Source organism: Cotesia glomerata, linkage group LG3, assembly GCF_020080835.1.
Source record: "Cotesia glomerata isolate CgM1 linkage group LG3, MPM_Cglom_v2.3, whole genome shotgun sequence".
Taxonomy (NCBI): Eukaryota; Metazoa; Arthropoda; class Insecta; order Hymenoptera; family Braconidae; genus Cotesia; species Cotesia glomerata.
The window spans coordinates 1,053,801-1,111,661 of record NC_058160.1 but is presented as its reverse complement, the minus strand read 5'-3'; the positions used below and the strand labels follow the sequence as shown (position 1 = coordinate 1,111,661).

Below are 57,861 nucleotides of genomic sequence, written 5' to 3'. Positions count from 1 at the left end.
TTAATTGTATCAAGTATTTATGATAGAATTAAGAAAAAATCATCACTAAGAATAGAATTTAAAGAAAAATTTTAACTTCGGTCTTCCTTCAGGCGGCCGAAAATTTTCTTGAGCCAAGAATTTCTCCAGTCAAGAAATTTTTCTTTCTGTTTATTTTTGATCTTTTGGAATAATGTTACATGACATGGAAATTCCAATAAAACAATTTTTTACAAAAGATTAAAAAAAAATTGATTTGAAAAATTTTTTATGCACAGACAAATTTTAAGAAACATTTTAAATTAAATAATTATAATTTTACATTTATAATTGTTTAAATTCAGATTTTCAATTTTTTATTTTTTGTGTAATTTTATTTTTTCATTCTCAAAATTTAATTGACTGTAAGAGTTTGGAAGTAACTTGATTAAATTTTTAGAAATAAAAGATCATGTTTGTTTTATAAAATTTTGATAATAAGAGCTTTCTAAACTGAGTTAAAAATTTGAACTATTTATCTGGCATAAAGTTAAGATTTTTCTTATAATTTACAACTATAAAATTAAGAAAACGCAACTTCGGTCTTCCTTCAGGCACCCGACAAATTTTCTTGAGCCAAGAATTTCTCCAGTCAAAAAATTTTTCTTTCTGTGTAAGTACTGAGACACTCAATATCCGCGACATAAATCCCGCAAATAATTAAAGACAATCTATCACCCGAATCACAAGATCTCGGAGACACCTTTAAACAGCAGTATCTTATCTAATGGATCTCGTCAAGAGGCGTGTCATCTCAATCATTCTTTTCCACATACAGGACACCGTCACCGTATGATATCACACAGATGCCCTTCATGTCTCGATAAAGTGTCCACTGTCCAGGCCTGCTTAAACTAAAAGTTGTATGCCACCCCTTTACTTAGATGTCGAGTATACCTGGATCTACATCAACATCTACATCTACATCGGCATTTATATCTGTATCTATATCTGTATAAATCCACATGGATGTAAGGTACGACAAAAAAATTCCGCGACGTCTGGAACTAGCTAATAAAATCGTCCGAGGTTGATTTCACAATCCAAATAAATAATACAGAATTAAAAAAAGGATATAAAAAAATTAATAAATATAAATAATAAAAATGATTAAAAAACATAAAGAGTTTATCTGATCGCATCATCGAAATATCGAGCAATAAAAAGTAAGTCTTCCAGATCTCCAGATGGTATCGTAACCTTTTCTTTCCGAAGGCAGATCGAAGGCAAAAAACCCAAATATAAAATATATAGATATGTTTAAAAATAAAAGAAAGAGAAAAAACAAGGAAGAGAAAAGAGAGACAGGGAACTCCCTAGACCTTACTGGCGCCAAACTTCTCAATGCTTCGTATATTATTTCCCTTCTTTTTAGCTTTCCTCTTCTGCTATCTGTATATATAGATATATCTACTATAAACACACTCGTCGTCGCTTATTCTTTATTTCTACACTAAATTTTACGTCAGACTTTAGTTGACCAACAAACCACCTTAATATCGCCGTTTTACTGCTCAGAACAAAAATATTATTACTTAACATTAACAAACAATTAAATTTAACCACTGTTACTTTTATTGGCATCAACTTTGTTAAATTATTTAAATACTAATTGCTACAGTGAATTTATAAGTAATTTATTATAATTATCTGAGAATGTCACAAATAAAGATTTTATTTTTGTCGTAAATTTTATTTTCATGGGAATTTTACTTGGAAATATTTTAAAATAATGTGAAAATTTTCCGTGTAGTTCAATTCAGGTTAATATCACTTAAAGTTCATTAATATCAAGAAAATATTTTTATAACAATATCTGATGTATATACTGAAAAAAAGGATAATATTGTGCAGCCAATAATTTTTTTGCTTGAAAATTTTTCTCAAAAATCTGAAAAAAAAATAAATTATTATCTATATTATTAAGAGAATAAAAAAAATTTGTAGCCAGTGTATTTATATGATAAAATGGGTTTATATGATTAAATTTGGTATCATTAGAAAGGTCTTGACCTGGAGTTGTACCTTATCAAGGTTTCATACCATTCTCACCAATAGTCAATTTATGATGGTAAGTATTTAGGCTGCATTCGAAAATTCTCTATCTCTAGATACATTATTGAGAAATGACCTTTTATGTTGTGAAATATTGACATTTTTAAAGATATAAGCTCACCTCGACATTACGCTCATCGAGACCTTTCATTTGAGTACCCACATCAATTTTTTATATATTTATATATAATATATATGTATATATGAAAAATATATCAAAATGCATATGGGTACTCAAATGAAAGCTCTTAATGAGTGTAACATCGGGACGAGCTTATATCTTTAAAAATGTCAATAATTAAGAACTGACATTGCTATTTTGTGAACTATTGACATTTTTAAAGATATAAGCTCACTTCGACATTACACTCATCGAGACCTTTTATTTGAGTACCCACATCAATTTTTCATATGTTTTATATATATGTATATATGAAAAATATATCAAAATGCATGTGGGTACTCAAATGAAAGGTCTTGATGAGTGTAACATCAGGATGAGCTTACATCATTAAAAATATCATTAGTTGACAAGATACAATGTCATTTCTTAACTATTGACATTTTTATAAATATAAGCTCATCCTGATTTTACACTCATCGAGACCTTTCATTTGAGTACCCACATCAATTTTTTATATATTTATATACATAATATATATGTATATATGAAAAATATATCAAAATGCATGTGGGTACTCAAATGAAAGCTCTTAATGAGTGTAACATCGAGATGAGCTTATATCTTTAAAAATGTCAATAATTAAGAACTGACATTGCTATCTTGTGAACTATTGACATTTTCAAAGATATAAGCTCACTTCGACATTACACTCATCGATACCTTTTATTTGAGTACCCACATCAATTTTTCATATATTTATATGTTTTATATATATGTATATATGAAAAATATATCAAAATGCATGTCGGTACTCAGATGAAAGCTCTTGATAAGTGTAACATCGGAATGAGCTTATATCTTTAAAAACGTCAATAGTTAAAAAAGTACAGTGCAATTTAACAAAATTCATTATTTCATAAAGCAAAATTTTATTTATTTATGGTTCACAAGTCCTAGCAGTCACATAGTGACTGCAAAGCTGCTAGTAACTAATAATAAAATAAAAAAATGATCTTAAATCTATCATTTTTACTTCTATCTCCAACCCGGTTCACAATAATCGATAAACCATATATATCATACCATAGATAATTCATACATAGATAATGAATGTCTTGACTCATTGATTATTTATTCCTCAATACATACTCCATCGAAGTAATAAAAATAGAATTAAAATAAATAATAAATAATAAACAATAAATCAACTGGAGGATAAAGTATGAGTAAAAATTTTTTGTTTTAAATAAATTGAATATTGTTTTACATGATATTAGATTGATTGACCACCGAAATTGATTCAAGACAAATATAAATACATACATACATACATACATACACGGTCCATAATCAATAGATAATTATAATAAAAACAATAATAATGATAATCAAAAAGATATTATTTATCGAGTAGAATTTGAGAGTGAATTAATGGTTGAACTTGACTCGGTTCATTTGTTAGCCTTAAGACACACTCTCAGCTCTTCATGAATGCCCAATAATCCGTCACTCCCTTGAGCGAACGAGTAGAGCGGATACTCGATGAATCACGTGGCGCCACGCATTACATGTCCAAGAAAACTTTAGAGTATGTATTATAATTCACCGAACTACATTATTACTCCTCTAAAACGTTAATATTACATGTCACTTGTCATTTTTTATCTTTTTCTGTGTGCCTATACCTATCCTCGGTAAAAACTTACCTCTCTTTCTCTCGCTTATTATTCTTTTCTCTATACTCTGACTACCAACAGCGAGAATCTGAGATACACGAAGAGAATAACCGTGAGACCGAGTCCCGATAACTTTTGCGATTTTATGAGCTGTCTTGTCCTTCTTCAAACAAGTCGAACGCCAAATAAATGAATAACAGGAACAAAGAACAAATAACAACAATATTGTTTCTATTTTTTTTATTTTTTAATTATTATTAATCGTTGACATTGATATGTCGAAGAAAAACCCTTCACGGAGAGAAAAATATGGAAATCATTTCTATAATTTTAATGAAATGTTTTCCTATACCATTTTAGGAGCGATTACTTAAATTATGGAAAATGTTACTAAAATTATGGGAATGGTTCCTATAATTATAGGAACGATATCTATAGTTATAACTGTAATATCGGCATGATTCCCATAATATATAGGAATGGTTCCCATGATACATAAGAACCACTTCTATAATATTATAGGAACCATTCCTATAATATTATGGGAACCATTCCCATGATATTATAGTGATCATGTCTAATAATATTAAGATATTTATCATTACAACTCAAGTTATTTGAAACTTTGATGACCACTTTGAAGCATTTGAAATTATTAGTAATCCGAACAAAAACAGTTTCACTGTAAAAAAGTCGCGCCAAGTCCACGTTCATAAGACTATTAAGACAAAAAAAATTTTTTTTTTTCTTTACAAAAAGATATAAAATAGAAAAATTAAAAAATCCAAGTAACCGATATGATTGTATATGATTTTCGGAAATTAAAAAAAATTTTGTTGTAAATTTATAAATTAAAAAAAAAATTTTGGAACGTATTTAGTGTGCGTGGTTGCAAAATATTTTACTTTTAATGAAATTCGTAAAATCTATTTACTAGGACTTTTAAAAAATTGAAATACACAATGACGCACACCAAGTACGTTCCAAAATTTTTTTTTAATTTTTAAATTTACAACAAAATTTTTTTAATTTCCGAAAATCATATACAATCATATCGGTTACTTGGATTTTTAATTTTTCTATTTTATATCTTTTTGTAAAGAAAAAAAATTTTTTTCTTAATAGTCTTATGAACGTGGACTTGGCGCGATTTTTACAGTGAAACTGTTTTTGTTCGGATTTCAGTATTTTTGTAATTATAATAAAAATTTGCAATTGGTACTAACTTAAATCTCAAGTTGGCTGCATTTTTTATAGCAAACTATCCCCTTGAAGCTACAGTTTATGTAAAATAATTGCAGCGCACCCTGGCGGGTGTAAATGCAAGCTGTGAAATTTATTTTTAACTGTAGCTTCCCATCTATTGGAGGATTACCATGCATTCTCGAATTACTTAGTCTGTGGCATGTCACTTTTACATCGAAAAAAGTCAGGATCGAAAATTTTGAGCTTGCTATAGTTTGTGCTGATAAAATTTAATAATTTCAAATAAATTAATGATTACACTGATAGAAGGATTTCTTAGCATTTAAGAAGATTTCTTTGTATTTAAGAAATCATTTCTTAAACATCATTTCTTAGCATTTAAAAATATTTCTTAGTATTTAAGAAATATTTCTTTGTATTAAGAAATATTTCTTAGTAGTTATATTTCTTAATATTTAAGAAATATTTCTTTGTATTTAAGAAATATTTTTTAAATACTAAGAAATATGTTTAGAAATGATTTCTTAAATACAAAGAAATCTTTTAAATACTAAGAAATCCTTCTATCATTGTATAATTGAATATAATTAATTGATATCAGTAAAATAAAGTATGAATTACTGTTATAATATAAAATTTAGGAACAAGAAGTACCGTCGAATTAAATGAAATTTTGCAACCTCGAAATACCGTTCTGCTTACAGTAAACACACACGGTAGTCTGGCGCTCCGTTTACAACGGATTTGAACGGAACTTGGCGCCAGATTCTACCGAATCTGTGGATTTCGATAATTTTACTTGCTTCCGAATAACATCATTTGAAATATGTAAAATAAGTAATATTGTTCATATAAGCAATAAAATTTACATACCCAAAAGGTGGATTTAATAAATATTCAACGCATGTATTGTAAATAAATAATTTGTTCTAAAAATAAAATGAAATTATAGAAATAAACAATAAATTTCCATATCTACTTTGCTCTTCTAATTGTTTAGTGAGAAAATATCCCTTTTATTAGAGAAACTTTAGAATTGCTACAATATTTTTCAATATTAGCTAACGCAATAATAACTGAGTTGGAATAAACAATTTAAGATTAAGTACACACGTGAATAAAAATTATGAAAAAGAAATTTTTTCACTCTAGTGAAAGATCAATTTTTATTAAAAAAAAAAATTTATTAGCAAAAAAATATATAATAATTACTTGATATTTTTCAACTGATTGCTTCATTATTATGAACATAAACATTTTTCTATTATTATGTGCGTCATTCTGATAATATTATAGGAACCATTCCCATAATATATTGAAGCTATTCCATTATTGTAAAGGAACGTTTCCAATAAACTATGGGTATGGTACCCATAATGAGCATAGGATTGATACCTATAATGATCATTTTATAATAGGAACCATTCCCATAATTTTAGGAAAGGTTCCTATAAATTTATTTCCGTGTTGTTTTATCATTTTTTTATCCGTCATTGATATACAATAATATATATTAAATCATTAAAAAATAATTGTACTTATTCGTATTCTTATCAATTATTATTGAAGTAAATTCTATTAAAAAATTAATAAAAAAAAAGAGACATTGAATTTTTATATAATTGCAAAGTTTATTAAAAGAGATTAAATAAATCTTGAAACATATTAGCGTAATCACTTTTAGAATACTTAAAACTCCTTAACAATTTTATACCTCGGCATAATTGATTAGATATTTCTATAAACTTACGTTAATTATCCTACTTATCACCAGTAAGTAACACTAATAAGTATTGCTTTAGAAAGCGAAATTTTTTTCTTATTATTGACTTCGTTATCGAAGTAATTTAACGATTAGTTATAAATAAAGCAATATTTCTGTAATTTCAGATAAATAATTCATACGGAGCAAAAGTAGTTTCGATACAAGCTCCCTGTAAAATTTATTATTAAATTAAAATTAACTAGTTGACTAAACTAAGAAGAATAAAAAATTTATATAAAAAAATGTAGACCTCTTCGAGAAAGTCAAAAAAATAATTTTTAATTTTGATACTTAACATTTTAAACTGAACTTTCTTGTAGCGAGAAAATTTAGCGGTCGTGCGCCACCTGTTGGTGATTTTCAAAACTATTTTTGATCAAAAAATTATTTGTTGATCTATGAAGCCATATTAAGCTAGATATGACATATTTTTCTAACAGGCCTTATCAGAAAATTGTTTTATGGTTTGCGTATGTATTATTTTCTTATATTGAATTTTGTAGGATTGTTTTATTTTTTATCAAAACTAAAAAAATTTTTTAATCAAATTTAAAAAATGGAAAATAGAAAATAAAATAATGGAATTATTTCGAGACTAAGTTAACAAATTTTAATATTTATGATTTTTTAGGTAAGATACCGGCGGGTAACAAGGCCTAACTACGGGAGATTTTGAAAAAAATCGAAAATATTGCATTTAACTATTGAAATGTATAATTAATTTTTACATTGATACATTAGCCATTAAATATAATGGAGTAATGGTAATTTTCACCATAAACAAACACAAAATTAAATTTTTTCAAAAACCTTAAGAATAGGCGTTATTTTATTACGGTAGGGTAATAAGGCTTGCGGGTTAAACATACTGGAAATAGTTATACTATACTTAATAATATTGGTATTAGAGATCAATCATCACTTAAATTTAGCAACAATGCTTTTTAAGATGTTGATAAAAGTTAGAACAATGATTTTAAATTATTAAATATAAAATTATAAAAAATGTTTACCATTTACTCAAACCGTTTTTTAGGAATTCTTCTGCGCTACTTTATGATATTTAGGATGATGAAATATAGAGAAGACAGGGAACGTTGTATCGGGACTCTATAAACTTGTAGCGACATTTTTATGCTAGACGCTTCTACTAGAGAAGCCTTTAGCGGAAGCGGTTATTTTAATTATCATTTCTATCACTTAGGCCTTATTACCCGATAGGCCTTATTACTCGCGGGTACCTTACATGTATATTTTAGAAGTTAACTCTCTTGTTAGGAGACAATTTTGCGACTATGCGCCATCTGTTGGAGATTTTTGACACTAATTGCGATCAAAAACTTCTAGATGAGCTAATATGACCTTAAATAGTCTAATATGGCCAATTTTTATATATTAGTCTTGTAGGAAAAATTTTTATAAAAAATTTGTTAAAAATTTAATTTTTTACAAGAAATGTCTCATAATTTTCTTATACGACCAATATTTTTACCGTAATTTCTCAATTAAGATTCATAATGAATATTTCAAATTTTTTTTAATAAAAAAATGTCAATTTTAAAATTGCGGCTTTCTTATTGGTCTTAAGAAAATGTTATGAGATATTTTTTGAATAAAATTAAATTTTGAACAATTAATTTTTTATACGACAAATATTTCCGCCATAATATCAAAAATTAAACAGTATTAATAATTACTTGTTATTTTAATTATTAATTAAAATAAAAATTATTAATTAAAATATTAATCATTAATGAAAAACGAACAATTGCTATTAAATTTATTTTGTAATTAAAATCTAAATTCGTATAAATTGTTGAAAGTTAAAAAAAATAGAAGCATAAATCAAGCAAAATTGTTTGTTAGCCAAAATATTGTAAATCACAAAGGATAATTTGTATCGTGAACTGAAGCAAATGAAAATCGTGGACTCACATCTCACATATGTACATACATTGACCAATATGTAGTGTGTAGTACACAAACATATAAACATTTATGGACTCAGTTGTGTGTATGTATATAAATATATATAAGCACTCCGGTACGTATGATCTACAGCAGTTATTACAACAGCAGTAAGCTGCCCGCACGACGTAGTGCCGCGACTGCCACAAGAGAAAATGCACACAAGTCCTTTGAGCTCTTTGGCCCGTGAAACGATATATATATTCCCTTCTTCGTATCTTATACATATCTCTCTTTTTTCATTTTTCTTATATACATTTTTTCTTTGTATAAACTTTACGTATATGTAATATACAGGAGAGAGAGGCTGTGAGCGTATGGATGCCTACCTTGTCTCTCGTCGAGTTTAACCGGTGTGTCTTCTCTTAAGGGGTCAACCGAGTATCGCTCCGGGATATGAGCGAATTCTCATGATTCGATTCATTGTTCTTTTTAAATAGACACTAATTTTTGTAACTTAACATTTTTTTTTAACTTCTTTATTTATTTGTTAAAAGATTTTTGATATATTTTGAATTTTCTCCATCATATGTGAGCCATATGTAATTATTGAGGTTTGAAAATTATTATCAATGATCATATATACACAGTAAAAAATTTTGCGTCAAAAAATTTTGTGTTAAATATTTAACACTTTTTTGTGTCGATTTAACAGAATAAGTGTAAACTTTACTCATAAAAGTATTAAATATTTAACACAAAAATTTTTAACTAAATTTTTTGACGCAATGACGCAAAATTTTTTACTGTGTATATTTTTCAAATTAGCTCAAATTGTAGAGTAGCCGACATGTCTTCGGAAGGTTCTGGGTTCGAATCCCAGTCCGAGCTATCTAATAATTTTTTCTCGCATATTCTATAAACTCACATTAAGATGATCCTCTTCACATTCCTTTCTCAATCCTTTCCTACCAATATCCTGTTACGTGAATGTGGAACGCTTCACGTAATAATTACCGTAACTCCTATTCTTTCCCGCTTCACAGCATTATTTATATTTGTATTTATATTTATATTTATATTTATATTTGATTCAAATTTTCAAAGCATACCTCTCCATACATTCGTTAAAAATTTTTTTTATTTAGCATAATTTAGTTTGATCTGAATATATATGGTGGAACGGTTAGTGACAAAGAAATTGGACTGAAGTTTTTTATAGAAAATTTAATTTTGTAAATTTGTAATTTTGTAAAAAATTTTCCTGTACTTTCAACCGTTTCCTCGGAAATCGAAGAAAATCCTAAATATTCTATCCTCTAAGTATACTTTAAAGGAAAAACTTTAAAATTGAAAAAAAAGTTTGAATTAAAATTAGGCTCAAATTTTTGCACAGTAAAAAATTTTGCGTCATTGCGTCAAAAAATTTTGTGTTAATTATTCAACACTTTTATATGTAAATTTAACAATTATTGTGTTAAATTAACACAAAAAAGTGTTAAATATTTAACATAAAAATTTTTAACACAAATTTTTTGACGCATTGACGTAAAATTTTTTACTGTGTAGGTAATTTTTTTTTCTTCTAAAAAAATAAAATTTACGTAAAAATTCAGGCAAATTCTGACTGAAATTAATTTTCAAACTGTAGAAAATTTAAACATAAATCACAGTTTCATAAACTTAAAAAAAAAATCTCCAATTATGAAAATTAAACTCGAGCAGCAAACTTTGAGTATATAGTATAATATATAATCCATATAAAATATTTATAGTCTCTTGATATGTTACGTGTTAATATGCCACAATTTAATGTGTGTTCTCTTTCTCTATTCTCTGATTCTCTTCTACTCGTAATAATCCTTAAGCTTATATTAGATCGCCGATGACAACTTCCACGAATTTTATAATACTTTTTATTGAGTCATTTCTCCTCATGATTCACAAAAATGTAAATATTGACATTATCCAATTATAAAAAACTTTTTTTCCTAATTAATTATTTATATCCCAGCCAAAAATAATAATCCGCTAAATTTTATCCTTAAATAATTTATCCGACCGGATTTAACCCTCCATTACTCATAAGAGGAATAAACCTCTGAGGAATAAATAAATAAATAAATAAATAAATAGTCTAGTCACAATCAGCAGAAGAAAGGAAAAATAAAAGAGAACAAAACAAAGTTAAATAAAATTATAAATCTTTATCAATAAAAAATAAAAAGTATATCAAGCATTAGATTTAACAAATGATTTAAAGATCGTGATAGCGAACAAGTGGTGAATGAGAATGAGAACCCAGCGAGCGCAATTTGTAGCTGTTTCATTTGTCACTGCGCCCTACTACCACTCTCACCTTTCTATCTGTCTCTTATTTCCATTTTACCCGACCCTCAACCCTCTTACTCTTACTCTCTTTTATTCGACCTTTTTGTTTGTTTATTTACTCCTTTTTGTTTGTCTCCCAGCAACCTGTGCTGTATAAGTATAAGTATAACTGAATATAAAACCCCTAGCACTACGGGATCCTCGTCAATTTTTTCTCCGACTCTCACTTGAGTCACTTTTATATTCGTCTCTTTCAGAAAAATTACCTCAATATAATCTTCATTCTTCTTTAAGAACAAGCACTTTTTGCACTCTGCCGAGATTATTTCAGAAAGTTCACTTTTTTTGATAATTAAACTTCAACTCTAAAGAGTCATACTGCTGTTCACATACATGGACATTAATTAAGTGTGATGTAAAAATATGTGCTTGATTTAGATAAGTGCAGACAAAAATCAAATTAATCTAATATTTTACGCAAAAGGAATACTTTTTTAAGTAAAGAAATTTTTTGAGAAAAAATTAAAATAAGAAATAATTAAATAAGGAAATTTTATTAAGATATATCAAATCTGATAGGCTATACTTATTTTAATATGGCCAATTTCCATGTCAAGATAAACTTTGCCATATAAAAAAATTATATGTGCCCATATAAGGCCATATAAGAGAATTTTTCCACTGTTTACTAAATTTCTCTTAATTAATTATAAATTTATAAAGAATAATCTCCAATATGGCCAGCTATGGCTTAATACAGAAAATTACCCATATCAGGCCATATATTTTTATATCCGACTTAATATGGTTTGATATGTCCTAATATAACTTTATTAGGTCTGATATACTCATATTTGTCATATAATTTTTTAAACAAAAAATAGTGTCGACTATCTCCAACAGATGGCGCATGACCCTGGAATCTTTTCTTTATAAGAGAGTCAAGTTTAAGATCTTAAAATCGCTAATAAAAATTAACATTGCACGACTCATGATGCGAAGCATCAGAGAGTGCTTTACGATCGAAAAATTTTTTTTACCCTATTTCGGCAACTATTTTTATTATTACAGTCTTGTTAGTTCGCGGAATCAAGATATTTTGCATACTATTATCAAGATAATTTAATGGAGATTAATTTGACACTTTTCAAAAATTGATTGAGTGCAATAGAAACGGAAAAAAACATCAAAATAGGTCAAAAAATTTTCTTGTCCGTCATGTATGAAACTCTGAAAACACTATAACTTGCGAAAAAATGCATTAATTAAGTTAAATTATTTTTTAAAAAATTCTTTAAGAGAATTGTAGGTCACCGAATGCGAATGGCTAAATAATTCAGTGTAGTTTATGTACAATTAATAAAATAAAACAATAACCAGAAGAATGTATATCTATCTATATTGTGTAAATTTATTCCACTAGAGGCGCTTGCGCATTATCGTGCTATTTTAGCTGTTTTATATATACATTTTTTTTTCACATTCTTTATTTCATTAATATTTCATAATTAAATGAGCATTATGAGTCGTGCACTTTTGGATCTTCCAAACTTTTTTTACTTTTCTAAGGAGTAAATCTGCTATTAATTTTTAGATTAATCAGATACTAAACAAAATTTTGTGTGATCCTATATATTAAAATTGATGGTTGTTTGAAGTTAGCTTAGTATCGAAATAGCTCGAAAACATGAATCCTGATTTTTTATTGGTTCAGGATTAGAGCGCGTGCGTATGCGCGCAATTTGAATTCCTAGTATGACATTATAATAGAGGTGAACATCTACAAAAATATATAAAATGACTATAATTTATTTTAAATTCCTATTATAGCCATAAAAAAACTAGATTAAGCGATATTAGAATATTTTTTCATGAGCTAGTCATAAAAAATCATATCTGATGACTAACAGGTATATAGTTAAAGTTCGTATCAACCAACTGCGAACACGTTCGCTTCTAAAAGCCACCTAGCGGACAAACTGCGAACTTAGTCTAACGAATGATGAAAGTAGTGAATTCTAAAGACAGTAACATAAAAAATACACCTAAATAATAAAAGTTTAGGATTCTACGGAGAAAATGAAATAGTTAAATTTATCGTGGTAATAAAAAAATAAATTATTCAAGCATAATAAACCAATAAAAAAGGAAATAAATAAAGAAGCATATTCAGAAATAAATATTAGATTTATAAACATAATAATTAGTTATAGCTAACTAGGATAATAAAATAGTTAAAGATATAAGTAAAATAAACTCACCAGGAAATAATTTCCGTGTGTCTTCTCGCCTAGTTAAAGTCTATCCAGGCATGTGAAAATCCAAATACATATAATATAACAAACGATTAAAAAGTAATATGACGAGAGTATTCGTTTCCCCAAGTCATAAAATCATTAGCATAAGAATTCCTCTACCTGATCAACAGGCATCTCTACTCGACGGGATAGGGAACCGCGCGCGCGAGTCTGATCCTGGAACGTTTTTTTTAAACCATTTTTTCAGCCTTCATTCTTCTTTTTTTTTTCGTTTTGTTTCACTGGAGTAAGCTCGTTTTTTATTACCACACGGGGCTGATTTATAAACATATAATGTGACGGGGGAGTGGTCTCGCTACCACATAATGATAGGCTCACGCTAATTACATTTAAGTCTTACCTAAGGGCCAGCAACCAACGGCCATTTCGACCTTTTTTATTGTTTTATATCGCTAATTTTTAGTCCGCTCAATATCTAGGCGACTTTGTGTTACATTTCGATCAAATATTTTTAGATAAAATTAATAATTAGCAACCTGCCGTCACTATACAGAAAAAAAAATGTTCTTGAATCAAGTATATAATTTTGAAGTACTTAATATTCTTGATTTGAATAAAAAAATTCTTGATTAAAGGAAATTTTTCTTGATTTAAGGAAATTTTACTTGATTCAAGAATTTTAGGTCTCGATTCAAGACAATTACCCTCTTCAAAATTATATTTTTGGTTCAAAAATTTTTATTTTGAATCAAATTAATTTTTTTTTTTCAGTTTATGTACCAAATTTTGGGTTTATAATTTTTTTATATTTTTATAAATTGAATTTTGAAAATAATATTGCTATCATAGGATTAATTATGAATAAATTAATGGACAATTTTTTAAAGAAAAAATTAACTATCTAAAATTTCTCAAAAAATTTTAAATATAAAATTGACTATCACCAAAAAATATATAAAATTATAAAAAGTCAAACATTTTTGATAAAACCGAATTTAAATAAACAAAATTCCTTTAAAATAAAAATATTTTTGATCTTAAATTTTATTTGTTACATATAATTACAATAACCTAGATGTAATTTAAAAAAAAAAAAATTACATTTTTTTTTAACATGAAAAAAAAACATAAATATGCTGGAAAAAATTTTTTTCTTATTTTATTAATCAAAGATAATTTATTTTAATTATTAGTTTTTTGGTACACAGGATGGTTACAATTAAATAAGAAAAATTTGAATTTCCATTAAATCAGTGATGGTAATTCGAGTCTAGTCTAAAATTTATAACCGAAGAGCAGGAATATTTAAGATACCTGACTCCCGCGTCCAAGAGAATAGAAATAGTAAGAAATTTGAAATATTAACGGTGGACCTCCCTATATATATTAATCACTTTGGTGTATTAGCATAATACTATGATTTTTCAAGGATCATTTAAAAAGCAAATAAGTTATTTGTTAAAACGGTATTGTGTTATGGCAACTGTATCCAAATTTTTAACATCCATTTTTAATTCATGACTATAACTTGTTAATTAAATAGGTTCTGTTTGTTTTAGATGAAGCATATTTTAGTGTCAATGGTTTAAGTCCATCAAAATATGGGTCAATTAGTTTTAAGAGTCTCAATTGTAATAAAAAATAGATAAAATAAGGTACCGGCGGGTAATAAGGCCTAGCTAAGGGAGATTTTGAAAAAAATCGAAAATATTGCATTTAATTATTGAAATGTAACGTTAATTTTTATATTAATACATTAGCTACAAATTATAATGAAGTAATGGTAATTTTCACCATAAACAAACACAAAATTAAATTTTTTCAAAAACCTTAAGAATAGGCGGAATTTTACTACGGTAGGGTAATAAGGCCTGCGGGTTAAACATACTGGAAATAGTTATACTATACTTAATAAAATTGGTATTATAGATCAATCATCACTTAAATTTAGCAACAATGCTTCTTAAGATGTTGATAAAAATTAGAACAATGATTTTAAATTATTAAATATAAAATTATAAAAAATGTTTACCATTTACTCAAACCGTTTTTTAAGAATTTTTCCGCGCTACTTTAGCATATTTAGGATGATGAAATATAGAAGACAGGGAACATTGTATCGGGACTCTATAAACTTGTAGCGACATTTCTATGCTAGACGCTTATACTAGAGAAGTCTTTAGCGGAAGCGGTTATTTTAAATAGCATTTCTATCACTTAGGCCTTATTACCCGCGGGTACCTTACTCGCAGAAAAAGTTCAATAACTTCAAAAAATTATCTACAAGAATCTGCCATAGTTTTTTGAAAAAAATACCCCTGAAATTATTTGATATAAAAATTTATCATATTAATTTTTTTATCCGACTAATATTTTTACCATAATTCCAAAATTAAAATTCATAACGAATTATTTAAATTTTAACTAATTATAAATGCCTTAATTTTAAAAGTAGAACTTTCTTATTGGTCGTAAAAAAAATAAAAAGAGACATTTTTTTATAAAGTGAAAAATTATTTTTTTATAAATTATTGAAGTTGTTTTAATTTGAATAAGAAGCTTATCTAGCAATTCTTTAACGTTTAATTAATTACTAGCAACCTTGCAGTCACTATGTGACTGCCGTGACTTGTGAACTATAAATAAATAAAATTTTGCGTTATTAAATAGTGAATTTTATTAAATTGCACTGTAATTTTTTAACTATTGAAGTTTTTAAAGATATAAGCTCATCCCGATGTTACACTCATCAAGAGCTTTCATTTGAATACCCACATGCATTTTTTATATATTTTTCATATATACATATATATAATATATATTTTAAAGATATAAGCTCATCCCGATGTTACACTCATCAAGAGCTTTCATTTGAATACCCACATGCATTTTTGATATATTTTTCATATATACATATATATATAATATATATAAATATATGAAATATATGAAAAATTGATGTGGGTACTCAAATGAAAGGTCTTGATGAGTGTAACATCGGGATGAGCTTATATCTTTAAAAATGTCAATAGTTCACGAGATACAGGGTCATTTTTTAATTATGTATCTAGAGATAGAGCATTTTCGAATGCAGTCTAAATAATTATCATCATAAATTGACTAGTGGTGAGAATAATATGAAACCATGAAAAGACACAACTCTAGGTTTCGACTTTTCCAACGATACCAAATTTAACTACAAAAACCTATTTTATAATATAATTACACTGGCCACTAAATTTTGCTAATTCTCTTAATAATATAGATTACGTTTAAGAAAAGAATTTAAAAAATTGTAATACATTTTTTTTGCTCTCACAAATGGCCTTTTATAAATTTTTTTCACTTGACTAATTGACCCAATTTTCTGGCTGTAAATTTGGAGAACTGACAAGGGACATACAAGGTGGTATATATGGTGCATGTTGGAAATACAAACAATGAGCATCCAATAACAATAAATACTTGCGAAAATAAATATAAATATAAATAAGATTGTCGATAAAGTGTAGGTGGTTGTTCAGAGTTCTCAGCTGTTGCATATGAAAGATGCACCTGCTGAAACCCCATGACCCATGTATAGACATGCCACAGGAGTATGCAACAGCAAACTAAGACTCCTTATTTCAACCACAAATATAAATATTAACAAAAAGAAAATAAAATAAACAGGATTTTGTTAATCCGTGGCCTATATCATGTTATGATGTAACGTGTATTTACATACTTAAATGGTGGTAATTGCTAATCGTATAATAGAAGCAGAAGCTGCAATCGAGAATAATTTTCCATTAATTTCCTCCGACAATAGGCTAAACACTTTCTAATTAAATTGTAAATTAACTAGCGGAAAATTTTCAATTATTAAGAAAGTTCGAGCGAATCTATTGTAAAAAATAGTTTCCAACTTTGAGCTTTGAAATTAAGTATACGTATAAATAAATACGTAATTTATCTGATCCTAAAATTTTAAAAAGATTCACCGTTTAGTTACTTAGATATTAAATTTTAAAAATCACATATTTACCTCCTTATACACGGGCTGTTATGGCGGACAAACGTTTTGTCGTGACTTTAATTATTTTTTTCAATATTAACCTCCCAACTTTAACGGATAAAAAACTTTACACAAGAAACTTGGATTATTGCAAAATATAAAAACAATTTAATAATAATATATTACCGATATAATTTTTGAAATATTTAAAGTTAAATTTTATGTTTGTAACTGGTTTATCGTCAGCCATTTATTCGAATAAAGATTTGACAACATCGCGTCAACAGTTGAGAAAAAAGAAAAGGATAGAAATACACGGAGAAAAATTAATTATACTACCTACTATACAAAAATAGTAACTCCTACTATCTAAAATGGTAATAAAATAAATTAGTAACAAAATAATAGGTGGTATCATTGATAATTGTAATAGTTACTATTAATAATGGTAACGATTACTATTGTAAATAATAATTGTAATTATTATAAATTATAACTGTTACAATCGAAGATGGTAACTGTAACCATCTCAGATTGTAAAAATTCTGAAAGAAAAAATAATATAAATTTACTTAATTAAATCCTTTATTTACATACATATTTTAGCTAATGTACATTTTTTTCTTTGAAATATTAAAATATTTTAAATTCCCTTCAAAATTTTTTTTTGAAAATTTGATTTTTTTAATTTAAAATTTTTTTTTTGAAATTTTAATTTGAATTTTATTGAAAATTTTGATTCTTTTGGAAATTTAAAATTCTTTTTGAAAAATTTGGCGTTGAAACTTGTTTTAGACAAATAAAAATTTATAAATATAATTTCAATCCAAATTTAATCCCGATTTTTTGTGCACTACACTGCACTACAGCTGCTTTTAGTTTATTCAGAAATGCATCCACGGTAACGCAGATTCTTAATTTTTTAAATATTTCCTACTAGATTAAATAGTAGTTATTATTATTACTGATGGTAACTGCAACCATCAGGTTATATTAGGAATTACGATTTTGATAGTAGTAGTAACTAATTAAAATAATAACAGTTATTATTACTGATTACCATCATAATAGTAGTAGTTACCATCAGGATGGTAAATACTACAATTCAGATGGTTTATTTAACTATTTAAATACAATTTACTACTATCGAATTCAGTTAATAAATTTTAACATAACTAGATAATAAACTCTACTGTAAAATTTTCTCCGTGTATAATTACAGAGAGAGAAATGTTTAACTCACACACTCATCCACGTCTCTGTAATGGGTATAATCAAGCGCGCTATTGCCAAATCTGTTTATTTACTCCGGCAAGTAATAAATACCAAAGTAATTTTATTACTTTACTTTATTAAATAAGTAAAAGTCATCAATTATTAAATTGTTTAAATTATTTTAAATTGAAATAAAGAATTTTGACGAATATTGGCAAGACTAAAATTTAAAAAAAATTTTAACATTATTTTGACTCATTAGTTACGCTTAATTTTAAATTAAAATATTTTTGTTTGTAATTTATAGTTGTTATTATTATAATGCTTATTGGATTTTTTTTTAATTGTTAGACATATGAATTGAGCGAGTTGTGTAATTTTTATTAGAGGTGTTGATACTCGAGGGAGTTTACAAACCAGCAAGGAAGTGATAACGAAGCGAATCCTGATGGCAGGTGGTCTTACGTTTGATGTTGAACGACGACATGACGTGCTCAGTACACGTGTTACGTACCATGTTAAACTGCATTGCACATGCTCATGCATGCTGATTTTTTCGGCATTTTTTTTCTTTCTTGCAAATATGGGTCAGAATTAACATAAAACGTTAATTGCGGGTGTAAGTGCGTGCACTTCGCAGCAAGAACACATTTGTATACGCATTATATATAATAAAGGATAATTTCATTATAAAATACTTACGGATATTTTTATTCCTTTATAAATCAGTGGGTTATTGATATGTAACCTCTGCGGGTCAAATTTTATCTGTAATATTTTAGTTTTATGTTTTATAGGAGGAGAAATTGATAGAGTTAAGGAGGTAAGTTGCAATGTAATTAGTTAAGAGTCATTAAATGAAGATTGCTAAGTAAATAAATTTTTTTTTAATTATTAGATAAAAAAACTTTTTTTTCTCGTTTTAATAAAAATTTTTTACTTTTAAATTATTATTTTATTAATGTAATTACAAAAAGAAAATATAATAAATTATTAAAGTTTTTTTATACATGTGATTTATTATTTAAAAAAAAAATTTTTACTAGTAAGTATTCTTCAATTTTATTGGAAATTTTTTTACTTTAAATTTTTATTTGTAGGAAAATTTCTTACGTAAGCTGGTCGGTTTTAAAATTAAAATTTTCGCGGGTAATAAAATTTATTTAATAGATATTTTTAAATAAAATTATCGATAAGTTATTATTTAATTATTTAAGAATAATTTTGATAAAAATTTAATGAAAAATGCCAATTTTTGCGGTAAACAATAACAAAATCAATAGAATTATTTTAAAACGTTTTAATGTCTTGATTAAAAAAAAAATTCTTAAATCTTGAGAAATTTACGTAAAATTTTGTTGTTTCAAAATGATTTAAGATGAAGAAATTCTTCAAAATAATTTTATTGGTTCAATAATTTTTCTTTTTAATAAAATTAATTTTTTTATCAGTCAAGACAAATTCTTAAACCAACAAATCATTCTTAATTAAATAATTTTACTTGTAAATCATTAATTTTTTCAGTTTATTAACTTCCTAAATAAAGAATACAATCTTCTTCATATTATTGGTCGAAATTTTATATTCTCATAATTTTTTAAAATTACTTCAATCTATAAGTAATAAAAAATACCAAAACTAATTTTTTATTGATAAAAAATCCGACTTTTCTAACAAAAAATCAAAACAAACTCATTAATTATCATATCATTAAATAATTAAAAATAAACAATCTCAAAGAAAAAATTTTCTCACAGAAAAGAGTAATTAAAGAAATACAAAATATATACTCATAAATAAAATTTTGTCAGGCAGCCTCGGAAACAAAACTCGAGTTTTTATACCCTTATTATGATATTTTTTAAAATTATTTTTTTGGCCATACCCGGCACGCGATTCTACGTGATTTAATGCCTCTCGCGCGCTTTTATTTATGTACCGAACATACATGAGCAAGAGAGAGAGGGAGAGAGAGAGAAGCACAAGGATACAAGGGCCATATCCCACGAGAAGTGTATAATACTTTTCTCCTCTCTATACATTTATATACATATATATTCTATATGCATGAACTTGCACATTTATGGACTTTTTAGTTCTCATAGCAGCTTTTTATTTCCATCCTGCACTGGAACTCTAAAAGATGAAGAGTCATACATTGATAGAAGGATTTATTACGGAGTAATAAACTGATTTTGTAACAAAATTTTTAGTCATTTATTTGGAAGAAAAAAATATTTTTTACAGTAAATATTATTTGTTACAGTTTAAGAAATGATTTTTCTATTCTAAATGATATTCTTAATTAAATAATGACTTTCGTTAAATTGCACAGTACTTTTTTAACTAATGACGTTTTTAAAGATATAAGCTCATCCCGATGTTACACTCATCAAGAGCTTTCATTTGAGTACCCACATCAATTTTGATATATTTTTCATATATAAATATATATAAAACATATAAATATATGAAAAATTGATGTGGGTACTCAAATGAAAGGTCTCGATGAGTGTAATGTCGAGGTGAGCTTATATCTTTAACAATGTCAATAATTCACAAGATAGCAATGCCAGTTCTTAATTATTGACATTTTTAAAGATATAAGCTCATCCCGATGTTACACTCATCAAGAGCTTTCATTTAAGTACCCACATGCATTTTGATATATTTTTCATATATACATATATATAAAACATATAAATATATGAAAAATTGATGTGGGTACTTAAATGAAAGGTCTTGATGAGTGTAACATCGGGATGATCTTATATCTTTAAAAATGTCAATAGTTTACGAGATACAGAGTCATTTCTTAATTAATGAAAATTAATTTAGCATATATTTAATAATTTTAAAAAATTTATAACAAATAAATGATGTCAAAAAAAATTTTCAAAACTAAAAAATGCAATTTTTAAAAAATTATTTTTTTCATTTTTAATTTAATAACATTAAATTTTGATATATTATTCATATATAATATATATTTTAAAGATATAAGCTCATCCCGATGTTACACTGATCAAAAGCTTTCATTTGAGTACCCACATGCATTTTCATATATTTTTTCATATATACATATATATAAAACATATAAATATATGAAAAATTGATGTGGGTACTCAAATGAAAGGTCTCGATGAGTGTAATGTCGAGGCGAGCTAATATCTTTAAAAATGTCAATAATTCACAAGATAGCAATGCCAGTTCTTAATTATTGACATTTTTAAAGATATAAGCTCATCCCGATGTTACACTCATCAAGAGCTTTCATTTAAGTACCCACAGGCATTTTCATATATTTTTCATATATACATATATATAAAACATATAAATATATGAAAAATTGATGTGGGTACTCAAATGAAAGGTTTCAATAAGTGTAACATCGGGATGAGCTTATATCTTTAAAAATGTCAATAGTTCACAAGATAGCAATGTCAGTTCTTAATTATGTATCTAGACATAACGCAGCCTAAATACTTATCATCATAAATTGACTATTGGTGATAATAATTTGAAACCATGAAAAGGCACAACTCCAGATCAAGACTTTTCCAACGATACCAAATTTAACCATAAAACCCCATTTTATCATATCATTACACTGGCCACAAAATTTTGCTTATTCTCTTAATAATATAGATAATATAAACAAAGCCTTATTATATGGAAATAAATATTTGTTTCCACCAAATAATATTTAGAAGTAGTTACCTATTAAATATTTCTTTAATTCTCGCGAAGTTTATTTAAAATTTTTCAATTTGTCTTTTATTGATATGTTAAAAATTTATTTAATTTCAAAATTTTATAAATGTCTCCAATAAAAATTATAATTTAATGACTTAATATTTTTACTTAAAATTATTTATTTTGAGTAAAAAAATTATTTTATACGCTAAAATTAGTTAAAAAATTAACTTATTTAATAATTTAAAGAATAAATTATCTGTTAAATATTACGAAATATTTATTTGGCAGAAATAAATGATTTAGTAATTATTACCAAATCTTATTAAATAGAACTAAATCCTTGTATCAGTGTAATCGAATGAAATAAAACAGTGAATTGTTAAAAAAATAATTTAATGGATAATTACATTTTTTTTGTTTTTATAAAAAGGTGTAATAACACCCGGAGAAGCTGAAAGTAGTCTGTCAATCAGCTTAACCTCGGGTTCACCGGGAGTTGAGAATCATGTAAGCGTCATCGAAATGAAGGAGAAAAAGGTTTGATAGTTCTTGGCAATATAATACAACCACGGAAAGTATATAAAGGAAGGAGCAAAATATATCTATATAGAAGACAAAGGAGGTATATTTATAGATATGTGATGCAGAAAGAGAAGAAAGAGACGAGGGAATTCAGAGGCAGCGTGATTCGTGGGAGTAAAGAATTTTAATTGCCAGAGAGAAAGATTAAAAATTTGTTACTTATATGGCTACGGCTCTCCGGCTCTCTCGACTCTTACCAGCGTACAGTATGCACTCTACAGTACGAGCTTAATACATTATTTATAATATATAATGTACAATATATATTACACACAATAATATAAGGGTTGAGGTCGAGAGACTTGAGCGTCTCCATATCCAGCACGCTCTTGAGTGAGTGTCTAAACAGCTTGGTAGCCAATGGGATCATATATCAAACCACTGCTGAGGAACGCTCGCAAAATGGCGACTTTTGTTACTTTATTTTTGTTTTTAGGTGGAAATATTTTATACTTTTAAGGAGAGAAGCTTTTTTTAAGTCTAGAATATTGTCAAAAAATATCGGAGTCAATTTTTTTCACTCCGGCACACTCCACTTGCCAAATTAATTTCAAATTTTTTTATTGAAAATCATCGAGCGAATTTTTAATTTAAAATTATTATTGATCAAATAGATTATATTATAAAGAGAATTTAAGGGGATCCAAGTACCCTCTTCGTGTAAAAAATGTCTATAAAAAAATAATACGTACACGGTGAGAAATTTCCATTATTTTTTATTCTGCATGGATTTTAGCTATTACAATGGTGCATATTACTAGTGAACCTTATTGACTCAGAATAAAATTTTACAATGGCCCATAGTAATTTCCGAAACAAATGAAATCAGACATAGTAAATGGTAGAAATTGAAATGTACCATAGTAAAATGAAATATGCAATAATTTAAATTTCCGAATGTACTATAGCAAAAAAAATAAGAAAAAGTTTGTAAAAAATAAAAAATTTTAGAGTAAAAAATGTTTTTAGCAATCAAAAAAAATATCAAACCAAACAAGATTTTTTTTGTTTGCAATAATTTTTAAAAATATTTTTTTAAAATATAGTTTTTATTTTTTTTTTCATTTTTAACAATGAACGTAGGATTTATTTTGGCAGTTAATTTTATTATGAATAATTATAAACACAATATATAATTTTTAAATTATTTTTTATTATTATTAGAAGTGTCGGTTGCAGGTTAACGATCAAATGTTTGTTTTCATTTTAATTTTTCACGGTAAATTATTAAATATTTTATTATTTATGAATCTTACAAATTTTCATTAACTATTCATGTGTTGATGGATTTATAAACTAATATATATTTAAAACTTAATGTTTATTGCAATTTTCATAACACCGTCAACCACTACTGATAGCGTCTGTAGACTTATGTTGACAAAACAAAGCAGCACGAAAAAATGAAAGAGTGCGCGTCGCGACTGACGCGCATACGTTTACTATGGGACATTTGAAAATTTCATAGTCACAATTTTAAATTTAAACCGAGTACACGTGACTAAATGTGAAACTTTTTTATAAATTTTTATTGTCGACTGAGCAACAGAAATTTTACTATGGAACTATAATGAAAAGTTTTAAGCACACTAACAGTTTTTGTTCTGTCAGTTTACGAAAATTTTTTATATATGTTTATGTAACAGTTGCATGGTCAAATTTACTATGGTCCCTAGTAAATATTGATTGGTACAATATGATATTCTTAAATTTTTATGGTAATATTTTGAATTGAGTCATTAAGGTTCAGTCTTATTATGTATGCATAGTAAATTTCTACAGAAATTTCTCACCGTGTAGAAATACTTTTGTTATGTATCTTAAAAGTAATTTTTTAATTAATTAATAACAGTTTTGAGGAAATTTCCGAAAAATTTACTCATTAAATAATTATTATCATTTAATTGACTAATCTATACTAATAAATGGAGAGCCGGTTTTTTTGTCCGGTTATACTGCGAAAACTACTAAACCGATCGGAATAATACTTATACCATAAGATGCAGCGTGTTTCGGAGAAGGTTTTAATATATGATATGGTGGTGATTACTTATGCGGAGCCTATATTTTTTTGACTTAGAAATAATGAATTTTTATTACACTAAATACGTTCCAAAATTGTTTCTTTTAATTTTTAAATTTACAACAAGATTTTTTTTAATTTCCGAAAATCATATACAACCATATCGGTTACTTGGATTTTTTAATTTTTTATTTTATATCTTTTTGTAAAGAAATAACATTTTTTTTTCTTAATAGTCTTATGAACGTGGACTTGGCGTGATTTTTTTTACAGTGAAACTGTTTTTGTTCGGATTTCTGTTTACTGTCTAACTAAAATGACTAAGATCTTCTAGCATTTAAAAAACCGCGGTTACTTATGCGCCGAGAAGCTGCGCAAGCGGTGTTGCCAAGTCAAATAGAAGACTTTAAAGAACGCAAGTTCCGAGTGATTTTTCACAAAAAATATAAAATATCTCCGTAATACGTTCGGAAAGCTACTTTTTTTATTGTTTTAATCGAAAGCTTATTATTTTTTCATTCAAATTCAATGAAAATAAAATTTTTTTAAAATCGTTAATTGCATTAAATTCTTAACCAAATACACGGCTGGTAGAATCTCCACTTCTGTAGAATCTCTACATATAAAAATTACAATCTTCAAACCTAATTATTTGATTAAACATCCCGGAAATCTACTGTTGTTTAATTTTTTTATTAATTATTAGGCTACGTAGATTGAATTTACAAATTTTCAGGAAGTTTTAAAAATTTGACTACTTTTTGTGGATCTCCTTAATGAAAAATGATACTTGTAAAAATTAAAAATAAAAAAATTGATGCAATGTTTTTTAAATATTTAAATTTTATTGTTCTACCGTAATTTACATAAATTAAAAAAAAATTTTTTCATCGGAAAAATCCTGTCCAGTCAATTGATTAAATCATTGTAAGCATGATAACTATCCACTGAAATTATTAATCAAGCTAATTATTTTTCTAACAGGTTAATAATTGCCTGAGGAAAAACCCTGGAAAAAAATGACAGTCTAAATCCGTCGCGTTTAATTGTAATTAATAAAACTTCAACCCGGAATTCGATATTTAACAACAGAAAAATAAAAAGTGCCGTTGATGTCCGAAGTTTGTGCGACATAAATTTTCTCTAACCACGTCCATCTACCGGAGAATAACTAAAATAATAATAACAACCAAAAATAGTGGAACGTCAGTGACATCTAAGGTATTCGACTCTCCTTGTCGACCTAACCAATTACTAGCGATGGCGTCTAAAGCGCGAAATTCGATTTTTTTCGCTCGCTCTTCTTTTAATTTCATTTCTTTCGGAAGTTTAATATTAAAATTGAATTTTTAAGTTTTTTACTGGCGATAACTTGTTTAAATTAAACGAATATTAATAATAAAAAATGAAGGTGTGAATTTCTACCTGAGAGAAGGTACAAGCAATAATTACTAGACAAATAATATCGTTAGCAATCATCGCAACTAACAAGATACGATGCGTCAAGTATAAGTAACAGTTATTAATTGACTGAATTACTTCAATTAACCTAAGCTTGTACATTACACTTTTGCGTCATAGACCCCGAAAAATAAAATAATTTGTTAGAAATAACTACTGAGGTATTGTTTAATTATTGTTTATTGATACAAAAAAAAAATAAGTATATTAATTAATATTAAATTAGCTACACACTGAATTTAACTAAACAAACAATATTAAACGAGGTTAAACTGACAGAAAAAATAATGTTAAATTATTTGCAATAAAGTGACTCGAAATCTGGACAATTGACACTTGATGGTGAAAGAGTTCAGCTCGACTAACTATAACAGAAAAAAAAATTAGTTACATCTAGCACTCTCAGTACTCAGTATACTCCCACTACTTCATTAAAATAGATTAAAAAGCTTTAAGAGACTACTAAAGGACTATGTTAAAAATACGTATTGACAAAAAAAAAAAAAAAAAAAAAAAAAAAAAAACATTTACTTGATTGAACATGCTATATTTGTTGTAATCTGTAAATAAAATTTTCTTATAATGTAAAAATTGAATAGCAAATTGCTAATAAATAAAGATGATTATTATTATATTATTATTATTAAGGGTCAAGGGGTAGTGGAAACATTACCAGGTATACTGAATACAGGACTTTACAGTGAACTGTATACTATACAGACATGTATACATATTTAGGTATACTAAGTACAGTGACGTTGTCCTGTACAACTTTTCTCTAAAATAAATCTAAATATTAATTCTAACATAATTAGTGATGTCAACACTTGTATGTCTATTTTATTATTATTATTAAATTGCTATTGATTGATAAATAAAGTTGTAATTTCTGTTAAAGTTTATTTGCAAGCTCCTTACTTTTAAATCTGAACAAAGAAATTCCTCGGTTTATGTAAGTAAAGTAAAGTACACAGTTAAATATGATAGACAAATAAATATTATCAGAAAAGATATAGTTTACTATAAAGGCTTGCTAAAACATAAATATTGATATATTGAATAGATTGAAGGTAAGACAAGACATTAATGTAAGAAGCTGGTAGGTGCTTGGGAATGTTGACGTGGAATATCAGAACGGTCAGTGGTGAAGGTTAGTACTACGCATGCGCCACCCCCCGCAGAGCCAATCACCGCCCGAGAAATGGTAGTAGCCAGGTCCAAGTCAGCTTCAGTATAAGTAGAGAGCAGAGTATTCAACTGCTTCTCTTCTTCGTTGATGGTTATTATTCTTATTCTGTCTCGCTCCTCCTGCCAGAATATAACAGGGGAGTAATGATAAACAGAGAACAGAGGTAAGAAGGACCAACAGGGAGCAGAGTTTACCTCCTCAGCTTTAACTTTATATTAGTACTCCCTCTATATACTAATGTACTGTACTCCCTATGAAATCATCTTCACCAGAAGACTGTTCGTATACCAACCAGTAATGAAAGATGACGAAGAGGAAATGAGATGAGAGTAATAATAAGATGAAAGAAATTTTTTCTTAAAAAAAAAATAATAATAATAATAATGTATATTTAATATATAAAGATCGGTGTTTTTTTAAATTTATTAAATCAAAGATAGTTAATATTATAAGCCAGACTACCCGATCCAAATTGTTGGATAATGACTAATTTTTTCATTATTATTTCTTCACCATAATATTTTATCGGTATGGTCTCAATACCATCAGAGAAAATTTAGGTGAAAATAACAATTAAAATTTGTTTTGACAGTTATGATTAGAGAAAGATGTAATTTTTTACTCAGTGTAACTTTTTTTCAGTGACTGAAAAAATAATTCAGATAGCCCAGACCAGGACTCGAACCTGGATCTTTTGGTTACGCGCCAAATGCTCTACCAGTTAAGCTATCCGAGACTTATCCGTAATTATTATTCAGTTATCTATTAAGCTCGACTGAGTAATTCTCATATGGCCAGGAATTCTTAATGTATATTTAATAGAGCATTTGGCGCGTAACCAAAAGATCCAGGTTCGAGTCCTGGTCCGGGCTATCTGAATTATTTTTTCAGTCACTGAAAAAAAGTTACACTGAGTAAAAAATTACATCTTTCTCTAATCATAATTGTCAAAACAAATTTTAATTGTTATTTTCACCTAAGTTTTCTCTGATGGTATTGAGACCATACCCATAAAATATTATGGTGAAGAAATAATAATGAAAAAATTAGTTATTATCCAACAATTTGGATCGGGTAGTCTGGCTTATAATATTTACCATCTTTGATTTAATAAATAATAATAATAATAATAATAATAATAATAATAATAATAATAATAATAATAATAATAATAATAATAATAATAATAATAATATGCGAAAAAAAGAGAAAGGGTTAAAGAATGTAAAGTAAAGAGGGAGCTGGTAAAAGAGCAAAGTTGATTGCGTCTTGGCTGCGTAAATCTTGTTGATGGAAATTGTCCGCGTACCTCAAACTCATACTCAGTTTGTTCGGCAATTACGTCCTGCCGCGAATGCGTTGGTCAGTAGCACTGCACTTATCCATGCTTCCCTCCTTCGTTCTTAGCTTTTCGCGGTATGTAGTCTGCAGTTCTTAGTCCTTAGTCCATCCCCTCGCGCCTTTATTCCACCCCGCAGAGCGCCGGAGATTAATGACCCTCGAGAAGTCTTTGGATTTTTAATTCTAAAGAGGCTGCACAAATAACTACCGTCATCTGTCTTGACCATCCAATTACCGTCTGCAATCGCGAGTGTGGAATAACATTTCCATGGCCCGGTTTTTGCCGTTAATTCGTCATCAACATCAGTTATCGTCAGCCGAATATTATTCGATCCCGGGGTTTGTTGCATCCTATAGAATTGAGCGGTATATGAATAAAGTCGAGTAGCTGGGGTAGAGGTAGAATTTTTTTTTTTAATTTTTTTTTTTTGGACGAAATAATCGCGCACTGTCCTTTGCAGGCTTTTATTTCATTAAAGTGTAATTTTAAAAAAGTTTGGAAAATCCAAAAGTGCACGACTCATAATGCTCATTTAATTATGAAATATAAAAAAAAAAAAAAAACTTAAGTCGTTCAAAATTAATTGCCGAAAAAACAGCTGTAGTAGGAAGGTACTGCACAAGCGCCCCTGGTGGAATAAAATGTACATAATATCTATAGATATAGATATATCACCATCCATGTTAATTTTACATGGATATATATAGATATACAGTCTTGTAGTTTTCGTTTTTTATTAATTGTAATTAAACGACACTGAATTAATTAACCATTCGCATTCAGTGACCTACAATCGTCGATTAGAATTTAAAAAAAAAAATTTAACTCAAATAATTGATTTTTTCACAAGTTACAGTGTTTCCGGGGTTTCATACATGACGGACAGGAAAATTTTTTGACCTATTTTGATGTTTTTTTCCGTTTCTATTGCAGTAAATCAATTTTTAGAAAGCATGGAATTAATCTCCATTAAATTATCTCGACAATAGTATGCAAAATATCTTTATTCCGTGAACTAACAAGGCTATAATACTAAAAATAGTTGCTAAAATGAGGCGAAAAAAATTTTTCGATCGTAAAGCACTCTCTGATGCTTCGCATCATGAGTCGTGCAAAATCCAAAACACTCGTACATTTATTGAAATTTAAAATATTGAAGAATATTTAATAATCATTTATAAATTTTATTTGTTAATAAATGTCTATTAAGAACTTTAATAAATTATTTCAATAAGCACTTTTAGTAAATAACTTTAAGGATAAAAAACATAAAGGTTAAAAATTCAACTATTATAAAATTAAAACACTAATTAATTATTATATTTAAACTTTTTCAACATGTACTTAGCTTACATTATGGTTTGCAATGTTATCTTTTTTCTATATAATTATTGAATCGTATTAAAATTTGAATAATAAATATCATAATTTAACAATTTGAAATATAATTTACAATAAATTGATTACTATATAATATAAATCTACACAGAAAGAAAAATTTCTTGACTGGAGAACAAAATTCTTGGCTCAAGAAAATTTTCGGGAGTCTGAAGGAAAACCGAAGTTGTGTTGGCCGAAGTAATAATTTTTCTTTAAATTCTATCTTTGGTGGAAGTCATTTTTTCTTGATTCAAATTATCATAAATAGTTGATACAATAAATTTTTTTTATATTTAATCAAGATTATTAGATACTTTAGGGAAGCAGCGCCACCTACTTCGGCTGAGAAAAAAATTTTCTCACCTTGAGAAAATTTTTCTCGAGAATATTTGATACCCATTTTATATTATTTTAGCGTGCAATTATACATATTGAATGAAAAAAAATGATGAAATATTATTTGATCTTCCCATTTGAAATGTTAATCAATAAAAATATTAATGAAAATTTACTTCTATCTTTATATTTAATTTTTTGGAGCGAGAGAGAAATTTTCTCAAGATAAGAAAATTAACTTCTATCAAGAACTAAATTTTTTGGAGCTTCGAGGCTAAATTTTCTCAAAAATACAAGATTTTCTTGACTTAAATAAATTTTCTTGGATCAAAATACGTATTTCTTAAAGCAAGAGAATTAATTTTGTTGGAATAAGTGAAATTTCTTCTCAAAAAAAAATTTTTTTTCGCTCAAGAAATTAAGTAGGGAGAAAAATATTTTTTTGGCTTAATTGAATCGTTTTTTCTGTGTATTATTTTTTATTTCAATTTAATTTTCTCCCTATAGGGTAGCTTTCTATGCAATATTTATATATTAAATAAATTACACCAATAATTATTGGTATAATCATCATAATTACAATAAAAATTTAATATAATAAAATATCGGCTAATTGTAATAATAATATCCTAACTTAAAAAACGTAGATAAACAAATTAAAAATAAAATAATTGAAAAAGCGGAATCCCGATAGGATAAAGGGAGGACGAATATCGCAACAGTAGAATACACGGCTTGACAGTAGCGGAGTTTAGTGTATAGGTATAGCTGTGGAGCACAGTGTTGAGAAAGAGGGTGCAGAGTAGGTTGGATGAAAGCTGTCACAGGCAGAGACGGCCGGGGAGATGGTTCTCATCCCCCTGGGCTCCTCATCTGTAATCGCGGGGGCGGCGACGTCCTGTCCTCGACAGGATCACATTGCCACTGAACTAAACTATACACTACTGTATACTGAATACTATACTGTATATACTGTACACGCAACACAGAACAGACCGACGTGGCTTCAACCCCTGGCAGCATCCCTCAGCTTCCTTCCACCCAAAACCTGCCGAGCTCTCTCTCATCATCGCAATCGCACGCTCCTCTCCTCTCCTCTCTTCGCCGCTCTAAATCTCGCAGCTCTGGTTCTCAACTGGCTGCCAGTCGGTGCCAATTCCATGCGCTTGGCGCCAAATCACACTCTCGATTGACTTCCAAATGTACACACAATGCTTTACAATATTTTTGACATTTATAATTTATTGTAATTAATATACTGTTAAAAAATTACCTTGGTTCAAAAAAAAATTATATTGGTTCAATAATTATTTTCTTCATTAAAAATAATTTTTTCTTTATACCTTAGTCGAAAGTACGCACTTCCCTCTCCAAATTTAACGGCTAAAGTCTGATTTCCCTCCCCTGGTGGGATTACACGCGCCTCACTTACATCGCCGGGAGCAAATAATTTTTTCATGTCTACAGAAACAGCCGGCTGCTGCCATCTATTAGAGATCGCCTACCACTTTATCAATAAAATTTTTCACGATAACCTCGTAGATCGTTGCTTTATATATACGTCAGTATTTTTGCGTCTCGTTGTATGTAATATTTTAATTAAACATTGTACTTACAATTAATAATAAGATGAATGAAAAAGTTTCATCGGATGAATCTTGTTGTGTCCAGGATAGTCATATGATAAAATCGGTTTTTTTAGTGTAATTTAGTGTCATTGCAATGGCCTTGACTTGAATTTGTGCCTTTTCAAGGTTTCATATTATTTTCACCGATAGTCAATTTATTATGATGAGTATTTCGGCTGCATTCGAAAATTCTCTATCTCTAGATACATAATTAAGAAATGACCTTGTATCTTGTCAACTATTGACATTTTTAAAAATATAAGCTCACCCCGACATTACACTCATAAAGACCTTTCATTTGAGTACCCACATCAATTTTTTCATATATTTATATATATATATATATATATATATATATATATATAGATGAAAAATATATCAAAATGCATTTCATAGGCGTAAATTTATTTATTTCGAAAAAAGATAATTATTAATTATTTTTTGTAAATATAATTATGTCTTTTTTTTTGTTTTGTTTTTGATGCCTGCCCTCGCCGACCTGACGCACTCGCTTCGCTCGTGCTTTCAAATGTCGCGGGGCAGGCATCAAGAACGCAATAAAAATAGTATATTACACACCTAGGGAAGTAAAGTAAGAAATGTCTCAGATCACATGTAATTGTCGGCCGAGGCGAAGCCGAGGTTGACAAACATGTGATCTGAGGCTTTCTTATTTACTTCCCGTGGAGTGTATATTTTTTATGTAAGTCCGAAAGAGGCGCGCCGATAGGGAGCAAATGAAAAAAACATGGCTGACCTGTCAGCTGAAGGCAGAACGTAGTTGTGTTGTTGATAGTATTTAAAAATGTGATTAATAAACGTACTTTCGACTAGGTATGAAGAAAAATCGTATACACCACACGGGAAGATAGTTGAAAGCCCTGCCCTGTGTGTCATGATGCCCTCGGCTTCGCCTCAGGCATCATATCACACAGGGCAGGAATTTCAACTTTCTTCCCTTGTAGTGTAATATACTATTTTATCAGTCCAAAAAATTACCTTGGTTCAAAAAAAAAAATTATATTGGTTCAATAATTATTCTCTTCATTAAAAATAATTTTTTTATCAATCTAAAAAATTACCTTGGTTCAAAAAAAAATTATATTGGTTCAATAATTATTCTCTTTATTAAAAATAATTTTTTTATCATTCCAAAAAAATTCTTAAACCAACAAATCGACGGTTTAATTAGCAATTTGTCTAACTCCTTATTTTTTAGAGGGTGATTTTTTTAACATTTTCATGTAGCAATAATCCAATTATAAATTATTTGAATGATTCAAGCTTTAATATTATATCTCTATTAGATATTAATGATATTAAATGGTTTTTTAAAGTGATAATAAATTTTGAAGTAATTGTTTTTTTCGTACAAATAGAAGATTCTCTAAAATGGAGTTAGACAATTTGCTAATTAGAACGTCGAACTGAGTCCTAATTAAATAATTTTCCTTTTAAATCAGTATTTTTTTAAGTTTATTAACTCCTTCAACAAAAAATACAATCTTCTTTATATTATTGGTACAAATTCTATATTCTCATAATTTCCAAAAATTACTTCAATCTATCAATAATAAAAGATACCAAAAATTAAATCCAACTTTATAAACAAAAAATTGAAATAAACTTATTAATTATTAAATCAACAAATAATTAAAAATTAACAATCTTAAAGAAAAAGTTTTCTTATAGAAAATATAATTTATTGTAATTGACACACTGTCAAAAAATTACGAAAATTAATTTTTGTCCTTCTGGATATAAATTCACTCAAAATATAATTTTATGTTTATTAATAAAATAACTCCAGGAGGTAATTCTTTTTTTTTTTTTGTTATTGAATAAAAATAAAACAATTGTTATTCGATTGAAAATTACAAAATGTGTATCTTTAAATTAAAAAATTAATATAACTTTTTTTTCTCAGTTTAATGTAACTAATAAATTTTAATATTAAAAAAAAAAAGTTGTATTAATGATTTTTTTTTTATTTCTATAAACGGAATTTTTTTATAAATTCTCTCTATAATAATTAATTTGTTACCATATTTTAAAAATTTCTGTCAATAATATTAGAGTAAATAATTTTATTCGATTAAATCCTTAATCTTAATATTTAATAATTTTTGAAAAAATTTAATTAATATTTACTTCGTACACAGTGTTTTATTCCTTCACTTATTCAGTAAAAAAAAATTTACTCCTAATTTTTATAAGTTTCAATATTTGTTTTTTTTCTTGCTGAGATACTTTTAAAAAATTATATTTTTTAAATATGAAAAAAATTTGATTTCTTAAATTTTATGAAGGGATTTCCTGGATCAATATAAAAATTTAAATTTTTAAGCTTAAAAAATTTGAAACATTTTCCCTTAAAAAGCGCAAAAAAAATTTTGTTTGTAAAAGTTTCAATTAAAATTAACTGAAAAAATTCTATAAGTAAAATCTGAAAAAAAAATTAATTTTTTTAAATGAATAATAAAAAAAATTTCAAATTCTACAATAAAAAATTTAAAGACCCCTCTAAAAAACGTCAATAAATCAAAAAGTATTTACCAACAAAATGTTATCACTTTTTTCCACAATGCCTAAAAATGAAACTGCGAAGAGCTTGTAAAGTAAACGTCAAAACTCAGTACTGAACTCTGGACTCGGAACTGCGAGTTAATAAATTTATAAGCAATCAATAAATAATTCAATTTTGCTTGCATTCTCACGTTTCTTCAGGAGACATTAATCTCCCATTAAATGTATGGATATGCGGATGGATAAACATATACCTATATATATGGATAAATAAATTGATTTGATCACCAGCGCAACATTTCGTCTCAATACGTCGAGACATTTTTTTGCCGTAACCAGTAGCTTAAGTTCCATCAAATGACAAGATCCAGGGAGCGACATAATGAGTAGGACAAAGAAGCCTGACTAATATAAGGTAGAGTTAAGGGACCTTCGCGTGTGTCACCGTTCTCTGGGATGTAGGATGCTGGATAGTGATCCCAGAGCTCCGATTGCCACATACATATTGCATGCCAAGAGCGATGACCACCGAAGACATATTTATTGGCATCTCTAAGTATTCCCGCTAAATCCACGCTAAAATGTCCCTACATAACCATAAGCATGCTTGCTCATAATATAACCACATTTATCTTATACTTATATAGATGTTTGTTTATTCTTTCGAGGATTAATAAGGCTGCTCGATATATATACATATTGATGATAAATATGTATGTTTGGGCTTTTTCAGAGGACGCGTGGATCGACAATAAAAATCCTGATTGATATCTAGTGCTATATTCGACTTTGTTTGCCTGCTTTCGTTGTAGATGTAATATTGCGGTTTCAACTTAATTGGTTTTAATTGTGATGGCTTGATATGGCCGATTTTATGATATGGATTCATCTACTAGTCATATATGGCTATAGTGGGCTATTTATAATAATAGAAAATAAATTTTTTTTATACTTATTTTACTAGAAAATCAAACGCGCATTGTGCGCTTCCGTCGAAATGTTTATTATCGACAATTTAATTAATTAATATTTTTACAAATTCAACTCATTAATATTTAACCGTTGCCATAGTAACCGTTGCTATGGTAAATGTTGTCATAGTAACCGTTGCCATGGTGACAGTTGTTATGGTAACCGTTGCTATGGTAACTATTACCAAAGTGGTCACCATAGCAACGAAAAGCGACAACAATAAAAACGTCACATCAACTTTTTAATAAAGGAATTAATAATATTTTTACAAATTCAACTCATTAATATTTAACCGTTGCCATAGTAACCGTTTCTATGGTAAATGTTGTCATAGTAACCGTTGCTATGGTTACAGTTGTTATGGTAACCGTTGCTATGGTAGCCTTTGTTATGATAATCGTTACCATAGCAACGGTTACTATGACAATGACTACCATAGTAACCGTTGCTATGATAACCATTGTCATAGTAACCGTTGCTATGGTAAATATTGCCGAAGTGGTCACCATAGCAACGATTAGTGACAACAATAAAAACGTCACATCAACTTTTTAATAAAGGATAGCAAATGTGCACGTCAATTATTATGTCTTACAAGTATAATACCGTTTGTTTGATTTAATTTAATAAATTTATTTAAAATAACTTAAAAATTTGTATTTAATATAAACAAATTTGTTTAATTTAAATTTGGATTACTTTCAACTAAATACTATTTTGTTTCGGTTTATTTGGTTGAATTCGCCAATATATTTCATTTAAATAAGATTTGTTAATAGTTAACAAATCTCGTTTGAAATAAATCATAAGACGTTTGTGTCGCTACTGTCGTTATTTGAGTTATCCTAATCTAAATACCTTTATCATTGTCCCTTCCAATTGAGTAATTTTTTATACCTACATAAATTTTTAATGAATTTAATAATGGAAAAAAAAAATATCAAAATACAACTCGCATCTAATAATTTTAGTTTATTAGAAGATACTTTAATATAAATTATATAAATAAACTATCCTCATTGATTTCATAACTCTAAAAATATGTCAGATATTATTTACTATATTACAGAGCATGATTTCTTTACTGGCATTCAAATATCGCATTTGTTTATAGTTAACAAATCTGATTTAACTGAAATAAATGATTTTAAAGTATTAAAGAAATATTTATTAACTATAAACAAATAATTATTTCATTCAAATAAATATACTAAATAAAATATATTTTTGTCTCAAATAAATTTATTTGATTGTGGCAAATACTTATTAGTTGGTGATATTTAAATAAGAGATATAGATTTCTGAAACGTGTATGAAAAAAATTAGATTCGTCGTTTAATGCGTTACAATTTGATTAAGATAATCTTAGAATTTCAAGAAAATTTCAATTGGTTCGAAGTTTTACGGAAACTGGTGATTGGTAATTAGTGATGTTATGGTAAGTGCTATATTGAAAGAAAGAAAAAGATAAATCGCGAGGAGCAATGTTGATTGAAAGAAACGAGGAATATTTATGTGAATACAGGAACAACAGAATAAAGAGAATGATAGAGATACATTTGGAGATGTCGATGAATGTTAGAAAGAGAAAAGTAGACGAAGCGTGGATTAACACAGGAAACGCATCGGGTGGTCGCGGATCGCGAGATGGATAGACGATCGACTGAGAGATGTGGAGAAGCAAAACATTAAAAAGACTCGATGGATGAGTCGATTGAACGTATTAACGATCTCATCAATTAAACTCGCGTCCCCCAGGATATATGTGGATTCTCCATACCCATTTGAGATGAGCATTGAAAGATACAAAGAGCATCAGACTTAAATTTATACGAATACAGTAATTACGTTATTAATTTTGGCGGAAAAAAATGATGTATTATGCATTTTTGTTTTGTTCGAGAACAACCTTTATTATGTTTTATTTATTTATATTTTTTTATTATTTTAAATTACAAAACTAATGAATTGATGGAAGAATGGGTGGCTAGAGGATGAGGCCAACTACTTGTGGACGGAATGTTGGGTTTTAGTCTACATATTCTGAAGATGATGCTTCGGAAGAATCCGGAGAGTTAGGTCCTAAAGGATCTTCAAAGCGAATATTGTCGACATATATGTAGGAAATTCCGAAAGGATCTATAGCAGGAGCAAGATTATCTCCGCTTCCATGTGGTTCAGGAGTTACTGCAAGAGGTTGCGAAGGATCGGAATGTGTTGAAGATGTATTTTTAGAATTAGATGGAGGATTTTCGGATGGTTCGTTAGGAATTATTGGGTTAGAATTATGATCAATTGGAATAGAATTTGATGGAGTTGTTGTGGTGATAAGATTAGAGGCATTAGATTCATTTTTCATGGACGAATTATCGATGGGATGTGATGATACTTGTGGTGACATGGTCGTAACTATGGGAATCATTGGAACTTGAGTAGTCGAGGTAGTATTGACAGAATTGGATAATGGGGGTAGTAGTGTCATGGGTTTCTTGTCAGAATCAGATCCTGGTGATGAAGGATATGACGACGGTACGTTAGGAATCATTGGGTTAGAATCTGATGTTTGAATAATTGGAGTAGAGCCCGATGGATTCATTGTGGAAGATTCATTAGAAGGCATAGATTCATTTCTCATAGAAGAATCAACACTAGGATTATTATTTATTGGGGAAGTCATGGTCATAACTATGGGAATCATTGAGACCTGAGTAGTTGAGGCAATATTTGATGAATTGATTGGTTGAGGTGGTAATGTTGATTTGATCTGACTATCAGATATAGGTGGTCCAGAAGCATTTGATGATCTAATTTGAGTCATGAGATTTGAGTCTGATTCTGGGACTAAAGGAGCTTCTAAGGAACGATTGAAAGACGGGATATCAGGAATCAGAGGAGTTAAAACTGAAGTTTGATTGATTGGTGAATAAGGTGTTGAAGAATTTAAAGATGTGTTTGTTGCTAGCGGAAGTGGAGTAAAGTCATCAAAAGTAGTCTTGTTAGACGCATCTGTTCCAGAAGTACCAGTAGTAGAAGGAGGATCCTTCGTTGAAGTGTCGGATGATGACATAGTAGAGTCGGTAGCGATTGGGATATTGGATGATTCCGTTCCTTGGAGTTCAGAATCATGAGCTGCAAGATGACTGGATGACATTGTTGAAGTTGCGATTGGAAAGTCAGCGGTAATTGGATTAGAAGTTGCTGAGTTTTGTTTCTTATTTGACATCAGATCATGATTTGGCAAAGAAGCTAATGGTTTCGAAGTTGTAGAATTTTCTGAATTAGTCACAGGTTTAGTAGTTGTTGATGCTGAGACAGAAGTCGTATTTTCCGTTCGATTGTTTGTAGACAGAACAGTAGAAGGCTCTGTATTTGTAAAATCAAGAGGTGTCAATTTGTGAGAATTATTCATCATTGAAACATCAATTGGAAATTGTGTTGAAGATAATGTATTAGAGGTATCATCGAATCCACCTTGTTGATTGACCTGTGGAAGGATGATAGGAGATGATGTATTAGTGCCGTTAACTGTCAATGGTGCTGTTGAATTTGGCGGCTTGATTTTATTCGTTTCATTGATCACTGTAACATTCATAAGAGAGTCTTTTGTCATCATTGAAGCAGTGGAATTAATGTTGCTCATATTAAGATTTTCAAGAATGTCAATTGGAGATTCAGAGGTGACAGGCGTATGGGATGTTACATTTTGCAAATCATCAGGTACTAAGACAGCTGGATTGCTCATAAAAGTAGTCATTGGATCATTCTCTACAGGTTTTGGTGTTAATTCTGCAATGGTTGGAGAACTTTCCGTGCTTGGTGATGTGGAAACGTCAGTTGTGTTATCAATTGTTGCTACTGGATTCGGTTGCTTAACTTTATCCGGGTTATTGATCATTGTACCATTCATCGAAGATTCGATTTGAGATTTCGATGGCATCGATTCATTTTTTGGTAACATGAGATTAGAAGCATCAATCATTGAATGATCCGAATCGTTCGAAATCTTAGTATCGAAGTCTTTCATATCTGGTGGACTTTTTGCAATCGATGAATCATCTTTCGTCATAGTTTCCGCAGAACTCGGTGAAATTATTTCTGTGTCATTCACCATTTGCATCTGCGATAGATCTTCTGACGACACTGTTGTCAATGTAATTACTTCGTTCGGTCGGGATGTCGAAGTTGTCGAAGATTCAGTTGAAGTAATTATTGAAGATGTCGAACTGGGTCGGGAAGCACTTGTCGTTGAAACTATTGATGAATTTGCTCCAGATGTATTAATTATTACAGACGGTTTACTTAACAATAATTTCGAAATAATATTGATTAGTTTATCGAATGAATTGTCGCAAATTATAATCTTTTTAACTCGCGGCAAATGGTGTAACTGAAAGAAAAAAATTTATAATTAGTATTGAAATTTAAATTTTTGAGTAGTGATTTTCGTCACAATTTTCGGTTACGCGCCATGTTGTTTTGTTTTTTTTATCAAAGTTTAGTATAGCGACGTAAAGAATAAATCTAGCAAACATTATTAATTCTAAAAACAATTAAAAAAGCAAATTAAATAATAATTTAAAAATAAAACAAAACACAATTAGAAAATAAAAATATGTATCCGTACATCTTTTTTAATTATTCGTTTCTAATGATTTATTTATTCATTTTGAATTCTATAAAATCATTGCATGTCTACAAGATTAACTGTCATCGTATAATTGTATTACTTTAAATAGATAATTCCAATGATTCATTCATAACTTGTGTAATTGAGTAAATTATTAAATATCTGCTTTGAATTATTTTTACTGTTATCACATGAAATATCAATATTAAATTTTGTTATAGAATTTTTGTAAACTGATTAACTAATTTTTAGATTAAATAATGGCAGAGTCTAAATAATGACAATAATGGTGATTACGATGCGATCATAATTGATGAAATACAATAATTATAATAAGAGCAATGATAAAATGAATTTCTCATATTATTTGTAAGCATGGCTATAATACTAAAATAGATTTAATTTAATACAGAAAAAATTTTTTTAACTTCCCGCTAAGAAAATTGAAAATTTTCAAAAATCGGGAATTTATTGTTTTTTCAAAAATCGGGAATTTATTTATTGTGTGTGTGTGTGTGTGTATGTATGTAAATCTCTCATAACTTTTGAACGGATCATCCGATTCGATCGAAATAAGCGGCGTTTTGAAGAGTTTCTTTGCCCCTAAAATTCTGATACTAATTTACAGAATTTGAGTCGATCAATTTTGAGAAATCTCAAAAATAAAATTTTCAAAAATTCGTTTTCTTGAAATATCTTTTAAACGGCTTAACCGATCAATTCCAAAAACTATTCAGCTCTTAATCTCAAAAAACCACGTCGATTGCTACCAACTTGGTCAAAATCGCTTGATTTGTTCGTGAGATATCGTTGTCGAAAAAAATGTTTTTTTCATAATTTCTATAAAATTTTTAGTCTGGCCAGTTTACGCTTGAAGATTTTTCAAAGAACTTAAAAAATTGCGTTGAATGCCGTAAACCGCGAGAAAATCGGTTAATTCATTCAAAAGTTATTGCGGATTGAAAATTCAAAAAATAGTGTTCTATAAAACTCGCATTAGCCTTTTGAGCTCGAAGAGCTCAAAAGCACATAGCGTTTTATTTGAGCTCGGAGAGCTCGAAATTACACAAAAATTATATTTTTGAGCTTGAAGAGCTTAAAAAATAAGTGAATTGTTGAGCACTTAGGTATGGAGGTAGCGGGAAGTTGCAGGGATGGCCTTTAGGGTCAACCGTTTTCCTAATTTTTTTGTAAGCCTTATCGACCCAATTTCTGTGAAGTTGTAAATAGTAAAAAAATGATATGTCATAAAGAAGTTTCACTTCTCACCTGTGTACTCTGGTACACACACACATATTTTTTTTTCACTTACTTTTTGACGTTCTAGCTCTTCTTTTTCGTTAATTTTCCTCGCAACCACCCTGAGATAACCCGGAGGCACTGGGTCATCGGATTTAACACTTCCTAGGGCATTTAATTTTGCAAAATCAATTTTTGATGTCCAGTTCTTCAAGAAGTCATCTCCTAAAACCTGCTTTGTAATACATAATCACAATATTTAATAAAATTTTACATTACTAAAAATTAAAAATCCTAATTTCAATAGATAATATTAATAAATTTTTATAAAAAAAATTTTTGAGCACTAATTTGCTCTTAAATAAAAAATAAAAAATAATTTTCTACAGATTTTATTACCACAAAAAGAATTATTAATTTCTTACCTGGGAATTAATCGCAATAAAAATAAATAAAAACACACGGGCGATCATTTTCAAATTTAATTTCACTCTCAATAAATTAACAATTATGAATTTACTCTTAAAGAAAAAAAACTAAAACTAACTGACGAACCATCACATACTTGTCTTTATATAATACCTTATAATAACTTCATATCAAGATCAAGGCCGTCAAAATTTAGGAAGGCATTTTTCCATGAACGAATTTTTTATCATAATCATAAACATCCTCCTTGACATTAAAAATGATTTAACGATAAAAATAACAATTAGAATGAATAGTAAATTAATAGAGATAATATTTACTAATTAATAATTGATATAGTGAAGTAGAGCATCATCATTACATCTGGTACGGTAGCGTCAATTAATTATCATTGACGTGACGACGGACGATAACTATCGCTAGATAAACATAAATATTTAATCTCTAAATAGAACATTGTTTTTTTTATCGTTCATTCAAAATCAAATAGTGCAATGTATTTTTAGGTAACGAGGATAGTCTTTTTATGAAACTTATTTAAACTGTTATTATGTAGCTCGATTTTAAAATCAAATGAATATTTTAGGGTTTCAGTAGAGCTCTATTAGCAGCGAACTAAAAATGTCTTAATGTTTTGGAGGAGAAAACTAATTGACATTGCGCAGATGGGTAGAACTGAGGTGTTGGTGGTATCAATTTGAGAAGCGTGTACTAGGATAAATAAACCGCGGCGTGGTTTCGAGCGTTTGCACACGTTGATTCAGATGTTAAAAAAAATTTTACACTGCAGTGGAGATCTTTTTTTGTTTTCAATTTACGTCAATTTTTCGGATCTTAATAATATCGTTGAATTTTAATTGTTTTCTTTTGTTATTTATTTTAGAATTTTTTTTTTTAATTTTAATAGTTTTAATCACTATTTGCGTTCAAAAAGAAAAATTTTCACGCGATGATTAAATTTACGGCATCCAAATAGTCGTTTGATTTATACAAAACTCAGGATTTAATTATAAAATGAGTTCTCAGCTATTTACCTCACTTAAAAACGTGAGAAGATGATATTTATTCCGTAAGAATAATGAAAAAGTTTGGAAAATCCAAAAGTGCACGCCTCATAACGCTCATTCATTTTTTAAGAAAAAATTGATTAAAAAAAAATTATAAATAGTAATTTCTTACAGAGTATTTTTTACTTTTTTTAATATATCGGCGCCCTTTTTTCTTGTCATATGCGCACGCAGTCTAAAAAAATTTAGCTTGATCAAGTGGCGCCATAGTTTTCACGTGACAAATAAGAAAAGTTCGTTTGTCTTTGTACGGTTGTTTCACAGTGAATTTTAACAAAGATTCAATTTAAAAAAAAAAAATAGGTAAATTAGGCTACTGATATGAAATACGGACCCAGTTCATCAAATTCTTAAACTAATAAAAAAGGTCCGGTCTTGAAATATCAATTTGCTCGGGAATAATCGTTGGTACATCCAAAACGGGGTGACTTCAGGACGTAAAATTTTTTTTGGAACTTTTTTTTTTCAAAATAGCAACATGAAATGATTTTAAAAAATAAAAGATGGTTTAATTTAAGTCTTTTCTCGGTGTACATCTACTTATATTATTGTATAAGTGTAATATGGTTGTGATAGAGGCATTTAAAGATCACAAAATTGCTCGAGCTTGACGAGTCGAGTATAAAGCACAACCTCACGCGCTTCGCGCTATGAGGTGTGCAAAAATAATTAACTACATCGACGGTCTAACTCCTTATTTTTTAGAGAGTGATTTTTTAACATTTTGATGTAACAAAAGTCTAATTATAAATTATTTAAATGATCCAAACCAAAATATTATACCTCTATTAGATAATAAATTGTTTTTTAAAGTGATAATAAATTTTGAACTAATTGTTTTTTCGTACAAATGGAAGATTCTCTAAAATGGAGTTAGACAATTTGCTAATTAGAACGTCGACATTCTTCAAGCCAAAAAGTTATTGCGTTAACATTTATATTTATAGACAAATAAAAAATGATATCTAGTCTATGATATATATAATATGTACAGTATGAATCTCACACCCTCCGGTGATTCGGGTCTATGCCAACATCCGGAAATCCGTGAATCCCCATAGAGAGTTCACCAAGCATGGAACATAAGCATAGGGTTACCACTAGTCTACTCTTTATATTATATATTATATCATCCACTAGCCATCTATGTGTGCTCTGTACACACGATTATCGCGAGTGTAAAAAATACCGAGGGTTTGAATTATTGTGTTGACAGAAAAATGAGCGTGATAAAGATCAAGATACTCGAAATTACTATCCACGGAATAGAAAGAGATAATATACTGAGGCGATATTAGACGATCAATTCTAGACGGACGATTATGATTTAGCTTCGGGGGTATCATTCTGGGGATGATTCTTTATTCTTTGTCCCTCCGACCAGTGATTGCTTCCATTATTTATGGTAATGCCTTCAGAACCCGATACCATGAGATTGAAATAATAAACAATTTTTTTCAAAGTGAAATATATTTTCAAAATTTTGTTTTTATTTGCGGTAAATTTTTATTAAAATTTTTGATGAAACTAAAATTAGCCGACAGTGAAAAATTTTCATTTTTTTTTATTAATTGAATTAACAATAAAAAAATATTTTTTAAAAATTGCACGCATAATTTTTCAAATTTTTTACATGTGGAATTTTTTCTTTTAATTTTTTTGTAATGATTTTATTAATAAAAAAAATTCTGAAAATTGTCAGCTGTCTGCTAATTTTATTTTCATAAATTTTTGTGATAAATATAACGTTAAAAACCGACAAAATAATTACTTAAAGGTTTTATTAATTGTTGACATTTTTAACTGATAAATTTTTTTTATCTAAAATATTAAGTAAGATTGTTTAGAAAAATTCAAAGAACAATTTTATTAATTTTTAGTATAAAAATATATTTTTTAAACCATTCAAAATAAATATATAAACGGTGGACCAATTTTTTACTGTAATGATATTGCTATTAGTCATTCAATTTTTATTTTTGATAAAAAGACAAAAAACTATTTTTTTACGAATTGTTACAAAATAATTTAAGATATAATAAATAAGTGTTAATTTTTTTAATTAATTTGTAAAATGCTCTGCACATTTTTTAGTAGCATTAAATGCCACTAAGATAAAAAATAGAAAAAAATCCTAATTTTTCTATTTATTTTAAATTAAAAAAATACAGAATTAAAATTACGGTCTCAAATTTTCAAGGTGTTTTTTTTTAATATATAAAACAATATTTATCAATTATAAAAAAATTTTTTGACAAGTATTTAAAAACTGTCATGAATATAAAAAATTCATTTAAAAATTTTTTATGTGTTATTAAGTTAAAGCACGATTTAAAAATATGTTACAAAAATGAAAAAAAATTTTACAATCAATATATCTTTCCTGGATGAGCCGTCTAAATATTATTGATTATAACTCACAACAATAATTATTCAGTTAAGTGACAAAATTAAAAGCCAGAGAGATTTGATAGCGATAGAGAGAGTATTTGTTAAGGTCCACGTGGGTTATATGGGGCATAGAGAAATATAGGGGATGAACGTGTCAGAAGCAGCCCCACGAGCCTAGTTATGAGCTCGGTTGAGGGTGGTTTAGCAATCATTTCCTCTTTATTTCCTCTAGCCGTCTCTCTCTTGTTTTATACAGACATAAACTTGACAAAGTATCAAATCGCCTTGTTGACCCGGGAGTATCATAATCGACTTCTCCCGCCTTAGTTAATCGTCCGAAGAACCCACATACTAGAACAATTCTTGTACCAAAAAATGAATAATTATAACGATAAATATTTAGAATAATAAAAAAAAAATCATTGGATTTTTGGACGTAATTTTCCTTGAAATTATCGCATTAGGACTTTTTCGATGGACACATTAATAATATGCACAGAACGGCTGTGTAAAAAAATGTTTGAGCAAAAAGAGCCCATTGGACCCCCATCAGGACCCTGAAACGACTTTACGGGAATTATACAGCGAGAAATTGGGAAGATATGTAGACGCGAAATGCGATGTGGTCATCCGTCACTCGAGTGAGATCTTCGCAGGTGTTTGCTGTTTCGCACACACATTTTCATTCGCGGTTCTGTTTCTCTGGGCCTTCATTTCTTTGGGTGTGTTGCGAATCTGTTAAATATGTGTACCAATAAAGCGGCCTGCTCTAAAATTTATACTCTTTAGAGCCTACACTATTTTAACTTTCATGCATTTGAATATTTCAAAACACAGTGACGGACATGAAAAAAAAAAAAAAAAAATTCAACTCTTAAAACTGTAAATTGACGATAGAGTTCAATTAGCAATTAGAAGATATATTGATAAAAAAATTTTTGAGAAATAAAATGTCAGATTATGTTCACTGATAGAAGGATTTAGTACGGAGTACTAAACTGATTTAGTAACAAAATTTTTATTCATTTATTTGGGAGAAACAAATATTTTGTACCCATCAATATTACTTGTTACAGTTTAATAAATGATTTCTTTATATGAACAAAGCCTTATGGCATAAAAATAAATATTTATTTCCACCAAATAATATTTAATAACAGGCACTAAATATTTATTTGCAAGTACCCGTGTAAAAATGATATATCATTATGACGCTCATAATGAATATCATAATGAATCTCATATTTTGACACTAATATAAGATTCATATAAAAGCCATATCAATACATTTGAAACCTGTAATAAGTAAAATACTTATGGAAATTAATTTTTTTTAACTATAGTTAATAAAAATTTTATAATCTATAGATTATAAAATTTTTATTCTTCTTGTTGGAGAAAGAAAATTTCTAGTAATTTGATAAGGTTTTATTATAAAATTTGATCTACACGGATCGGTCACATGGGAATTCGTGACCAATCCATAGTGACAAACGCATAATTTCATATACTGAAGTCATAATAGTATCTGCGTAAACTCATGATGGAATCAGGCTGAAATTTTTAAAATTTATTATTATATTGTAATGATATTGTTACCTTTTATTCATAATTCAAGAAAAAAATTTTTTTTTCACTGTTGGAAATTTGTTAGGATAATATCTCCATGATGATATTAACATAATTTCATTATGAAATCATAATGATATTGAATTGAATTCAAAATTTAATGATGGTCATATCTGCACAAAATCATAATGATATTGTTAGCCTTTTTAAATCGTGATATAAAGTTATTGAGTCATAACTATATACAGGAAATAATGCAAAATAATTAAATTAAAGAAATTTTTAGGACGATATAAATTGTTTTCAAAATAAAAAGTAATTATCTTAAGACGAAAAAATTTTTTCAGTTAAAAATTTTTTTTAAACCAAGATAGTCAATGTTTTTCTAAATATTCTTCCAAGTTAAGAAAGTCAAGGAGGAAAGTTAAGTATTTCAACAGTATAGTGCATGATAAAAATACTGTTTTTCTCAATTGTTATACATTTCCTCTGATTAACAGAAAAAATGAAAATTTTACTAATCTACTTAAAAAAGATTCGTTCTCACAGGTATTTTACTTATTACGGATTTCCAAAGTATTGATATGAATCTTATATGAGTCTCATATTAGTGCCAAAATATGAGATTCATTATGATATTCATTATGAGCTTCATAATGATATCATATCATTTTTACACGGGTATTGTCGGTAGATGGTTATGCTTTAATTCCAATGTTTATGTGATACGTAACCTATTTACTGAACAAATTATTTTATTAAGCTCGATTTTGGAAGATTTATCTTCCCTTTGAAAACACACATACTCCCAATAAATGGCTTCTATATTGCACGCCTCATAAGCGAAGCGTTGAGGTTGTGCTCTACTCTCGACATTTTGAAAAAAGCAGTTTTCTTAAATCTGAAATTGATTTTTTGTCATTTATATCGCACTTACAGGTTAATATGAGTACACTTATATCAAGTCAAATAATTTGTCAGGCACATAAAATATATTTCAATAACAATTTTTTTGTTTAACATAGTAAATAATAACATTAAACATAATCTTTTCTGGACGTCCGTGTATAAATGGGTGTAAGTGGCAGGGAAATTGGTCGAAAAAATGATCGTACCGGAGTAATTTTTTTTTTTATTATCTAAAGTAACACACGACGGATTTTCTTAATTAATATGAGCGTTCAATTCACTGCCGTTAAATTATTATTTATAAAAAACTAATATATGACTGTGGATTTTTTTGTATATCTATCTATACATTTTATTATAGTATTTTTTTTTCCTCACCTCTGAGTTATGGCGCCCCTAAACCATAGCAGTTTTCTGTTTTTTATTATTTTGCTTTTTATATTTTATTGTAAAAAATGGGATTATGAGGCGTGCACTTTTGGATTTTCCAACGTTTTTATGTCTTTTCTCAGTGGAGTTTAGTTAACATTTTTCAATTTGTCTATTATTGATATGTTAAATATTTGTTTAATTTTAAATTTTATAAATGTCTTAAACAAAAATATATAATTTAATGAGATTCTTTTCTTTATAATACCTTATATTTTTACTGAAAATTATTTATTTCAATTATTTTTTTTTACTTTAAGTTAAAAAGTTAGGTTACACGCTAAAATTAGTTAAAAAATTAATTTCTTCAATACTAATAAACGATTTATTGAGTAGCAATAAATCATTTGTTAAATACTACTAAAGATTTATTTGGTGGAACTAAATGGACTTTAATAAATGGTTTAGTACCTATCACTAAATATTTGGTAATGAAAGGTTTCTTACTAAATTATTTAGTATCTGTTACTGAATCTTATTAAATAGAACTAAATCCTTCCATCAGTGTACCAAGTTATGAAATTTAGAGAAATCAAACCCGAAAATTTCAGATAACCGTTTAAGGTAAAAGCCCCAATTATTGACGGGGGTCTAAATATTGACACCCTAAATTATCTTTAAATATATTAAATTATCTGTAATAAGAATAACGATCAAATAAATTTTTATTAAATTCTAATTAATTAAAAAATTGAAAAAAAAATCACTTTCAGTGATTTCAAAATCACTGCAGTTCAAAATATTAAATATTAATTATTAAAAAAAAAAGAAGTTACCACCAGTTCATCAAATCAGCTTACGAGCGTCTATTTTCTTAACAACTTTGGTTAGAAAAGCATTTTTTTTAACTGCTGAGTTTAAATTAATTTTTTCATGTAATTATATGACCTATTTTTTTTTTAATTAACAGTACATGAAATATTTATAAAATTGAATAATCGAAATTAATTGTATGCTTTATAATATTTAAATAATGGGAGTCAATAACTAGTTCATAATTTTTATGGTGAATCCCATATTGACAGCCAGTCAACAGCGCTATGACGCCTTTTTTTTTAAGTATAAAATACGTTACGCGATTATATACAAGGCTTTTAACTGTCAAATAACTCGGCGTGTTTTGGTGTTAAATAAGTTTTTGAATAAATTGTTATATTTTTAATAATAATTAATCATTCATAGAAATTATTATTAATTAACTTTGATAATATTGATTACTTTATATCAAATTTTGATAAATAAAAATATAACCAAATGATTCGACGCATGCGCAGTAGGGGCGTCAATAATTGGGGTTACGGTACGTCAATATTTAGATCAATCAGTTTTTTAACCCGTCAATAATTGGTGTATCCAGATTATCTATTTAATTATTTTAAATTAATCAGTAAATATCACTGATTATCATTTTAAAAAAAGAAATTGATTAGTTAAAACATTACTTAAGACATTACCACAAACAAAATTCAACGATATTTATATTTGATTGCTTAAAAAAAATCAAATCATAACTTTGTCTCTTATAGCGTCAATAATTGGGGCTTTTACCTTATACTGCGTTTTTTTTTACAAAGTTTTTAATATTAATGTTCAATTGATAAAAATATTTCAAATAAAAATTCCAAGTTCGCAGAAAGCTCAATTAATTTTTTTTTTATTTTACGAAATAGTCCGAGAAATTTTACTTACATTAACTTTAAAAAATATTGCTGTTATTAATAAATGGTTAATTAATTAATTGACCAGTAAATTTTAAAATAAAAAATTTATTTCTATGAATTATATAACATTTAATTTTTAATAAAAATTAAGTAAAATATTTTGAATTTTTTTATTGAAAAAATTAATATAAAATTTTCATTCGTAAAAAACTTGAAAAACTATAAATGCAATTTTTAAAATATATTATTTACTTCTAATTTAATAATTAAAAAAAAAATAAAAACATTGGCTAATTTTAGTATAGTTAATTTTTATTGAATTTTCATAAGAAATTATTTTATTTAAAGTAGCAAAATAAATAAAATATTAATAAAGCGAGCTAAAAAAGATCTGATTGGAATGCATTGTCAAAAAAACTCATTAAAAGCTCGCAAAGAGGACTAAGGACTATATGAGGATTGAGGATCCGAATGATCCTGATCCTAGTAGACAGGCTGGAGCCGCTTTCATGGGCCCATTCTCAGAAGTGGATCGTTCATTTCGGACTACGCCTACCTGGACAGGTGCTCGCGCTATTGTATATATATATATATATTTATATGAGATTTTAAAAAAACTTTACAATGTCAAAATCCCCGCTGAATTATTGTACTTTTTTTCTTAGAAATTTTACTTACTTTATTACTATTGTGTTATATTCCGATACTCGAAAATATATTATTGTGCTCTTAATGACTTTTCGGATTCCCATGGAATGAAAAATTGAATTCCAATGGAAAAACACAATTAATCAATTTTCTCGTCGAAAAACTTATTTTTTTTTTTTTTTTTTCAGGTAATTATTTGTGACTTATTAAATCTTTTTAAGCAAAAATTTATTAATTACAAAAATTCTTCTAGTAAGAAAAAAAATTTATTAAGTATACCCTTGATAATTCATCACCTAGATTTTCGGTTCTCACGCCTTGTAATTACCGTGAAATTTTTTAACAGCTCAACTGTAATTAAAAAATAAATAAATTGGTTAATTTTTTAACTAATATTTTGTAGATAAATATTTGTTTTAAAATTCTTGACAAGAATTATCCAGAAAATTTTAATAAATGTCTCCCAATAAATACAAAAATTTTAGATAAAATCAAAATGATTAATTTTTTTTTAAATTTCAACTTAAAGGAAGATTCCTTCAAGGAGAAAAATATTAACTAACAAAAATATTTATAGTCTCAAAAATGATTTTCAATTAGAATTTTTGAACTAGGAAATTTTCTTTTGAACTCACTTTCTTTGACTCAAAAATCAACTATTTCCAAAATAATCTTGGTCTTCCAAAATATTTTCTTAACTATAAATATTCTTACCTTGTCCAATTTTTACCATTTGTAATTTATAAAATTCTATAGATAAAATTTTATAGCTCAAAGTTTTTCTTAAATTTCATTAATTTATTTCACTTTTAAAAAAAGTTCTATTTACAATTTAACCAAAAATTTTGTCCCGACAATTGACGATTCCTTTTCCGCACAGAAAAAAAAAATTAACTTGAAACAAGAGAAAAATTTGTGAACCGAGAAAATCATTTTAAAGAAGTCCATTGTCTTGAATTGAGACGAAAAATTCTTGAATCAAGTAAAATTTACTTTAAACAAGAAAAATTTTTTAGTTTAAGAATTTTTTTACTCAAATCATAAACATGAAACTCTTCCAAATTATTTACTTGAATCAAATAAATTTTTTTTTCGGCGTGTGTATCAATTTTGATCCAATTACCGATTTTCGAATCACGCAATAACCGATAATAAATAGTAATCGGAAAAAGATTGTTAAACATAAATACAAAAGCGATGAAACACATGACGATGGACCGTAACGGAAAAGATGAACGACCACGTACCATAAATCTTTCATACATATAAATATATATATATATATATATATAATATACCAGAGAGGTTCATAACGTAAACGACCGAATGATACACTCACAATTTTTTTTCATTGTCCCGCTCAAGTTTTCCACGGACTTTTTTCCTTTGTCATTCTGTATATATATATATATATATATATATATATATATATATATATATATATATATATCTAAATCTATGTCTGTATTGTTATTGTTATTGTTGATGTTGTATTGTGTGTTATATATACGTGTATAATAATATAATATTCTCGAGTGAGTATTTGACGTGTTAGAGTGTTAGAGTGTAGCGTAGGCGAAATAAGCCGTAGAGAATGTGTGAGGCGTGTTATATACACGTTTTCATAGTGACATTTTAAATCGAGGCGAGGATGGCAAAGTGCCTTTTCGCACCTTGTACCGGGCATTATTCCTGGGGCGTGGATGAGTACCGTTTAAAATAAAAATCATTTGAGTAGGTTAAGGTCCTGCATCAAATAAAAACCCATCCAGCCACGGTATTTCATCCCGCTCTTTATTCTTTATTATTCTCGGGTTGCGTGATCTTGAGTGATATTATTATTCTTTGATACCAAAACGAATCAAATAGCTTTAACTTAAGAAAAAAATATAATAAAATTTTCCTGAAAATATGACAATGCATTAACCTTTCTGACTTTTGCACACAATGAATTATTTAATTGATTTTTATTTATAAAGCTGGTCTTTTTTTTTTTTTTTTTTTTTTTTTTTTTTAATTTAGGAAAAAATAAGTGCCTTTTTATTTTACGATGAGTTTTTATTTTTTAGTTTAATTATTTATCTCCAAAAATTCCCTTCGGCAGTCGAGTGTGTATTTTTTATTCTAATGGAAGTTCCTTTCGGTAAGTTGACGTGAGCTAGTGCAGAGGAGATACTAATACATGTACTGAGAAAGGATGAGCAAAAAGGACACGTCCGTTGGAGGTTAGACTAGTGTATAGTCTACATTGTACAGGGGTTAGATAGGACAGGGTGTGTCGTCATGACTACGCAGCAGGGGGCGGAGCAATCGATACACTGTACATTATATACTCGTGGCACACACACACACACACGGACAGACACACCGTTGAGCTAGATAATAATAATAGTAACAATAACAAGAATGATTGTAATCGTGATAATAATGTATACATGAACCAATATTTGATTCGCTCATTTATTGATGTGGGTAAAACAATTACGGAGTCGGTAGACTTGATAATTCGTTGTGTATTGTTTCTATTGTCGTTTTGGGGTTTTATGGCAAGTTTTGTTTGGGAAGAACTAAGGAAACATTTTTATTGGAAAGTTAAATAATAAAGGCGCTTAAAATAAGATCTAGATAAGAACGTTTTAATAAAAAAAAATCAGTCAAAAAAATTTTGTTTATAAAACATTAATAATTTATAGTTAATTTTGTTATTAACAAAAGCAAAATTAAATTTTTTTAGTAAGGTAATAAGGAAAATATTTGCGCGAAAAAATTTTCTAAGGTCTACATAGCCATATTAAAATATAAATATAGTAAGAAAAAATTATTTTTCATCTATTACTTAGCACATAAAAATTAACTCTTTGGTTAGGAGACGATTTAGCGACCATGCGCCACCTGTCGGAAATTTTTGACATTAATTTTGATTGGAAAATTATATATGGGCATAGATGACTTATCAAACCTCACATGGGCATATCAATTTATATTAGAACATACCAGAATATATATGTCTATATTATACGTAATATATGTTGATATTTCGAACGGAAAATAAACTGTAGTGAAAACAACAAGTGTAGTTCAATTTGTCACACTTCGACATCTTTATTGATAAATAGATAAATAATTCTGATAAGTTTTAAAATATTTTTAAAAATACTTACAATTTACCGCAAACTGTTTAATTATATTAAATATGGCCAAAATAGTCCATTTTTTTTTTGTAAAATAAGCTTTAATTGTTACACTTTTTAAAAATGGTTAATTATATTTCTTTGTTTAGAGTAACCATTTTTTTTTCTAATTTTAAAGAAAATTTGCTTAAAAAATAATTAACAAAAATTTTTATTTTTATTAAATTGAATATAAGTATATTATTTTTCAGCCAATATCTATTTAATTTACTTAATTAACTAATTTAATTTCTTGAATAAAAAAAAAATTTATTTAAAAGACCATCGATTAAAAAATTTCGTGTCTTAATTAATAATTTTATAAAAAAAAAGTAACCATTAATTTAAATGAATTGATTATTAATTTTTCTCATTTAGAAATATCCGAAGCTGACAACAATAAATAACAATAATAACAACTGAAGCACCAACGAAACCAATTGGATGCTAGAAGGTGAATTAGGAAAGAAAAAATCATCCATCACTATCGGAGGTTCATGTATATACAAAACGATTTGATTTTGATGGACGGATGATGTTTTAGACTCTTAAGCATTCTATAGGTTTCACATCATCAATTGATGAACGTCTTTTACTAATTTATTATACACCAAAAATAAACGCATGAGATTTATAATAATGATCGTGTATATAATACTACCCGAGAAAAGCTTTGTTCTTGCTGTATTATACATCACAAATCACAACACACCATATATATATATATATATATTAATATATTAATATAAAAAATAAAGAATGTGTATCATAACCATAGATATAGTTCGTCTTCGTCCGTTATAAATGTCTTTAAAAATTCCTAAATCAAATTTACGGCCGAGAGCTCGAAATAAATTACACTATGAAGCGTAAATATATATAAATATATTTTGTGTCTTTGGATTATTATTAATATGCTAGAATAAACAATTAGATAGTATCTACAAAATTAATATCTTGTTTTATTGTGTGTATTCACTTACTCATCTTCATCTTATAAAAAATTACGTTTATTTTATCAACGCGTATCAGAAATCCGAATCTTACTTTATTTTTGGCTGTTAAAATTTTTTTAATTTAAACAATTATCTGGAAAAAATGAAAGAATAAAAACAAGATTTATTTTAAGTATAAATAAAGTAATTATTTAATCTATATTATTAATAGAATGAGCAAAATTTTCTGGTATTTATTTGATAAAATGGGTTTTTATGGTTAAATTTGGTAGCGTTGGAAAAGTCGACTGAAGTCAATTTATGATGATAAGTATTCAGGCTGCATTCAAAAATGCTCTATCTCTAAATACACAATTAAGAAATGACCTTGTATCTTGTGAACTATTGACAATTTTAAAAATATTAGCTCATCCCGATGTTACACTCATCAAGACCTTTCATTTGAGTACCCACATCAATTTTTCATATATTTATATGTATTATATATATGTATATATGAAAAATATATCAAAAATGCAAGTGGGTACTCAAATGAAATCTCTTGATGAGTGTAACATCGGGATGAGCTTATATCTTAAAAAATGTCAATAATTAAGAACTGACATTGCTATCTTGTAACCTAATGATAATTTAAAGGATATAAGCTCATCCCGATGTTACACTCATCAAGACCTTTCATTTGAGTACCCACATCAATTTTTCATATATTTATATGTATTATATATATGTATATATGAAAAATATATCAAAAATGCAAGTGGGTACTCAAATGAAATCTCTTGATGAGTGTAACATCGGGATGAGCTTATATCTTAAAAAATGTCAATAATTAAGAACTGACATTGCTATCTTATCAACTAATGATAATTTAAAGGATATAAGCTCACCCCGACATCACATTCATCAAGACCTTTTATTTGAGTACCCACATCAATTTTTCATATATTTTGTACATTTACATATATTATATATATAAATATATGAAAAATATATGAAAATGCATGTGGGTACTCAAATGAAAGCTCTTGATGAGTGTAACATCAGGATGAGTTTATATCTCTAAAAACATCAATAGTTAAAAAAGTACAGTGCAATTTAACAAAAGTCATTATTTAATAAAGCAAAATTTTATTTATTTATAGTTCACAACTCACAGCAGTCACGTAGTGACTGCATGGTTGCTAGTGTTCTTGAAAATAGGATTTATGCACTAAAAAAAATCAATTTGATTCGAAAAAAAAATTTGTGAACTAAAAAATTATTTCAGAGAATTTTACTGCCTCAAATCAAGAAAATTTAATTTTTTTTAATATTTTTTCGACTTAAAAATTCTTCGTATTATAATAATAACTAATCAAATTAATTTTTTTTAACTTCAAATTAAGGATGTGTTATTAATTAATTATTAAAGAATACATTTGTTTATTATAATTAATTATACTGACTATAAATTGTAAATATTATGGTGGTGTAATGTTTAGATGTAAGGATGAATATAATATGTAAATATAGTCGGTGGATGAGTGACAAGTTTATGAAAAAAAATGATGAAAGTGAGGGCGTGCTCCGAAACATCTGGCCGTGATGTGTCCCTTGATGTCGATCAGTTACATTGTCCGGTTTTCACCGCAGATATATAATACACATCTAAACACTGAACCCTGAGTCTCCGAGGATGTAATTGCTTCAAAACATTGTTGTTAGTAATAAGATTAGTATCTTTAGTAAATAGATAATTAATATAAATAAATAAATCAATCACTAAGAATTTATTATAATAATAAAACAGTGTATAATTTTAATCCCATTTAATCTTTAAAATTTGTAAACAAAAATTTTTATAATTAAAAAAATGTATTTAATTTTGTAATTAGGATTTTATGTGCTGTTGTAGAAATTCATTGATTAATAATTAAAAAATTAAAAAAATAATTTTAAAAGTCGGTATTATTTTTAAGCAATTATAATATATTCAACAAAATGTTTTCTTTATTTAAGAAATATAAATATTTTAAAACCAAATTAAAATTTTGAAGAAAAATATTTGAAACAATTTAATTATTTTTTGTTTGTAATTTTTTACGACAAAAAAAATTAAAGAATTATTATTAATCTTATGAATTTATGTTTTTTTAAATACTGAAAATGAAACTCGAAATAATTTCAATTTTTAAATTTAAACTACCAAGAAAATAACAATTGTCAATGAAACTATTAAATTTTTTATTTTAAAAAAATAATTTTATTATTCTAATTAAAATTTTGCACTTATTTTATTAGTCATATTTTTTCTTAGCGACAGACAAAATCTCTGTAAAAATAAGAAAACAAACTAGGCGTGAAAAGAAGAGTGCCCAGGTAAAAGAATTCAAAGAAATGAAGAAGAGAATAAAGAAATGCTCATAATCTGGAAAAGCCGAGCTGACGTTCAAGATAGTAATAATAAAGCAAAAGGGAAAGTACCGTCTATATCTTGTATCTTATGTCTATACATATACATACATGTCGGCGAAGATCTTTTATTCGCTTAGATTTTTCCTCGAAAAATATAATATATTTACAAGCGAGTTTTTGTAAGAAGCGTTGAAAAATTTAGTGAGGAATGCCTTGTAGAGAATCCAGATTCTAGATTTCCGAACTCAAACAACAGAAAATAAAGAATGTGGTATGTACATGCATGTATCCACGGAATAAACTAATAAAAATAAAACGAATAGAAGTAGCGTAGTGGAGTCAAGCCAAAGCACTCGAGCGCACTGTGCGGGTACAAAGGACCAACAATAGAGGACGATACACAGCTGGCTTGTAAAACACAGAGATCCTGTGAAGATACAGATAGCTGAAGGCTACCGCCGTTTTACTTTATTTATTATTTCTTTATTTTTCCCAGTTTTTGTGTCCACGGGTGTGGTCCTTAACTGAACGCTCGGTCACCAGTTACCAGGAAAACCCTCGGAAAATTTATTGAGACGCTAGCGAGAAATTTCACTGTAGATTTATATTAGACTATCGACTAAAATAGCCTCTAATTAAAACGAGGACTAGGGTGTTACATTGTGCGCTACGGGGACGATA

General features: G+C 27.7%; 1 long non-coding RNA gene and 1 other non-coding gene across 2 annotated transcripts; both read right to left on the bottom strand.

Annotated features, from left to right (window-relative positions):
* Positions 1-14,986: 14,986 nt before the first annotated feature.
* LOC123260732 lies at positions 14,987-39,956 on the bottom strand. Its single transcript, XR_006508501.1, has 3 exons — positions 39,944-39,956; positions 27,340-27,351; positions 14,987-15,586 (listed from the first exon to the last, which is right to left on the bottom strand). It is a non-coding gene; the product is annotated as an uncharacterized LOC123260732 (long non-coding RNA).
* On the bottom strand, positions 28,172-28,244 carry Trnat-cgu. The gene has a single exon. It is a non-coding gene; the product is annotated as a tRNA-Thr (tRNA).
* Positions 39,957-57,861: the final 17,905 nt, after the last annotated feature.